The following is a 72,089-nucleotide window of genomic DNA, read 5'->3' as shown; positions in this document are numbered from 1 at the left end:
TTCCAACCCAGCTTATATATATGCTCCAAGAACGTGTGCTGTTTCATTCAGACGCTGTTGCCTTTGGTTTCACCTGAGGATGGCTGCTTGCGTTGTGGCCGAAACATCGTGAGGATTATTTTATTGTTTTATTTTTATTATTTTATTACTTCCCTTCTACGTGACTTTACCGAAAGAACCAAGAAGATGAATCCCTGCAGTCACGAAAGCTTTAAATCGAGATTGTATTAATCCAAGGCACTTTACAATAATTCTACAATTACACATTACATGATAGTCGTTAAAACCAAAGTGGCTGTGTAGCTATAGTAAGGGGGGACAGGTGACAGTGGTTAAGGAGGGGTTGTGGTCGGGGTAGTGACAGGGTTTGGGATAGGCCTGGTCGTAGCTGGGGGGCCGGGGCAGGAAGTAGCAGTACCAAGATATTCTTAGATTTTTTCGGTAAAGTCACGTCGGTAAAAAATTAAAATTAAAATTAATAAAAGTAAAATAAAATAAAAATCACGACGTTTCGGAGGCAACACAAGTTTCCGTCTTCAGGTGGAACCGTCACAGCACGATTGCTGTATCAAGTACTTGATACAGCTATCGTGCTGTGATGGTGTGGCCTCCGAAACGTCGTGATTTTTATTTAATTTTACTTTTATTAATTTAAATTTTATACCTACGTGATTTTACCGAAAAAACCTAAGAATATGAATCCTTGCAGTCACGAAAGCTTCAAATCTAGAATTAGTACCAAGATAGGCAAGGGAGACGAGACGGGGGTTGTTTTAAGAGAGGGACAGGGGCAGTGCAGGGAAAGTTCTTGTTTTATGTGCAGTGGGAGTTTGTTCCAGTTAAGGGGGCCAAGAACGCAAAAGGAAAAAAGCATGACTGGGCGCAGGGTGATGGGAGGCACAGAGCGGGACAGAAGGGTTTGGGAGCATAGAGGATGGGATGGGACAGTAGTGAGAGATGAAAGAAGCAAGATATGGTGGGGAAAGACCATAGAGGCATTTGTAGACGAGAGTGAGACATTTAAAAAGACAGCCATAAAAGTCAGGTACAGTAGAGCAGAAGTGTGGAAACTGTGGGGGAGGTTAAAATTACCCAGGTTGAGGCATTTTGTATCTGTTGTTAGAGACGAGTGAAGGCATAGGCGGGAAGGCAGATAAGAAGAAAGTTGCAGTGGTCAAGGTGAGTAAACACGAGGGAGTGAACCAGGAGTTTAGCAGCAGATAGTGAGAGGAGGGGATGAATTTTAAGAATGCTGAAAAAAGTGAAAGCGGCAAGTGCGGGTAGTGGCAGGGATTCGGTTGGAGAGGGACACAAATGGGGGGAAGGTCAAATAGTAACTTCTGACGTGTCTACTGGTTGTCGCGTTGCTTGAATCAATGAGTCTTTTGGAACCGAATTTATCGTAGCATGTGTAAATTCCATCGCATCAACTACCTACATGGATAAGGCACGGAGGCTCACAATACCAAGTCAAAGTAACAAGTCACATTAGAAAAACATGTTAAATGTTTAGATTTACCCAGCTCAAATGGCACTCAGTGCCTTTATGAGATTTAAACTTTAAAGGTTACCTAATTACACCAAAAATGTACTTATCTGACTCAAATAGCTTGGGATGGCTCACAAATCCGGCCCACTTTGGGTAACACGTTCCAAGCCACAATTGCGCCCAGGTGCCTTTCAGGCGAGCGCAGGCTGACCACAAGGCGTCCCGGCCTATGTAACTCAAGCTAAAGGAAAATGCTTTCACCCAAAAATGTAACCACTGAAATGTTACCACTAAATAGACCAGGGGAGTTGGTCTAGGGGTGCCCTGACAAATAACAAACCAGTTTAGGCACTGGCATCCCCTAGAGATTATTTATATTAAAACTAAATTAATAATATTGTAAGGGAGTTCCAGCCAGGTGAGCATTGAACTTCGTCTTTATCACGTCTTCCACATAGGGCGTCGTCCCACGTTAGGGAATCACTCTGTTCAGGCGTCCTGAACCCCCTTCTAGCCCTGCTTATATTCTCTTCCCCTACATTTTTGGAACTTTCCATGACTCTCCACTAATCCCATGCATTTTTCTAAATGGTAACCGACTCCTCGTTTTCATTTAGTTTTCCCTGATGACCAATCCAATTTGAATGTTCTCCACCTTCAAGCCCGATTGCGTTTGCCCTAGTACATTGGGCTCACCTCCTGTGACAGATCCACACCAATGAGAATCCAGCACGCTATTCGAACTCAAGAGCCGTTTAGATCTCCGGCATGCCGACATTTATTTACTCATAGGGTTTTCCTCTCGACATTCCCTCACAATATTAACAGCTGCACTGTGGCGCAGTGCCTCGGTGCACTCTTCCCAGGGCTGGATGAAGGTTCTTGTAGGCCCGAGGCACTTCTGTTTCGTAGGCCTTCAGTATTAACTCTCTACAGTTGGTTCTGCTGCCCCATGTTACTACGACCGCTGCTGTCACTCCGTTTGTTTCACGCGTACTTCGTTTAGCCGCTGGACAGATGTCGTTACCGCCGATACATCCATTATTTAGTCTGTGCCCTAATTCGATCGAAGCCCACTGTCTGCCGCAGATAAGCAGATTTAATTTGAAATTATTGAGAAAAAAAGCAAGGCAAGCCTAAAAATAATATCAAAAATTTCTTCAACTATTTTTGTTTACTATGATTATCATATCAGATGATGCAGCATTTTCATCGATAACAAAAACAAACATGGTCAAAACATTTTTTCGTTGGCCCTTTAGTTTTCATAGGTCCTAGGCACAGCGTCAAGTGTGGCCTATTGGATAATACGGCCCTGACTCTTCCCCCTTGGGTGAGCAAATCCTACGACGTGCGCCGAAACACGGGGGGCTAAGGGGTGAACTCACGACGGCTTCGGGTCTAATGGCGTCCATTTTGGAGCTGTTGCAATAACCTGTCACACAATAACTCGCAGCACGATATATATTTACAGACTTACAGCTTAACTGCCTGATATACGTTACAACCCTGGTTACAGGTCCTACAAATATTAATGGTAACAAGGTTTTTCACAAACTCCCCGATATATTCCCGATATATTCCTGCCTAGCAACCTGCCTCACAGAGGCTAAGTAGGACCAACGGCTATCACAGGCTTCGTGATAATGCCCTGATACATGTGTAATGACAGGGTGCCATCTGTTGACCAGGAGGGGTAATCACGAGTATGGGTGCGTTATATAAAAAAGGACTATAAGGGCGGCGTAACTGGGCTAAAGGTTAAAGGCGTGGTCAGTCGGGAAGCTCCGGGAACCTGCTAGAAGGTTCTAGAAGGGGACGTGGCCGGAGGTCGGGTCTGACCACGCCGGGGAGTATATAAGGGGGACGAGACCAGAGGTTCGGGGCTGTCGTAGGCTCCGGGTTCTGGCTGCCGTCGCTGTCTTCGCCTTCATCTCTTCTTCATTGTCCGGCCGTATGGTCGATCCGCTGTACGGCTCCCACCGTCGTCGTCGCTATATTAGTCAGCCAGCTATATAGTTAGACGCCGACGATGGGGATGTGTGGATGGGTCAGCTATGCGTAGCCCTATGTATTCTTCTGTCACTAGTGATTGTCGTGTCTGCAAGTGTTAGAAATAAATAAGAAGCCCTCTACACGTCGTGTCTGGAAGTCGCTCGTTACACATCTACAACAAATTCGAGTAAGCTGTCTCTCGAAAGATAACTGCAAATGAGAAAAATATCACAGACTTCCTGATATCTATTTGATATCTTACTACCCGGAAACCTAACACACGAAAATAAGTGGGAGAAATATTACAGGCTTCCTGATATCTATCTGATATGGTACCACATGGTAATTCTATCTCCCTGTATTGTTCAGTGTCTGTGTCTCACTGTATCTGAGTGTCTCCCTGTGCCTCTATGTATCTTTAAATGTCTCTCAATATCTCCCAGTGTCTTCCTGTGTCCCTCGGTTTCTTCCAGTCACTCTCTGTGTCTCAAAATACTATCGCTCTTGGGGTGTCACTGCAGGCTGATGAAGGTAGAACGTAAGATGACGACGGATACCTCGTACCAGGCCAAGCATCCACGCAGTCTGGGGGAAAAACTCAGTCCGTGTCCACTCACCTGCCCTGTGTCATGTGGTGAAAAATGATATTGTGGCAACTCTGGTGCCTGATTTGGTAAATTGAGTACCGGAATACTTTAGAGTGCTCATGGTAACGCCGTATTAGCGGTGACCGAACAGTCACGAGTGAGGGCAATGAATGACGTGGGTGAGTGTGGCGGCGTGACACAATCAGTGGCTTTTGAGATAAACGTTTTTACGGGTCAAAGTTTGTCTGCCAATCAGACCACTCTCTACGAGCCTTGCCTATAGGCACCTGATCCAAATCTCTTTCATAGCCCCTTTGTCAATCCACTGCTGGATGAACGCCTCTGAACCCATGATCCAGTGCGGTTTGGTGAATTAAGATTTGTGAACTAAAGCAGAGATACGGTTGCCCCATTTTTCATTGGAAACCAAACTCTGACCTTTTTTTCTCAGCACGATGTCTAACAAAGCCGCAAAGTTTACCGCAATAAAGTTCAACACAATACTGCTACCAGATATAAGGTAAATAAATCAACCGCTGCCACCCGAACACAAATGCCAATAGCCGGAGTGCTTGGGTCAAACTCAGAAAGACAGCAACCCTGGGTGGGTTTTTTTCCCAGCACTGCCCTCTGCTGCCCACACTGCAGCCCCACAGCCATGCACGGTGATTGCCAATCCAAGAACTGCCCAGCTTAGTTTCTGAGATCTGACTTCATAGAGAAAATGGCCATTTTCTAATGCACGCCAATGATGTGTTATATCAGTGGTTTGATGTAAGGTCAATTACCACTGTAAGCAATCACAAACAGGATAATTATTGCCCTTAGGAGTTCCATTTGTGAGCTCAGCACCATTTTGTAACTATGATTTACTTTGGGGTGCAAGTGCCGAATGTATATGATTTCTTTATAGTTGGAATGAATAGTCAATGAAGTCCATGACATTCACTACTTTTCTGTGGTTCACTACTTGGGCTCCATTAAAATGGCAGCCGCGCGCACACCCTGCCTGGGGAAGGCGGGAAACCCCCTTACATGCCGCGCCCACCGTCACGTGGCCGATGATGTCATCACCAAGCCTCGCCCATCACCTCCCGTCCAGCAGCACATATGGGGACATTACTCTTTTTTCGCAACTAATTCCATGTTATAATTGCTTGAGCCATTGAATAGGTAATCAGCAGAGTAATGGATAATTTAATTATGAGAATCTAGCCCGGCTCTAAAGCTGTGACGATATTGGAGCGGTGGTCGTCAATACGTGGCTCGCGGTTGACGGGTGGACTGCAACAATCTTTTATCGTGGATCTCAAGACAAATGAGAACAAAAACTGATATAAGCAGACAACAAAGCTCGTTATTGTTAATGGCAAATAAAAATACCCCACTTAGAATTCGGACCTTAAAAACGTACATACTTCTACCAATAGATGGCGCTTGTACTGCGTGTACAGCTATCCCTCGCCAACCACTGGGGGGTTATGTACCTGGAAAAGGCCGCGGTTGGAAAATTCGCGGTTGGTCAAGTACTGGGAGCTTATGGGAAATAGGGGGTTAGGGGAACCACAGCCGCTATTAGACTCATCATAGCATAACTAATGTGCCTGTCTATTAACTAAACATCGAATAAAATACGGTACATTCAACAATAACATTAAACAAATATACGTGACATTGACTTTACATACCTTTATATTAACGATAATGACAATGAGATGATGGGGGGAGGGGTCATCAATGACAAATAATTGGACAGGCATATGTGTACGTTATCGGAATCGGAAGAAAAAATAAAATAACTTTATCGTTACATTTTCAGGTCGGCTCCCACAAGGCCATGCGGGAGGGCGTGTGGCACAGTTTGGCGCCAACTATCGTAGAGTGCGGTGGTGTCGCTACAGTTCTCTACGGTGAGTACGATGTCTTTAAAAACAACTGTGCTACTATGCATCTCAAATAAAATTAACGCCAACCGCTTGCACGTTCTCAGATTCGATGGAGAATGGGACACCCACCCTGCGACTTGCAGACGTCTCAGAACGGGTAAAGGTGAATGTGATTGCGGTTGCGATGCGACGCTGTCTGTGCGCTGCGAGAGGTACAGCACATTACAGCAAAGAGACGGACAGCTGATCAAGCTGCGACGCAGCGACACGGGTGGCCACAGATGACGCTGTAATGCGGACCCCATGCTTACAAGGGAATCCTCAAATTTCCAGGCCGCGGTTGGTACATTTCGCATACAAATAATAAACCGTGTCCATGTGAATCCGCGGTTAGCGAGGGAATGCTGTGCTGTGTTCCAGGGTTAAATCCACGTCATTGTTGGTCGCAGCTGTTTGTTGGATCGCGCAGCCCCTTTGAGCTTCACCAAATTGGATCACAGTGCTTGTGTATTGGTCACCACTGCTCTAGTGGCTGTGTATACTCTACAGACCCAGAGATATGTCTTAACATCGGGAATATTGGCTACAAGTTTTGACATGTAAAAAGTTACGTCAGGCTCCTCTCGTTTTTGGGAATCTAAACCGAAATAACATGCCAACCACTTTACAAGCATTGCTCAATCCAGGATAAGCAATAGACCTTCTGCAACCACATCAACAAGGGCCTCTTGCAGTGACAGCAGTGACTGAGGTGTTTCTTTTATGTATGTTTAACTTTTTTCACACAGTACGTAGCCAACCGTGCTAATCGGAGATGCGTGGGAAGGACAACAAAATCAACACAAAAAGCAGTTCTCAATAAATGAGTTTTCCATCTAGATTTGAAAGTGCAGAGCTCCAGTGGCTTCCTAATATCGGAAGGGAAGAACGTTCCAGATGGCCACAGAAGTGCATCTGAAAGCGCGTGATGCGGTGGTCATCTTTGTTCAATGGCGAGCCAAAAGCCGCTGTTGCAAGGATGACCGGAGTTCGCGTGATGGTTTATGCTCCTTGACGAGATCAGCATGGTATTGAGGTTAATTTGTGGCAAGCACTTTGTGTGTAATGAGTATGACCTTATGTATTCATTTGGCCAATGGAAGCCAATGCAGCTCGGTGAGCACTTGACAGACATGGTCGTGTTTTGCAGTACCCCGTTACGTCACGTGCAAGAGAATGTTTAACACACTGCAGCTTGCTAATGTTTTTGGCAGACGTTCCGTAAAATAGTGAGTTGCATAATCAAGCATTGTCGATACTACGCTACATGCCACCGTGTTGGCTGTCACGACTCAATAGGGGTCGAATGTGTCGTACAGCCCTGATATGAAAATTGCAGGACCTGACTATATTTTGCACGCGATGATCAAACGACAATATTCCTGTTCGAGTATGGCTTTTTAGATGAGTCGAAAACTGAATCCTGGAGTCTTAGACCACCAGCGTATTAATGTGCTGTTGGCTGCCAAAGGTGTTTGAAAGTCCGTATACCCTCACCTGCCCTGTGTCATGTAAACAATTAATTGTGGCAACTCTAGTGCCTGGTTTGGTAAATCGGGGGCCTGCATACTTGAGAGTGCTCATGGGGACGTAGTATTAGTGGTGGCCGAACAGTCACGAGTGAGGGCAATGAATGACGTGGGTGAGTGTGGCGGCGTGACACGATCAGTGGCTTTTGAGATAAACGTTTTTACGGGTCAAAGTTTGTACGCCAATCAGACCACTCTCTACGAGCCTTGCCTCGAGGAACCTGATCCAATTGAAGTTCTCTTTCATAGCCACTTTGTAAATCCACTGCTGGATGAAGGCCTCCTCAACAATGATCCAGTGTTTTTTCTTCTTGGTTCTTTCGGTAAAGTCACGTAGAAGGGAAGTAATAAAATAATAAAAATTAAACATAAAATAATTCTCACGACGTTTCGGCCACAATGCAAGCAGCCGTCCTCAGGTGAAGAAGTCACGAAAGCTTTAAATCGAAAAATGATCCAGTGTTGTTTGGTGAATTAAAGCAGGGATAGTGTTGCCCCATTTATCATTTCAAACCAAACTCTGACATTTTTTTTATCAGTACAGTGTCTAACAAAGCCGTGAAGTTTACGGAAATAAAGTTCCACACAATACTGGTCCCCGATATCGGTACAAATCAAATGCTGCCACCCGAACACAGATGCCAATAGCCGAAGTGCTTGGGTCAAACTTAGACAAATAGGTGGGGAGCATAGACGTGGTGACATGAGTAGAGTACAACATCTAATTTCCCAGCACTGCCCTCTGCTGTCCACACCGCAGCCCCACAGCCTCTGTATAACACCTGTGTTCATGCACGGTGGTTGCCAATCCAAGAACTGTCCAGGCTCAAACCACACTGAGCTTCAGAGATCTGACATCATGGAGAGATCTGCCATTTCCTCATGCACGCCAAGGATGCGTTACGTCATCAGTGGGTGATGTCAGGTCAAATGCTGCTGTCAGCTTCAAACCGAACGAGGAACAATTGTCCTCTCTATTGCCTGCATGGAGACCAGCGTTCTTCATTGCAAGGCCACCGCGGGCCACTGGTGGCCCCTGGTGGCCTTGAGTGCGGCCCCTGACGTGCGTTCCCCCGACAATACACAAAGAGTGACAGCAGCACCCACCATCATCAATCATCATCATCGTGCTGCTGTCAAATCCTACAATGATTTCAAATCAGTACCGGATTAAGCTAGTGCGCGGCCTGTAGCATATATTATAAAGGGGCCATAAATAAAATAAATACATATTTAAACACCATTTTTTACGTGCATCGTAAATTGTATTTTTTCATTTGCTATAATACGACAAATCGCTAACCTTAAACACCCAGTCGTTCATAAAAGTTGAAGGCGGTATAGTACTAAAGTAATAGAGCAAGTGCAGAATCACTGAACCGGAATTGATAGCTTTAAAGCATTTAGCGCGGGGCCCTTGAAAGTGCGGGGCCCGTAGCTACTTATGTAGCTACTTTTGCTACTGGGATAATCCGGAACTGTTTCAAATGTGTGGCGGTTCTCACACTGATGATGTCTCATCGGCGAAATTGCCAGCCCCCCCCCCCCCCACCTCTGAAAATTGTCGATTACAATTGGTGTAGACAATAAAGCAGCTCAAAGTCAACGGAAAGTCTCGCTTTGTTTCGTTTCGGTTGTTATTAGCCACGTGCCCACTGAGCCACGTGGCCGATTATATTGTACAAATGGCGGCAGGGTGTCACAGTGGGTGGGCACAATGGCTTCTTCACTCTTGCGTTGGTGGTCACCTTAACCTACACAATGGCCGCACATTAACAATGTTCGCGGCTTGGTAGTTGTTTCAATGTGACGCTGGCATGCAGCCCGCAGTGGTTAAACATCTCCTTCATTTGGCACATTACCATGTTCATACTCGTAAGTTGATTTTCATTTTCAAATTCAACTTTCCCCAAGCACTGCAACCCGCTCTCGTCTGCCTCGTCATTGCATGATTTGGTTACTGCCTTGGGTGTGTATACACTCTGGTGTTTTTGTTTTTTTCAGTTGGGGTCCCCTGCAACAGATGTCCCCCATTTGTTTCGAGACCTGGTTGTGGATTGGCAAATACACCGGGGGCCGTGCACGTACCTATGTGGTTGTGCGTGAAAGTCTTCCACCACCACAACCGCATCTACAGGACTATACACAGTCTTAGACACTCGCACGTGGTATGACGAGGCTCTGTTTACGGCGAGCCCTTTATCGCTACCGACCTCCGATAGGGGCAAGGCAGCGATGACGGATCCATGAAGCCCACGTGAACTTTGGTCGCGTGGTGCGAGTGGTGTCGATCCCCCTTGTCACGGCACTGTTAGATGGCGGAATTCACTCGTGGACCTTTTCGGAGTCTTGGACTTGAGATTGAGCCACCGCTATCACGTTGGTCATCTCCGGAAAGTTGCGACATTTACTCACCTGACCAGTCCGTCGTATCTGTCGAGCGGCTATTTAACAGCGCGAAGAGTGGGGGCCAGGAGAAGACCTGCAGCAGACTCGCTCCCAGCCGCACTGAACAGCCAAGCGAAGTTTTACCTTCCACCAATTGCGGTAAATGTAATTAATTGATAACTCAGCTCAGCGCTCACACGCGAGTTATCGATCCAGTACAGAACAACAACTCTTAGAATACTCAATTCGTAACAAAAGTAACTGGTGGTTAGCGCACCGTGCTAAGAAACTTTTTTTTGTTGTTCACCGCATCCGCATATAAAACAAAAATTGCCCATCGATAGGTTGCGTGTGGTGGGGTAAAGTGTGGGCACTCACAACCCCTTGCAAGACGTTTGAGCAGCGTAGTTGAGGTTCTCTAGATCTTCCACCAGCGAGGGCGGCATAAATATTCAATCACACATTTTTAACTTGCATAGTAAAGTAATTGGATTTTTTCATTTGCTATACAGACAGATAATACGACAAATCGCTAACCTTAAACACCCAGTCGGTCATACAAGTTGAAGGCAGTATAGTACTATAGTAATAGAGCAAGTGCAGAATCACTGAACCGGAATCGATAGCTTGAAAGCATTTAGCGCAGGATCCTTGAAAGTGCGGGGCCCGTAGCTACTACTTATGCAGCTACTTTTGCTACTTGGATAATCCGGCACTTGGGCGACTCCACCTGCAGTTGCAGGGCTGCACCTCTACCCTATACGCACGCGGGTGTCGTTGATTCCGCTCAGTTGCTCTTGACGCCGCGATGCCGACGAAGATGCCGGTGACGATGTTGGTGGCGGCGATGTTGGTGGCGGCTCCTACTGCTGCTGCTGCTGCCGCCTCGAGGTCTCTGGACGTCGAGGGAGAGCTGCCACTCAGCGCCCAGGCCAGCGAGGGAGACCTGCAGCTGTCGTGGGGCTTCGACGCCGACCGCATCGTCATGGAGGTCCGGGTTCGCACCCTCGGCTGGGTGGCCGTGGGCTTCAGCCCCACGGGGAGCATGGCAGGCTCGGACGTGGCGCTGGGATGGGTGGACGGCACGGGGGCTGCCCACTTCATGGTGAGGGCACTTGGTAGACAGCTGTTCAACGCCCATGTCAGTTCAAAGCCCGCGGGCTTTTGCGACCAATATCGCCACTAGCAAAGGTTTACTTGCGAATTGTCTGTGTCAGGTGGTGGCGGGTTTAGCGACACACATTGGCATTTACACGATCTGACCCAGCAAACAAAACAGGGTTTAGTACGCGCCTGCCGTCGTCTGCCAGAGGAGGCCTGCACTGCAGTTGATGTGTTTAAGCTCTGCCCCCGGCCAGTAAACTGATATTTTTGTTCATGATTTGCCGACCTCTATGCTTTGCACTCCTGTCGTGTTTTTTATGTTGTTTGTTTTCGTGTAACTTTCTGACCTGCCACTACCGGGACATCTGTGCTGAGATGTTATCTCCATCGTCTGGTAGGCAGGAGGTCGTGGGTTCGATCCCGACCCTGACGCCTGCTGCTGTATATTTGGAGTTTGCGTGTTCTGTCTCCCCGTGGTCCCCCTCCACGTTTAGAATCAACACCACGCGCTTAGAGTGTTTGGTCCGCTATACATTTCCACGTGATAAGCCACCTCGACGCGCTGCCATGTGTGACAAGCCAGGTCGCTTCTGAAAAAGAGCTGCACAGCTCTCAGTTGGCCTTATCTGGTAAAATAAAAAAATACAAATTTAACATTTTGATTCTGAAGTGTCTCCTTCCACCTCCTCCTTCTGACCCTCCCCACCTCTCCCTGTGTGACAGGACGGCCACGTGATTGACCGTAAGGTGCTGCGCGATGCCAGCCAGGACTACTCGGCCGTGTGGCTCCGGGAGAACGGCACACACACGCACATGCGGCTGCAGCGGCCCCTCAGGACGTGCGACGCGCACGACATGGAGCTCAACGTGAGCGACTCGCCCCGTTCATTCGCTCGTTCGTTCGTCGCTCATTCCTTTACCCATTTGTTCATTCGTGAGTCCACACGTTCGCTCCAGAATTTACTCTTTCATTCGTCCGCTCGTTATTTGTTCCTGCGTTCACGCGTCTCATTCACTCGTTCACCCGTTAATTCACTCATTCACTCATTTAATGCGGTCACTCGTTCACTTGGTTAATCATATTCGCGCGTTCGTCCACTCATTCGTTGACACCGCTGCTATCGCACCCCCCGGACAGGAGGACACGATCCGCGTGGTCTGGGCCTACGGAGCGAAGGACCCGGCGAGCGAGGCCGACATTCCGTACCACGGCCCGACCACTCGGGGCTCCATGAGCGTCCAGCTGCTGGGGCACGGACCTCCGTCCGAGCAGCCGCTCCCCTCCCAGCACGCCCACTTCGACGTCAATTACGACAAGGTGACCTCCGCCAGCCGGCCCCGGGGGGCGATGCAAACGGAGCAAGAGCCCGGGCGGCGGTGGCTGATGCCGCACGTGGCTGCCGGCAATGCAGCACTGCGGAGGCAGCGAGGGTTAGTCGGATCGCGCAGATGTCGAGTGAGGTGCCATACCCTGTTCTTGAGAAGGCGGTACAGCACAAAATGTGGACTCCACCTTGTAACATCTGCATGGGATAGAGCGTTTCCCCCTCGCATCACGTGGGTTTTCTCCAGGTGCTCCGGTTTCCTCCCACATGTATACCACTCGTTACTTGGCCGATAACACCTCAATATATAACGAGGACCGCGGAGCTTGGGCAATTAATGACGCCGGCTAACCGCGTGGCTGCTGCCTTCCCGCTCATCTGTGGTTCCTTTTCGCGCCTCCGTGTCGTTTTCTCTCGACTACGAGGGCGAGCGAGCGAACGCTGTTAGAAGTAAAAATTGTTATTAGACGAATATATTAGCGCCCCAACTAACTCATGGGGGCCGGCATTCATTATGAAAGAAATGCAGCTCACCCAGGGCACTACCTGCTTTACGTGGCGAAGAAGCATGGCAGCCCTGTGGGCCTGAATTTCAGGGCTGCACATTTGACAGTTTTATTAAAAGACTGGCGGAACGTGTGGGGTCGTGAGGATCGAAGTCTAGAAAGACTGACCCCTACGGTGACCTTTACGTACGACCAGAGAGCACCGCGCCTTCATTTCAAGAAAGGACGGCGGTTAAGCGAGCGCCGCCACGCTGCGTCGGACCGTGTCGGGCCGCCTGTGGAGATTCCAGCATTCGACGGTCACTCGCCGTCAAAGTACAAAAGCTCCACCGCCTCGCGTAACTCTGCCCCTGACCGACCCCCTCATTCTGTGCGCGACGATTAATCCCCAGTTCGAGATCCCAGCGCAGTCGACCTTTTATCAGTGTGAGATCTTCCCGGTGCCGAAACTCGACCACAAGCATCACCTGATTAAGGTGAGACGCGGGGCCACGCGGGGTTTCGCGTTGGGGCTCGTCATGCACACGGGCGCGGCGGCAGACACGGCCGCACCGGTGCGGTGCAATGGGTGCCACCGGCCCGCGGTGTGTGCGTGTGTGACCCCGGACAGGTGCGCAATATCGGTGTCTCTGCGTTCGGTCGGCAGGAATTGATTTGAACAGAGATCTGGCACCGTTATTGTTCAGAAACCACACCGACTTGATCAGAGTCCTCGTGCTCACTCGGAGACATGTCCGGGTTTAGTCTACAGCCGAGAAGGTGGCAACCCAAAGGCACTTCCAAACACACAACGTGTTCTCAAGGTGGGAGCGGCGACGCAGTGGTTAGCGCACAGCACTGTGAGCTCAGCGACTGAGGTTTCATTTTGATTCCTACTCATGGCTAACATCAGTGACAAATAGCTCAAATGGTCGTGGGCCTCTCCTAGGTAGACACAGCCTTAAATAAGTACCTAGGTGCGGTGTGTAAACATCACCACTGGGGAGACAAAGGCGGTCGGGCGTGGTGCCACCCCTTGTGCGCCGTGGTGGCAAGATGTTAACTACCTCGCCCGGTATACAGGAGTTTATGGGTTCAATCCCAACCCTGACGCTTGTATATTTGGAGTTTGCATGTTCTCCCCGTGGCCACGTATATTTTTCTCAGGATCATCCGGTTTCTCCCTCCACATTTAAAAACGTGCGTTTAGCGTCTTTGGCTGCTGTAAATCTCCACGTGATAAGCCACTTCGTTGGAATATCATTTATCATAGCCAGGTTGCTTCTGAAAAAGAGCTGTTGTATCGCTCAGCGGGTCCTACCTGGTCAAATAAAAGTAGTTTTTAGTAGGCAAGGCAGCAGTTCACATATCTGTCAACCCCTTATCAGTGCCTACCTTATTACAGACAAATTCAGACCTTATTGGTCACCCCCGTGCCCTTATAAAATGTCAACGTTCATCTTACAAAGTCCCATCACAAGAGAGAAACATAAATAAACGACTGTGCGCCTTGTGGACGTGAAAACTCAATTTCCCTGGACAAGAATACGGAGTAACCCGTACGGGTTGACAGCTATGAGTTCACCGCGTGTGGCTGCTGCCTCGCTCGCTCGCCTCGTGCCCTTCCCTCTCTGCGAGAGCGAGGGACGAACGCCGTGCGGTGGCGGCGGTGGCGGCAGCGCGTGACAATTTCAATTAATTGTAAATCTTCAAAGTACCCCGGAAAGCGACAAAAAGGGTAAAACCCCATTCTTATTTTTCATCATTTTGAATACTGGCAAAAAGGTATCCCATAGATGTGACTACTCGCTCCGAGCTATCAGTGTCTTGGTGCTGTTCGCCTTTTAGCGGTCTCTGGTCTGACACTTGTACAGAGACGAGGCCATGAAGAAGGCTGTCTCTGGTGTAGGCCAATCTCGTTTCAAAGGCAACGCGTATATTATCAGAGCATGTTTGTTGGCATGTTTTGCCAAAAAGGCATCTATTTGGTGTTTGAACATCTGAACACAACGCCTGTTTTATTGCCAGAAAGGGTTTAAACCCCACTTCTTATTCTTTCGTTGAGACGGCTCTGCTCGTCGGGAGTGTGTGGGCGATCTTCGGTCCGTGTCTCCGTGCCAGGTGGTGCCACGGCTGCAGGCCAACAACGAGGCCTTCGTGCACCACATCCTGGTGTACACGTGCTCGGCGAACGCGAACGCGTCCCACGTTGGAGCCAGCCACGAGTGCAACCACCCCAACATGCCCGACTCCTTCACCCACTGCTTCGGCGGCATCATGGCCGGCTGGGCCGTGGGCGGCGGCGTGAGTGGCACCTTCGATTGCTCAGCTCGTCCATTATATTTTCCTCTTTTTTTCGATCGCGGTAACAAAAAATAAAAAATTAGTGGGCGGAGGTAAAGGTGGGCGCCCTGCAAGTGCTGGCCCCATGCAACTGCTGGCGGGAAAACCTCCGCCAGAGGGAGCGCTGCAGAAGCGCCACTGAAGTAGTAATGTATATACGTTGAACTTCTTTCGCGCCGTACGTAGCCAACCAACTACCCATTGTTTTGGGCGAATGCCTCCCCCGCCGTCTCCAGTCCATTCTTTTCGCGAATTGCTCCTGTCCAGCGGTTGGCCTCCACTCTGTGATGTCATCTCACCGCCGTCTCTTCCGCCCTCCTCTTGCCATCCCTCTGCCTCCACTCCGCAGTTAAGTTTGCCCTTTTCCTCTCGGAGTAAACTTACGTTTCGCCGGCAGATGGGAAACGACCCATCGGGATGACACGAGCAATGATTGTATTCGCAAACGGATTAGGGAGGTCAAGGTCATCATCATCACGATCCATGGGCGGATAGCCCCGTAGGTGCCCCCTGCACATTTCTTCATTTGTTTCCACTTTCATTTCTGTCCTGTGCCAGTATGGCTCGAGTCGTCGTCAAGCCATCCTCCGTAAGGTCTTTCTCCCTTTCCGGTTCTTTCCATTTTTCCGAACAGCACGCTTTTAACTTTCCTGTTGTTGTTGTCCATCATACGAAATGTTTCCCAATAGTGTCAGTTTCCTTCTCGGGTAAAGGCACAGCCCTAAAATTGCTCGCTCAAAGCCACTGCTGACAGTAGAGGGCCTTCGCTTCGAAGGGAGAGCTCGAGAGAGCCGTTGCGCCGAGTCTTTTTGGCCTGAGTGGTTTCGCCCGAGGTGAACTCAATCAAAATTTGCGAGCGTGCTCAGCGTCGCGCGTGTTCCTGTGCAGACGTTCGACTACCCCCCTGAGGCGGGCTTCTCCCTGGGCGCACAAGGGGACCCCCAGTTCGTGATGCTGGAGACCCACTACGACAACCCAGCCAAGCTGGCAGGTGAGAGGGTTAGCGTCAGCAGGGGCGGGGGGGGGGCTCCCTGCGTGCGAGGAATTAAAATGGAACTGGTAACGGGGGGCCCGTGTTAGCAACTGATCAAACAGCGGAGCTTTGAAACTATTACTAAACAATTTTTACCAGGTAAGGCCCACTGAGCTGTATAGAAGACTTACAGGTTTCCCAGAACAGACACCAGTTACGTCGACAAGAGGACTGCTCCTGGGGAAGAACCAGGACGGTGTGGCAACCACGGCCCAACCCTAACCCATGCCCCCCGGCGCTGTGCCTGTGTCCCGTGCGCATCAAACACATGACCAGGCGTGACGGACAGCTCGGGCCTGCGCTTCTACATCACGCCCGAGCTGCGTGCGTACGACTCGGGGATGCTGGAGGTCGGAGTCAACCCGCAGCCCACCCACTTCATCCCCCCCGTGACGCCCTCCTTCGTGAGCTACGCCGTCTGCCCCACGCTGGGCTTCTCCACCGTGGGTCCGCACGGCGACGCGCTCCGCGGCTCCCTGCCTCGCCCGGCAGGAGTCGAGCCGGGCAGATCGGTGAGCAGCCCCGGCAGGGCCCGGGGCGGGCACGCGTGGGAGGTTTGTCCAAAGTTAGAGTACTCCAGAGGACATCAACAACATCATCGTCAGCCGTGGTCAGTCAACTGGGGATGAACGCCTCTCCTGGTCGCCACACTGATCACGCAAACTCCGCCCATCCTCGCAGCGGCGGCTTTTGAGTGGCCCTCGAACAAAGGCGGTCAGCACATAGCACGCTTTCAGGTGCGCTTCTGCGGCCGTCTGGAACACTCTTCCTTCCGATATTAGGAAACCACTGGAGCTATGCACCTTTAAATCTAGCTTGAAAACTCATTTATTTATAACGGCTTTTTTTGTTGAGTTTGTTGTCCTTCCCCCCGGTTGGCTAGAAGTTCAACAAATATACCATCTAATTCTTGTCAAAGACTCCAAATGCATGTTTCTAAACGTGGAGGGAAAAACCGGAGAAAAATCTTCACGACCACCAGGAGAGACATGCAAACTCTAAATATACAGCAGGTGTCAGGGTCAGGGATCGAACCCACGACCTCCTGCATACCGGGCGAGGGAGTTAACATCTCACCATCACGACACCCCCCACCCCCGTATTGATGTCTATCTATGGTCATGTGCGTGTCTCTCTGTGTCCATGCGGCCACACGCAGGCTCGACAGAGCGGAGAGATCCAGGTCTTCGCCACGATCTTGCACGCACACCTGCTGGGAGCGGCGATGCAGTTGCGGCACTTCAGGTGAGTGGGTGTCCCGCGTCCCGAACACGCAGCTGCGCGTGGGCGACGAAGTCATAATCGCCACGGTCCAGCCGAGTAGAATTGTGGAGTATTTTACGACAGTGAGTGGCCTGCAGCGTGGTGGTTGATCGCAGTCCGGAGGACACAAAACAGCCAATCTGGTAGACCGATTCGTCAACATGGGTGGAGGAGGCAAGACATTGAGTTGGTGGGAACAGTAGCCATGGTTGGTAGAAGCGTTAGACGGGTGATCTCTGATGTCTTGTCTCTGTGTGTGTGCAGTAATAACACTGGCCTGGACTTTTGCAGCTGTTTAATACTAATTTCAGGGTGCTGATTCCAAATATGATCTCAGATTTGCTCTATCACATTTCATTTTTATGCAAGTTGTTGCGAGTCAGTGACTACTTTAGTGTTAAAATATGGTGCTGTATTTTTAGGATAGTGTGTTATAATATCATTTTATGTAGATATCCACATTTATTTAATATTTTTCTTCTGCAATTTTTATTGAAAATGCAATATTTGATATCTCAAAAACCTGATGTGATAGACAAAAACTGATGATTTGGAATCAGCACCCCAAACTTACCTTAAAATTGTTGGAATACCTTATGCCAGAAAAGTGTGTTGACCAGTGTAATCACAATAAATGGCATTACTTTATCCTGGATAGCCTCAAGACTCAAGATTGCAGGCGGGTTGCTGCCACTCCAACCACAGGCCTCGTAAAAAAGGGAGATCCGCTAACGCCACGCGGTGACTCCGTCGGTTCGCTTCCTTCGCAGGCAAGGCAAGCAGATCGGCCACCTCGGCAGGGACATGGGGTACGACTTCAACTACCAAGAGGCCCGCTATCTGAAGGAGCTCACCTCCGTCCTGCCCGTGAGTGCGACGTCACGCAACGGTGGCCTTGGGGTGGGCGAACGGGTCGCGCTCGCTGCCCACGCAATCGAACCCCCCCCCCCCCCCCCCCGTCATAGAGAGTCGCCCAGTTGTACGCTTTGCCACTGGAAAGCACGAACGTGGAGCTTTGCGGCCGACCGACCGATTGGAGAGAAATTTAATCCGTCCCCAGTTGCAGACATCGGCGACCCAATTGGCGACATCGAACAACATCGGAGCTGCGTCAGTGCTGCCCCCTCGCGGGATGGAGGGCAGCACTTTGCCCATGCTGCTGCTGCGTGGCGGCGATCACTTCTCATTGGGTTCCAAATTGTTCGTCGTGTTTAATTGGTGGTCCATCGCTCCGTGCTTGTAGTGCAGGGCTATCGCGGAGGTCTTGTTTCACAGACGGTTGTAGTCTTGTCTGCCAGTAGAGAGCAATATTTGCTACTTATTTTTGTTAAGTTTAACCGGTTTGCAGTGCCACGGTGACGAGATGTTAACTACCTCGCCTGGTGTACAGGAGATCGTGAGTTCGATACCGAACCTGACGCCTGCTGTATATTTGAAGTTTGCGTGTCTCTTTCCCCAGTGTAACGTGGGTTTTTCTCTGGGTACTCCGGTTTCCCCCCCACATTTAGAGACATGCGTTTTAGAGTATTTGCCTGCGATACATTTCCACGAGATAAGCCACTTCGTTGGGTTCTCATTTGTGGCCAGGTCGCTTCTGAGCTACGGACCTCAGTGGGGCCTTACCTGGTCAAATACAGAATAGCAATTTACTCTGATTTTTTTTAATTAAGAACATTTGGGAGACATGGCCGCCTACTATTTTTAATTTATAAAGTTACGGGTTCTTTAACATTCGCTTGTGAAGCAGATGGCAAGTATCTCTTTTTTCTAGTTAATACGTCCTCTCTAGAGCTTGCCCGAGTGGAAGACCCTTCTGCCAGCGGTAGCATGAGCAAAGAATTTCAGGGCTGCACCTTTACCCACAGCCGCAGTATTAACCAGGGTGACCCACTGGGCTCAAACTGTGAAGCCTTCTCTGCGACGAATGGAAGACGTGCGACCTCTTGACCATGTCGCTGTGAGCGCTTGGTGATGCATGTGTTGTGCGTGTGTTGTGCGTGTGTGTGTTGGCAGGGCGATGAACTTGTCACGGAGTGCACCTACAGAAGCACGAGCCGCTCACACACCACCACGGTGCGTGCTCTCACCACCACCACCGTCTCCTCCTCTCTGACCACAAATCTCACCAACAGCAACAACAACGTCAGGAATAAGAGTAGTATTACAGCATTTAGTCAATGTCACTGCTGGATTAATGCCTCTGCATGTCAATGTCCAGTCATGTGAGTTGTTTGACCATACTTCACCAGTGCTGGTCAGTGCGAGTTGCTGAAGGCGGGCAGCAAAAGGAACGCGGGCGCTTAGGAGCACATCACAACGACATGATGATGATGATGGGGGTGACCTTAATTTCCCACTGCCTTCCACCACTGCAGTGATGTCCACAATACGGGTGCCCGTGTACGTACGTACATGTTGGGCTTCTTTCGCACAGGACGTAGCCAACCGTCCTAGGCGGCGCGGTTGGCACGCTCAAGGGGGGTGCATAGCTTGAGCGGGGCAGGTTAGCGATGGGCTGTGGAAGCCACGTTGGACGAGACGTGAGACGAGTCCGGGTGGAAAAGGGTTTTTGGAGGCGAGAGTGCCCTCTGTTCCGGTACAGATCAGACAACTGGATCCTGACCATGTAGACGTTGCTGGTATTTTGAGAACAGGTTGTTGCTCGCCTTTGGGCACTGCGGTGGCTAGGAGATGTTAACTACCTCGCCTGGTATACAGGAGGTCGTGGGTACGATCCCGACCCTGATACCTACATATTTGGAGTGTCCATGTCTCCATGGTCGTGTGGATTTATCTCCGGGTCCTCCGGCTTTTCCCTCCACATTTAGAATCAACGTGCGTTTAGAGCCATATAGCTCAGTGGGCCTTACCTGTAAAACATTTAATAGTTTAGTTTGGGTGTCTGAGACGGATGCAAGGAATTCAGTGGCAGGACAGGGACGGGCAGTGCGGGAGTTCAGAAGAGAAATGCAGCAGGTGAGCGGCGTGGACGTGACGAGGGAAGAACGGTCGGCACCGGGTGGGTTGTTGCGCTCACGACGGACGAGGTTGCCGATTGCCGAGGCAAGACGTCGGAGTGGCCTCCACGCGTCCGGTAGCCCAATTGGCGAAGACCAATGAGGAGTCGGCAGGCGACTGTCGGGGCCAGGGTGTGCATTGTAATATAAATTGGGGGGGGGGACATCCCCCCATTATTCGAATATGCTCAAAATGTCGCCCCTCCCAATATATTACTATAAAAAAAGAATTGCTATGCTATGTAAATAAAAACAACAATTTGATAAACCTTCGCCACAATATCTGGACTTGTCTTCATATAAATCAATGCATAAATTGCTGTTTATATGATTGTGGTTATGGTTGTTCTTAATTAATCCTTAATCCCTGCCATTACATACAATGAAACAAGAAATGGTACAAAAGTTAAAACAGAGCAATGTAATGCAATACACTATTAGACATTATTGTAAAAAATAAATAAAAATCCATCCCATGTGTTTTTTTTTTTATATTTTAGGCAGGAAATGAGTTTTCAAATTTAGATATTTTTCTGGGTTGGGACCTTCAGACACCCTGGAAGATTTGGTCCCCCCCAATGTTGACTCTATGGCTACGGTCTTGGATTGAGGTGTCACTCGCCACCGGTGTTCGCTGCTGCGGTCAGGAATCAAACTGGTGTCAGCAGAGGGGTTCACAGCACAAGTTACGCTAACCACTAGCGCCAGCACTCCCCCGTAATGCGTACAGACCGGGTACCTGGTGGATTGTTACATTGTGGGAGATGGTACGTGTGGGGTGTACGTTGAACTTCTTCCGCACCGTCGTAGTGTAGCCAACCGCGCTAAGCGGAGGTGCCGGGAGAAGGACAACAAAGGAGTGGAAAGCGTCGTGGCATCGACAGATTCGGCGGCGACGATGACGACGTCTCCCTCTGCGATCGTCTCGGCCCTCACTCTCTCTCCCTCTCGCGTTGCCTCCTCCCCACAGGGTGGCCTCTCCACGCAGGACGAGATGTGCATCGCCTTCATCTACTACTACCCGCGGGTGAACGTCTCCCGGTGCCTCAGCCTCTACGACATGGCCGCCGTGGCCCCCTCGCTGGGATTCACCGTGACCCCGTGAGATGCCCGTCCTGTCCACCGCCACCACCACCACCACACCGCCACCACACTGCCACCACCACACCGCCACTACACCGCCACCACACCACCACACCGCCACCACCACCACACCGCCACCACCACCACACCGCCGCCACCACACCGCCACTACACCGCCACCACCACACCGCCACCACCACCACACCGCCACCACCACACCGCCACCACCACCACCACACCGCCACCGCCACCACCACCACCACACCGCCACCGCCACCACCACACCGCCACCACCACCACACCGCCACCACCACACCGCCACCACCACCGCACCGCCACCACCACACCGCCACCGCCACCACACCGCACCCCTCTCCGCCGCACACCGCCGGTCGGAGGGGTATCGCGTGAATGATCGACTCGAGCTGGGATGGCGTTTCCGCCGGCTTCGTTCGCCGAAGCGAGTGAACGTTTAAACCCGCGCGTGGACCTTCACGGCCGATATGATTCGGAAAGTTTCTCAAACTCGCCCCTCGCCGCTGTCAACCCAGCAGCAGCATGAACGGGGCTCGCCAGCCGACGCTTCGTCTCGGCTATTACTGAAGGGCGCCACGGTGGCTAGGAGATGTTAACTCCCTCGCCTGGTACACAAGAGGTCGTGGGTTTAATCGCAACCCTGACGCCTGTATATTTGGAGTTTGCATGTCCCTCTCCGTGGCCGTGGGGATTTTTCTCCGGGTCCTCCGTTTTTTCAACGTGCGTTCAGAGTATTTGGCTGCTGCTATAAATTCCCACACGATGACGAGCCACTCACTTCGTTGAGCTACATAGTAGCTCAGTGGGCCTTACCTGGTAAAAATAAAAAATGGTTTTATAGTTTCGATGAGGAGTCACGCCAGCTCTGGTTCACACTGCGTCATCCGTCTCCCCCGCCCCTCCGCCTTGGTGCAGCGAGTTCCCGTACATGGTGCTCAGCCCCCCGGAGGCACAGGGTGTCCCTGTCTTCCTGCTGTACGACCGAGTCAACTGGACCGAATCCACGGTGCGCGGCGCGGAGGCGGCCGCCCGAGACATGGAGCATCTCGCGATCCACGTGGGAGAGGTGAGGCAAGGGAGGTGGGGGGGAAGGAAGAGGAGAAAAGTGATGGAGGGAGCAGCAGCAGGAGGGAAGTTCGTGTGAGAGCCGTTGATGCTGCTCACATGCAGGCCATGGGCAGGGGAAAGGCACGTGATAATAGTATTGTGGTGTTTGGTAAAACCTGTCACAATTACATTCTGTAAATGGGCTGTAAATTGAAACAACATAAATTCATGGCAAGACCAAGACAATTCCACGTACAGCCGGAATACCCTGCCCCCGAATTAGCACCGCTATTTCGAGCACACGCCGTGAATTCGGCAAAACGAATGAGTGACTGACCGAACAGCCATCGTTACTCAGCTCGCTCGTCCCCATCAAAACAAACACACCGCCTTCTCCCCCCCACCCACCCCCTCTCTGCCTCTCTCTCAACCCTCTCCCACAAACCCTACAGCACAGCTCCAGTGCCTTTCCGGCCCAGCACGTTCCCAAGATCCCCAAGGATCCCGAAGCGCCGCCCTGCGTCCCGAGGGAGCCGCCGCCAAACGCAGGGGCCCGGCCGTCACTTGTGCCGGCCCTTCTGGCTGTGCTGCTCGCCCTCGTGGCGCTCACGTGAGCGCCGCCAACCAGTTCGGACGTCACTCATGCTCGCAGTTTGCCGGGAATCGAACCCAGGCTTTTGAGTTTTGCAGCGCAGCATGCGGACCGTTACACCGACACTCCACCCACGCACACACACGTGCGAGGACAAAGACGCCCCGTGCGGCCTATGCTAACGCATGGGGCTGTAAGTGCTTTATCATGGGACCTTTTTGGCAATTGAGTTTTTCAGCAACAACGGAGGAATTGTTGAAAAGCGAGTGAAATATCTGCGGGACTTTTGTTGCCAGTATGAAAGTATGACAAACAAGAATAGGTTTTATCCTTTTCTGGCAAATAAAACAGCAGTTGTGTTAAGGTGTTAAAACACCAAATAGATACCGTTTGCCAGGAATCAAGTTTGCATTAACCACAGGTACTTGTGACAAACATGCAAACAAACATGCTCTGGTAATATGGTCATTATGGCGGTACCCCGGGGTACCAAATAATACAAAATGGCCGAGGCAATTAAATATTTTATTTCTGGGACTCTATTTTTTCCAGGGGTCTACTTAACTCCGCGACTGGGATACCAATCAATCCGAAATCAGTGCCCCTCCGCGATGTTGAAACGCCAAACATCAGCATAAAAAATCCGTTATCGAAAAATTCAACTTTGAATGGTGCATCGTGTACAGCTCGTCGAGATGAGTGGATTACTGCATCGCCGACCAACAACAGACTAAAAATTACTGCATCACGGACATTATGCGAGAGCCGGGGTACTATGGTAACCCGGGTAACCGCCATAAGGTTCATATATGGCATTGTCTTTGAAACTGATTGGCCTACACCAAAGACAGGCTTCATCTTCTTGGTTCTTTCGGTAAAGTCACGTAGAATGGAAGTAATAAAATAATAAAAATAAAACATAATTAAATAATTCTCACGACGTTTCGGCCACAACGCAAGCAGCCGTCCTCAGGTGAAACCAGGTCTGTCGAGGCGACAGCGTCTGAATGAAACAGCACACGTGCTTGGAGCATATATATAAGCTGGGTTGGAAGGGGGGGGAGAAAGGGCGCCTTGACAAAATAATTTGCATATAAAGAGGAATTTAGCATATTTATGGGAAATGCAGGTATGTGATTAGTACTACTTATGTCCGTGCATTATGCAGGATTAGCAGCATCCAAGGGAGGGGATATGGGAAATGCAGGTATGTGATTAGTGCTACTTATGTCCGTGCATTATGCAGGATTAGCAGCATCCAAGGGAGGGGATATGGGAAATGCAGGTATGTGATTAGTGCTACTTATGCCCATGCATTATGCAGGATTAGCAGCATCACAGGGAGGGGATAGGGGTAGCATTAATAAAGGGAAGAAGTGTTAATAGTATGTAGCTGCAGTAACTAAAACCACCACGTAAACAACTAAAGTATAAACTACATAGTATCATCAATATACTAAATATACTCTACAATAAGCTGAGTTACTAACAGTAAGTAATACATTACAATTCTACGTCGTAAAAAATATAATATGCTTCCATCTAAACATTATTCTCTTACATCACACGAGTCTACACCGCACTATATACTGCCATAGACAAACCCAACATTAAATTATATACTGTATTGCTATAAACCACCTTATACATTGTAATATTACACTATGTATTATTCTACCCACCCTAATGTATATCACACTGCTGTATATTCACTATACAATTACGATACTATATATTACTTTGTACATTATATTAAGCATGTACATTTTTATACTATTTGTTATTATACATTGTACCGTTGACCGTCGTGTGAAAGATACTAAGAGGAAGAAACAAGATATGTAAATGCGGCGAAGCAAATAATCCATTCCCTGCAGAGAATACAATGCCAGTGAGTGGAACGCGGTCTGAAAGTCACCGTAAACGTGAACACAATCAGTTAAGATCCGAAATGGTTTATTAAGTCCTTCCAATGATTGCTAAGCCAGAATCCATCTTCTCGGTTGAAATTGTCTCTGTGTTTGTATATGTGGATCGCCTCATGAACGAATATCTCATGGTAGCCAGATGGCTTGCAGAGAACCTCTGTCTTGAAGAAGTCAATATCATGTGAGCCCACTGAATTGTAACAGTGATCTGCCACGGCTGAGGTGTTTGTCCTACCGTGTTTCAAGTCTGCTTTATGTTCACGGATGCGGTCCGAGACATCTCGTTTGGTTTCTGCAATGTAACTGCTACCACAGAGGCAACTTAGTTTGTAGGCGCCAGGGTATTGTATGTCTGGAACCACATCTTTTACAGACGGGACCAGATCACGGATTTTATGTACTGTGTTGAATCGGACCTGGATCTTGTGTTTTATCAGGATTTTGGAGATCTTTTTTGTGACCCCAGCAATGTAGGGTAAGGTGATGGTCTTGAAAGGCTCCTCAACGGGATCCTTCTTGATGGTTGGAGTGATGGCTTTGCGGATTGTGTAGTCGGAGTAACCATTAGCCTTAAGAGCTTGGCGTACGTGTTTGAGTTCACTGGCAATGTGTTCCTGGTCGGATATGCATTGGGCTCTATGGTTACTCCGACTACACAATCCGCAAAGCCATCACTCCAACCATCAAGAAGGATCCCGTTGAGGAGCCTTTCAAGACCATCACCTTACCCTACATTGCTGGGGTCACAAAAAAGATCTCCAAAATCCTGATTAAACACAAGATCCAGGTCCGATTCAACACAGTACATAAAATCCGTGATCTGGTACCGTCTGTAAAAGATGTGGTTCCAGACATACAGTACCCTGGCGTCTACAAACTAAGTTGCCTCTGTGGTAGCAGTTACATTGGAGAAACCAAACGACATGTCTCGGACCGCATCCGTGAACATAAAGCAGACTTGAAACACGGTAGGACAAACACCTCAGCCGTGGCAGATCACTGTTACAATTCAGTGGGCTCACATGATATTGACTTCTCCAAGACAGAGGTTCTCTGCAAGCCATCTGGCTACCATGAAAGATTCGTTCATGAGGCGATCCATATATACAAACACAGAGACAATTTCAACTGAGAAGATGGATTCTGGCTTAGCAATCATTGGAAGGACGTAATAAACCATTTCGGATCTTAACTGATTGTGTTCACGTTTATGGTGACTTTCAGACCGCGTTCCACTCACTGGCATTGTATTCTCCGCAGGGAATGGATTATTTGCTCCGCTGCATTTACATATCTTGTTTCTTCCTCTTAGTATCTTTCACACGACGGTCAACGGTACAATGTATAATAACAAATAGTATAAAGATGTACATGCTTAATACAATGTACAAAGTAATATATAATATCGTAATTGTATAGTGAATATACAGCAGTGTGATATACATTAGGGTGGGTAGAATAATACATAGTGTAATATTACAATGGATAAGGTATAGGGTGGTTTATAGCAATACAGTATGTAATTTAATGTTGGGTTTGTCTATGGCAGTATATAGTACGGTGTAGACTCGTGTGATGTAAGAGAATAAAGTTTAGATGGAAGCATATTATATTTTTTACGACATAGAATTGTAATGTATTACTTACTGTTAGTAACTCAGCTTATTGTAGAGTATATTTAGTATAATGATGATACTATGTAGTTTATACTTTAGTTGTTTACGTGGTGGTTTTAGTTACTGCAGCTACATACTATTAAAACTTCTTCCCTTTATTAATGCTACCCCTATCCCCTCCCTGTGATGCTGCTAATCCTGCATAATGCACGGGCATAAGTAGCACTAATCACATACCTGCATTTCCCATATCCCCTCCCTTGGATGCTGCTAATCCTGCATAATGCACGGACATAAGTAGGACTAATCACATACCTGCATTTCCCATAAATATGCTAAATTCCTCTTGATATGAAAATTATTTTGTCAAGGCGCCCTTTCCCTTCCCCCTTCCAACCCAGCTTATATATATGCTCCAAGCACGTGTGCTGTTTCATTCAGACGCTGTCGCCTCGACAGACCTGGTTTCACCTGAGGACGGCTGCTTGCGTTGTGGCCGAAACGTCGTGAGAATAATTTAATTATGTTTTATTTTTATTATTTTATTACTTCCCTTCTACGTGACTTTACCGAAAGAACCAAGAAGATGAATCCCTGCAGTCACGAAAGCTTTAAATCGAAAGACGGGCTTCTTTATGGCCTAGTCCCACCAGTGTCAGACCAGAGAACGCCAAAAGGTGAACAGCACAAATACAATGCAAGTATCAGACCAATTATAGCTCAGATTGAGCAGCTATATCATGGGATACGTTTTTTTGCCAGGATAAAAGTATAAAAGGTATTTGTTTTAGGTGTTTGAACGTCTTCATGCCTGTTTTATTGCCAGAAAGGGTTAAACCTCTTCTTATTTTTCATACTGGAGCAAGTGCTGCTAGTGAGCCTGGCTGTCATCATCCTCCCATTGCTGATGCTTTACACACCGCACCTGGTACTCATTCAGTGCTGGGTCAAACAAGGGGAGCCACAGTGCTGGTTCAGATTTTCAGCACTAACGTTGGCCGAGGGTGGGAACCAAAATCAAGTCACTCGGTCCGTAGTGTCGTGTGTGAAATACCACGTCACCAATACCAATACCCGCCATTCGCCACTGAGTGATGACGACGTCACCACGGCGTCTGTGCCAGGCCTGGTGCACTTTGAGGACACGTCAAGTGTCGAAGGCCGCTGACAGGAGGTCAGAGACAGACCCCAGGTGCCATGGGTTGACTGACTGAGATGACCGGTAGATGCACCACCAGCTTGTACCCCTTACTGTGCCAACTTGCTGTATTTTAGCCACCTGGTGCTTCGCTTGTTGCGAGCGGCTCTACTGCCCTCCGTTGTTGCTGGAGGGCGACTCTCTCCAACTGACCAGTAGCGTTCTTCACAAGCCTTCTCCATAGAGGCCGACCTTGAGACCGCTGGTGCCATACCACCACCCTCCCACACACACACTTGTGGATAGAGAGGTCCGCTGAGGCAAATGTCAGAATAGTTTTTCGTGATTTCTCCTGCCACACTCAACTTTCGCTTAGCCCAGTACCAATACTTCAAGAAAAATCTGTTTGACACGCGACAAAACACCGCACTCTTTGCTGGGCAAAAGGTTTTAGACTGAAGTGACCTCAGCCAAAGTTCCGTAGCATCTTCCGGGGCCGATTCTTCGGCACAGGGTTCCCGACTGAAAATGTTCCGTCTCGTGACATGACGATTGAAAGGTAAAGGGATGATTTTAAATCGCTCTTCTCTTTACTTAATTGTGCTGAAGTCTAATAATGACAATTAAAAAAACGTTGATTTTTATTTGACGTGCGGTGGAAATGTTTCACTGGTCGTTAAAAGCAGTGTGGCTATAGAGCTGCCATCTGTCCTGGTTTTCCCAAGATATTGTGAGATAGACTTCTTCCCAAGACACGTCCTGGACTTCTTCGCTACCCCACAGGTGGAAACTCTCGGTGTGGCTCGGGTGTGAATAAAGCCACTGATTAAAGCGACCTTCGCATGTGTAACGTGGATGTTTTATTTGTGGCCTTTCTGCCACGGTGGTTGGTGCACTGCTCGATGTGAGAGATTAAAATAAATAAGCAGATGGGATGACACGGAGCGACAGGTATAGCAAGGGGGCGCGTTGTCTCCGAAGTGATGTAACAAGAGAGTGACATTTCAGGAATAGGCCCTGTTTCTGCTGCGCTACAGAAGAGCCTATTGCCGCACGACACGTCACCCTGTCATGAATGTCTCTCTGTTACAGGGCGCTGGTTCAGGGACGAGAGTGGTGAATTTGTTGTTGATTGAGTGGCCTGGTGGTGTTCGGCCTTGACTATGCATGCATCCCACAATTCCGTCCAGCTGGACAAAGGGTTGGACATTGACTTTACATGCATGCCACAATTCTGTATTGCTGAAAAATGGGTCGGTCCTTAACTTTGCATGCATCCCACAATTCCGCCCAGCTGGACAATGGGCTGGTGGTGCCAGGTGCTGTGGGGATCCACCGCTGTTTCCCAGAATGACCGGCGTGACTGTGAGCGCACCCGCAGTGGGATTGTTCAGTGTCCGCGTGGATCGGAGGTCGGAGTTGCTTGGGATATATTGTTTTTCCTCTCGCGTAGCGTGGTGGCGGGCGGGACGGCGTGGGGACAGCGCCGGGACACTCAGTTGGAGTGGACTTCAGCGTCCTGCTGCTCCCAATGAGCAGCTAGATATTGGTGCTCACCTCCCGTTTACGGGCCTGCAGAGTGGTGGACATTCCACATTCACAATGCAGTGGCCAGTCTCTCCAGAGGACACATTTAACGACGCAATTATGTATTTGCGCGATTTAACCTGATGACGGACGCTTGTGTTGCGCCCGAAACGTCGTGATTTATTTAATTTAATTTATACCTACGTGATCCTGCAGTCACGAAAGCTTCAAATCAAGATTGACTAACCTCTATATGGGGAGGATACTTTTATTCTGGGTTTAACGACACAATTATATATTTACGCGATCTAATGCCAAAAACTTGTGTTATGCCCCCACAAAGTCATCCTCATTTTGATCGATCCCAGAGGGATGACGATGGGCCGAGTGAACTTTGTGGCCTTCCGATTGCTGGGAGGCGCTCCTGGCTACTGTGCATACGGTGCGAAAGTTCAACGTGCGTACTTGCACAAGCGTACACGGCCATGCCTACGCACGCGTGCTTGCAGCAACAGTGGACACCTGCACGCACCACTGCAAGGAACAGGGTGCCGCACACAGACACACACAGAGAGTGTGCGCGTGTGGCACCGTGGTGAGCCACAGGCACTGAGTGTCCGGCTCAAGGAGCTGACCCGACGTCTTCACAAAAGAAGAGGCCTTGCCCGTTTGTCGGCGAGGGAGACCTCAGCTCGTTTTGTACCAAAAGTAGAATTCCGCAGCAAGTAGACTGGGGTCATTTATGACTTTTCTGAGCCATTGTGTTATTTTTGTTTGTGAATAGTGACCTTAACTGCTTTATGGTGTTGTGTGATGCCGCCGCCACGAAGCCGTTCGGCAGGCGTCCCATCCCCGACCTCGCCACCACCAAGCAACGGAGCCAACCCCTCGTCCCCCTCGCCTCACCTCACATGAACACACCCGCACGCATTCCCCCCCCCCCCCATAGAGCTGGAAGGGGAGGACACCTGATCGACCGGTTTTTATCCGAGAAACCCTTATCGGGATTAACTCTCACGGTTTCCGGCGATCAGGGAATTGGATGACCTCCCCCGACGCTACGTTGCACCGCGGCGCTGCGACCGGCCTTAATATGGTGTGGCCGCGGCGAAGGGCATTCGGCCAACACAGTTGAAACGCATCCCCCACACACACCCCACCCCCCCACGCGTCGACGAGGCCAGCAGGGGAAGGACGGGACAGCATGAGTAGCAGGACCGCAGGGGCTCTTGCGCATAGTCACGGAAGGTTGGGATAGTTGCGCTTGAGCGCGCAGGCACAATTGTTGGGGTGGGTAAATGATTGAGCTGAAGGTATGAATAGATCGGGAGAGGGGAGGCGCGCGGGGAGCCCGTGCACAGATTCCCACAGGCGAGCCTTTGTGACGGACGCCGCCGCATGAACTGCAATAATGGGGAGGCCTGCGTGAGAAAGGGATTGATTGGAATTTGCGCCGCGCAGGTCGCTCATTGATTAGCATGTCAAAGGCGCCCGGAACCGCCGTGCGCGTGCAAGCTGGCGCGAGCCCATTGTTAGGGAAGGGTTGAGGGACGCCATCCCGCTCGGAGCCGCATCCCTTTGATGTAGGGAGGATAAAAAGGGGGCACAAACGAGAAATCGCTCTCTTTTCTCCAGGCCAGAGGATCATCCGCAGCTCCAGCCAGCGACCCGGACGTCCGTGCGACGCATCGAGGTGCGCTGTTAGCACAGGGAGCAGCGAACCACCGTGGGCACCAAACAGTGAGTGGGGAGGTGAAGTAGGGTATCGTAAGCCGATAAATAGGGAATAGGTCCAGGGGAAGTAGGATAGGCCAGCCTCGTCGGCTCATACTGACTTAGCATCAATTCGCGAGTAGCAGATAATAAATCATTAATAGCGAAGCGTGGTCTCGCGTGATCATGTTGAGCAGTGTGTCGCGTGGGGAGCTGCGTGTGTGTGCGTGCGTCCACCCCGTGTGCGATACAGGTGCGCGATCATAACGCGAGTAGTCAGGGGTGAGTGTAGTGCTGCGGCTCGCCTCGGGGGAGCGCTGCGCGGAGCGGCGCGAGAGTGGGTGTCGCGTGTGTTCACTCTGTGTGTGATACAGGTGCGCGATCATAACGTGAGTTGAGTTGGAGTGCGCGGAGCGGCGTGTGTGTGGGCGTGCGTACGTTCGCTCCGTGTGGGTTGCAGGCGCGCGATTAGGAAAGGGAGGTATCGTAGTAGGGAGGGGCAGAATACTACTCGGTAATTAACCATGCCTATTACGCGGACCCGCGGTGGAGGGGAATCCTCGAGCGACGGCTCCCACACCATGGGTGAGGAACTCAGCAGCGGTTCGCATAGCAGCGGGGGGGCGAGTGACGATGTTAGCCCGGCCGTTAGCATTGTCGAGGGAGGGATCTTGGGGGCCAGCGACCCCCACATATGCCTTCATTTCTGCATCTCCTGTTGCTTCAGCTCCCCACTCCCAGCCCCGCCCACTCTCCCCCCCCCCCCAGCATTCTGTCTGCTCGTCCTCTAAACGTTTTCGCAGCACTCCCCTCTCCCTACCCCCCCTCTCTATCTTCCCCCCCCCCTTGCTCCTTCCTCCTCTCTTACCTATATAGCCTCTTGTTGCAGCAGCCCTTTTGCCCACTACAGCAATTGTTTCTTGCTGTGGTAGTCCCACCTGATGACGGACGCTTGTGTTGCGCCCGAAACGTCGTGATTACATTTTTATTTATCTTATACCTGCGTGACTTTACCGAAAGAACCAAAGAGTAGTGACCCCCCTCTCACTTGTGTTGATTTTGAGCTCGCAAATGTACCCTCCCCCACGCCCCATCCTCTACGTGATGTAAATCGACGCAGCCGGATGTATGCAACGCATCCATGACGGCCTGCCACTTCAAGCCACCAAAGAGCAAACAATGTACAATGTGCACACTATTGTAGCCAAAATGAAGTTTTATTCTTTCCACCCATCTTCATCTGGGACACCTCGGAGGTTGCGGCTACTGAGAATAATCATAGATTTAATTTCCTCTCGCGGTGACGTGATTCGCGAGTAAAATGCTCTTGGGCAAATGTTGGTTCGATTACGCATGAAGGTGTTGTTCCCATCGCAAACCCACGCAGACTAAATGCCCATCCCTTACAGATTAGCCACGGGTTTCTGAAACTCCGGTTTTTTGGAGTTCCCGGAATGTCCAGCTTTACATGTTTACAAGTGTTATCCATTTTAATGTAAACAAGATAATACACACACACATAGTAAAGTGTCAACATGGAAAGGCTGAAGTGCCTTCGTCGGGAACACGGAGACTGGCGTTTGAGTGCCACTGCCAACTCACGCCGTTGAGTTTGGCTCATCTGACATTTGGTGTGCGGCCTGCTGCCAGTGTAGCGGTCAGCGCTACGCTGCGCTACGAACCTCGGCCACCCGGGTTCGATTCCCGCTCACGGTCACCAACACCGGTGGCGATTCATCTGAACCGGTCGTGGGCCTCCCCTAGGTCGGTTCAGCCTCAAACGGTGTACCTGATGCGGCATGTAAAAACATCGCCACCGGGGAGACGAAGGCCGGGCGTGGCGCTGGCCACCCACCCCCTCGTGTGCCGTGTCGGCCTGCACAGGTGCTCCTCGCTAACAGCACTTGCTCCGACAGTCTGTTAAGGCCATAGTGGGGAGATTTTTGTCTTTTTGTGTGTCACGAAGTGCTTCTAAATAACGGTGAACATTTTTTTTCCCCCCGGACCTGTAATGTCACGGCACAAATCACGGCATGCCCTGGGGGGAGAAACACAGACCCACAGCTGCAACGTCACTGCCCGAAGAGACTTTTTTTCAACAGCGTTACGCGAATTAAAAATCCTGGACAATTTCCAGACACTGTGCAGGAATGATCAGAAGCATATTGCAAGAATGCGGATAAAACCCCTACATCCTAGAAGCGTGCAAGTGTACATGAGCAAAACAAAGACGGTATAGGTATAGGCAATGACATATGGTAAACAAAATGGACATTTAATCTCGCTTTCATGGTCAATATGGAAAGAAATCAGCGCGTTAAATGTCGAACGTGACGTTTGCCAAAATCGGTCCCTAAAAGAAACACAAATACGAAATTCAATCAGTAGCTGTGCCGCGTATAAATAACGGAGGCACGGGACGGTTTTCAGCGGTGGCCTCGTGGTGTTCTAGTTTCAGACGAAGGGGCGTGCAGGCGGTTCCGTGGAAGACGGCTTATTCCGACACTTGAATGGCTTCACGGTGAACACTGAACTCTAAATCTCGTTTTTTAAAATATTTTACCAGGTAAGGCCCGCTGAGCTACACAGCTCTCTTTCAGAAGCGACCTGGCCATCAGACATGACAGCTCAACGAACTGGTGGCTTATCGTGTGGACATTTATCGCAGCCAAATACGCTCAACTCGTGGAGGGAAAACCCAGAGGGCCCGGACAAAAATCCACGCGACCACGGTGAGAGAGAGAACATGCAAACTCAACATACACAGCAGGCGTCGTGAGGGTCGGGATCGAGCCCACGGCCTCCTTATACCAGGCGAGGTTGTTAACATCTCCTAGCCACCGTGGCGTCAAGTGTCTCCCTGCCCCAGAATCGGTGGCGTCCCAGGGAATCCGTCCTGGCTGTGTGGATCGTCAGCACCGTGCAGCAGAACAAACCACTCCTCGGCATTACAAAAAACCCATCGGAAAATGAAACTGCAAGCATCCCCCCCCCAGCCCTCTTACAGCTGTACTACCTAGGGCAGACGTCATCGTCACTGTCACCACTGGGCGAAGGTAACGCGTCGATTTGCACGCGGGTTTCCCCTAATGAGAGCGGTGAATAGACCAAAAGTGATTCCCCGCTCGAATGAGTATTCGATAGCATCGGTGGCTCCTCTCACGTTCACAGCCCTGAGCAGCCAGCGGGGTGGAAATTCCTCATTCCTATGGAATGGCCGAACCTTCCTCTATGTATCCTGGCGGGATGATAGACTGAGTCGACCTCTAATGAGGATTCGAACTCGTAACCTCCAATTCCGAGCCGCTCGCTCCACCCCCACTCAGCCACCTGGTCTACCAGCTTCAGGGGCTATCATGCACACGACCCCGTGTTGACCTCTCCTTATACACGGTTTCCTCGTCAATGGGCGGGGGGGGAATACTCAACGAGTGGAGATAAACGCTGCCTTCCCCAATTCACCGCAGCGCTTGGCCGTCGGTCGCGTTCGATCGCGCGCAACGCGGCTTTCTCTTCCTCCAATACCGTCGTGCCACAACATGCTCGAGGACAACTTGAGGCGAGCGACTTTTCAGCGGCGTTGCAACGTCCCTTCCCCGTGTGTAACAAAACAATTGCTCATGGCTGCAGTGGCGCACTAAAAAAGGGACGGTGGTGGCCACATGCCACTGTTCAGGACAGCCCCGCGCAGTGACCCCGCTTGGCATGCGGCCTCGCCTGGCTCATGTTGTTCATCTTTGCGGGGTGTGATACGAGACACCCCTGCGAGATTGTAAGACGATGACCCGGGTGAATTGTTTTCACGGTGCAGGTTCTCACGGCCAACATTAGGATTCGCTCTTGGGTTTATTTTGGGTTGCGTCGTGTAGGCATCGTGTCGATTTCGATTGCCATTGTTGATCGGCTCTGTCGGGCGTTGGAGGGTGTCGTTGAAAATTGGCACTATACCTACACGATCTAACCCAAAATTAACTAATTATGAATCATAATAATCGAGGTAATCCTGCTCAAACATCTATTTTCCACTCCATTCTCCTTCTTCTTAGCGTACACTCCTTACTCCTTTGTCGTGATGCCTAAAGCTCAAACTGATCACCTTCTGTGCACGAGCATTAGGCGGCTGAGAAGTCTAATTCGGATAACGAGGCAATAACTGGCAGCCCGCGTTCAAGTCATGGGTTTTGTCGCGTGCAGAATATGCTACGGCTTGATAGTCTTAGCCCAGTTACAGATTGCAAATGTATTGCATAATTGCATTCGATTTGCTTGCACCCATTGGATGTCATCAATAGTCACGTTAGAGACGTTAAATCACCGACTTGCTTACATCGCTAGAGAGCAGAACTAGAGACGGCTAGAGGGAGCTCACTGCTCTATTCTTGTGCATGATGGAAATTATGTTCAGGAGCTAAGTGCTAATGACGAGCTCTGTTGAAGGAGCACAAAACTCCAGTGGGTTTACTACGCGGCCCATAGTTTTGGTATTAGCATGGCCACACTCGCACTGCTACTGTGGCTTGTCTTTAACAAAAACAATCCCAAACAAGGACAAGATGTGCGCATCGGCCTGTTTGTGGGGAGCCCACCGAGTCCCACGCCAGAGGCGCCGTTCTAAGCGCTCCCACCGCCCGCAGGTGATGTCAGAGAATGCAAACGAGTGTTAATGCCTTGCTGTGCACCTTACCAGTAACAACATAAACAAAATAGAAGCGAAACGTCAACAGTCTATTTTTTGTTTTTAAATGCGAGTATTAATGAACGTTAAATCGACAATATCTGATAAATCGTACATTAAATGTGAGTTTTTTGGGTTTAACCGAAATTACGGTATTTCAGTAAACGTAGTACACATTACAACGTTGCATTTCTTTCCATATGGCGATATTATCGGCCGGTCATTTCACTTTCGGGCTGTTCACATCAACGGCCGCCGTTAAATGTCCGCTGCTGTCGCGAGCGGGGCCGCGCGCCGCCGGGCTAGAAGCACTTGCGGTGCACGATGGAGGGCCCAGCTTCATCGTACTCGGGTTTGCTGATCCACATTTGCTGGAAGGTGGAGAGCGAAGCCAGGATTGACCCGCCGATCCACACCGAGTACTTTCTCTCAGGCGGGGCGATGATCTGCGAACAATCGTCAGGACAATCATCATCACAATCATCATTACAATAATCATCATCATAACAGTCATCATCACGATCACCAACAACAGTAATCATCATCACAATCATCGTCACAATTATAATCATCACCACAATCATCATCACAATTATCATCATCATCAACAATCGTTACCATCACAATCATAATCCACACTCATCAACAAAAACCATCATCTCAATCATCATGACAATAATAATCATCATCATAACAATCATAATCCTCACAATTGTCGTCATCAACATCCATCATTACAAACATCATCATAATCGCGACACTCATGTGTCACCATCATTTTATTTTAGGTGGTGGGGTTCTTGTTACTTTTACCAAAGAATGCCTCAATGGGCCTCAAAGTAGTGCAATTGCAGGAAGATCTTGCAACTGTGTTTACATTCGAAGGTTAATTGAATAATGTTGAAACTCAAATTTGTCTTCAACCCATGATATATGCAACCCAAATAATGTATCAGAAATTACTCCCAAGGCTGTACTCACTGCCTGGGAGGGATTGGTGGATGCAGAGCGAGTTTACGCAGAAACCGTGTCACCTCGTGGACAAAGGGCTTGTGGTATGTCGGTGACTGCTTAGAATGGGATCATTCTGAGCATATTGTGATGAAGGCATCTAATAGACTCTTACCCATTTTATAAATTAATGCTTTTTTAATATGTATGTCTTGGTATAAACAAAAACTTTATATTTTTAACGAAAATATTGTTCGTACCAGGTAAGGCACACTCAGCTATATAGCTCTCAGCAGCGATCCGGCGCAAATGATAGTTCAACAGAGTGCCTTACCTTGTGGTAATGTATAGCAGTAAATTGAACATTATGGTGGAACCCGGGGTTCCGAATAAACGGAAGTCAAAATCGTAATTAGTTAATTTATTTTTGGCGACTCCATCCCAATTTTCACATAAACGCCGTGACCTACCAGAAATCCATCCTCTCGTTCTTCACCAAGCAAGTTGCCAAAGTTGCCGTAGTCATAAACAAAACTTTTAAACTTAGATTTGCGCATCGTGTAGAGCTCGTCGAGAGGAATAGATTGCTGTATCGTTCGCTTTCAACAGACATAAAATTACGTCGCAACGCAGTTTATGCGAGAGCCGGGGTCTTATGGGGCCCCGGGGTCCCGCCATAAGGTTCAATTATTCTTAAACGCATTTTTCTAAATGTGGAGGGAAAAACCAGAAGACCCGGAGAAAAATCCACATGACCACGGGGAGATCGACACGTAAACTCCAAATATACAGGCGGCAAGGTTGAGATCGAACCCATGTCCTCCTGCATACCAGGCGAGGTAGCTAACATCTCGCCACCGCGCGAACATCTCCAGGTCGTTACATATTCCCGTCACGGGATGCGTGACGATACCTTGATCTTCATGGTGGTGGGCGCCAGGGCGGTGATCTCCTTCTGCATGCGGTCCGCGATACCCGGGTACATGGTGGTGCCACCGGACAGCACGTTGTTCGCGTACAGATCCTTCCGGATGTCGATGTCGCACTTCATGATGGAGTTGTACGTAGTCTCGTGGATCCCTGCCGACTCCATCCCTACGATACAAACATCGACAAGGTGCGCGGTTGGTTCAATGCGACGATACAAACCCCCCCGTCGCGAGTCATTGTCGCGCGCATGCGAGCGTCATGTTGCCCCAAGTGTATACCGCGCCTCGTGGTGCCAATCAGACGCTTGGCACGCGACAGAAAGCCGTAACCCAGTCCCATTATTTATTTGTCATAAAACGCGACTCGCCGACAGGATATCAGCTCTTGAGTCAAGGGCTGGCTCCATCCTGTTGCATTTACAATTGCAGCGTGACGTATATGTCACAAACGGACCGACGGGGACACTGGATGGCTATAACACGAAGTAGGTTTTCGCGACCAAAATCATCCGTGATACAGGTTTTTGTTTTTTTGGGTTAGATAACGTAAATATAAATGTGTTGTTTAAACCCGCCACTACTCGACACAGCCAATTAGTAAGGTTTGTCACGTAAACAGAACGTGGCCAATTCGTTACTAGTGCAGCACACCGGTGTGTTAGAGAGTAAATCCACAACATTTAGAATCTGACTAAATGTTATGGATGTTGTGGATTTGCTCTGCAACACACCGGTGTTCTGTACTAGTAACGAATTGGCCACGTTCTGTTTACGTGACAAACCAATTGGCTGTGGTGGGGGGCTTAACGACACATTTATATATACTCGATCTAACCTCTAAAAAAACTCTATTATGGATGACTTCGCCTCACCAAGTGCACGCCTGGCGATGCGTGCACGTGTGCGAGATTAAACAACGTGGGGGGTGGGGGGGGTGTGTGACCCTCTGGGAGTGATGGGGGAGCGTCTGGGGTCACCGATGAAGGACGGCTGGAAGAGCGTCTCGGGGCAGCGGAAGCGCTCGTTGCCGATGGTGATGACCTGCCCGTCGGGCAGCTCGTAGCTTTTCTCGAGCGACGACGACGAGGCCGCCATCGTCATCTCGTTCTCGAAGTCCAGCGCCACATAGCACAGCTTCTCCTTGATGTCTCGAACGATCTCCCGCTCGGCTTATTCGACACAACAACAAAGAAACGGCAACGGCGGGTGTCGACAATAATCAGTTAAATTCATAAAGCGCCCTTAAACAATCGTTCTCGTGGAAAGGCGGAAAATAGTTAATAACAACAACCCAGTAAATAAGAAGTGCGAAAGGGAGAAAACCATTTTCACACAGATAGGTGTTCAGTCTGGATCACCGTGCGCTACAAGTTGAAATCATGAATATTATTATCGACGATGAATGTTGACCTATACCGGGTGGGGGGGGGGGGCACTTTCGCTGATAAGACATTATCGGTGTGACAGCGGCACGATGATGATGATGGGGTGGTGTTATCGCTCCGTGTGTATTGTCGGGGGCCGCACTAAAGGCCACCAGGAGGCCGTCAGTGGCCCACGGTGGCCTTGCAACGAATAACCACTGACCCATACCACCGCGCGATCGATTCGCGTTATTTCTCATTTGATTTGGACATCGTGCTCCATCAAGTACCTGTGGTAACAAACGAGTATCCTCGCTCGGTGAGGATTTTCATGAGATAGTCCGTGAGGTCGCGTCCGGCCAGATCCAGGCGCATGATGGCGTGTGGCAGCGCGTAGCCCTCGTAAATTGGCACGTTGTGGGTCACTCCATCGCCAGAGTCCAGCACGATACCTGGAGCAGGAAAAAATAAACATTTGGTTCGTGTTGAGGCCTGACGACACTCCCATGCGTAGTTTCACGCCACTCAATTCCGAGTGTATTCTAACACTCAATACGGGCTTCACCGCGCCTGCTATGTCGTCTGAATGTAACAATTGGGCGTGTAGCTTCATCCAGATGTTGCGGTGGACTAGGAAAATTAAACATAAAAGAAGTGATTCTGTTCAGTTTTAGAACAGGGACAAAATATTCTTTAGTAGTAGAGTAACATCTTTCCATTTCAAAGCCTATGATCCGAAAACATCTGTAAATATAATCAACTTTATATTAGTTTTTCCTGAGCTGTATTTGACTATTTACTTCGCTTCTACAATGGTCATCCCCAGTCTAATAGATCACTGTTTGATATCCCCTTTGTATTTGGAACCACATTTCCAAGTGATAACTCTTTACACGAGACAAACTATCCACCGACACAGTATTATGTATCTCCGTAACACGTCACGGACATTGTGATATTGGCCCATTTGCTTCAAAGCAGAAGCAATGTCCATGGTACATAGTCTAAGCATCAACAACACCAAAACAAGATGTTATGGAGATGGATGGCAAGGTTATGTGCTACGAATCCTCCACTCGACCAGACGAGGTAGGCATGCCTTATCAGTATTACCAATGATAAGTGTCCTTACATAGAAATACCTCCATACCTTTCTCAGTTCATCTCACAGACATATCAAATGTCATGTTGCTCTGACAGACATGCCAACTGCTATGCTCATCTGACAGACATGTCAAATGTCATATTCATCTCACAGACATATCAAATGTCATGCTGATCTGACAGACATGCCAACTGCTATGCTCATCTCACAGACATGTCAAAATATTACGTTGATCTCATGAACATGCCAAATGTTACGTTGATTCATAAAGACACGAGCACGCGTTGGTGGCTTTTTTCTTTGTTTGTCTTTCAAACACCTCAAAGCAGTTCGCCTTTTGCGAGAGCCGAAACAAAAGCGAAAGGCCCTCACCGGTCGTGCGTCCGGACGCGTAGAGCGACAGCACGGCCTGGATGGCCACGTACATGGCCGGGACGTTGAACGTCTCGAACATGATCTGGGTCATCTTCTCGCGGTTGGCTTTGGGGTTGAGGGGCGCCTCGGTGAGTAGAGTGGGGTGCTCCTCGGGAGCGATGCGCAGCTCGTTGTAGAAGCTGTGGTGCCAGATCTTCTCCATGTCGTCCCAGTTGGTGATGATGCCGTGCTCGATGGGGTACTTGAGGGTGAGGATGCCGCGCTTGCTCTGCGCCTCGTCGCCCACGTACGAGTCCTTCTGGCCCATGCCCACCATCACGCCCTGCACGCACGCACCACAAAGACCCCCCCCCCCCCGTGTAGCCTTAGCACACTGTCGGGGCAAGTGCTGTCAGCCAGCAGCGCCTACGAAGGCCGCTGGCACTGTGGCACACGAGGGGGTGGGTGGCCAGAAACCACGCCCGGCCGCCTTTGTCTCCCCAGTGGCAATGTTTACATAGGTACTCACTCGAGGCTGAGTCGACCCAGGGGAGGCCCGGGACAGGTTCAGGTATTCGACACGGTGCGTTGGTGGCCGTGAGCGGGAATCAAACTCGGGTGGCTGGGTTCGTAGCACAGAGAACTAACCGCTATACGACCGCTCGCTCCCCAAAGACAAAGATCCCCCGTGCAGCCCTAACAGACTGTTGGGACAAGTGCTATTAGCGAAGTGCACCTATGAAGGCTGGCGCTGTGGCACAAGAAGGGGTGGGTGGCCAGCACCACGCACGATCGCCTTTGCCTCCCCAGTGGCGATGTTTTTCACACACAGCACCAGGTACTCATTTGAGGCCGAGTCGATCCAGGGGAGGCCCGGGACAGGTTCAGATAATCGTCACACGTGTTGGTGCTCGTGAACGGGAATCGAACTCACTGGGGTCACCGGGTTCGTAGCGCCGTGCGCTAACCGCTACACCACCGCTCCCCACACTCACTCACGCACAGTGTGAGCCCACGTCAAACGCGAGGAGCTGTTGAAACCTCGCATTAATATCCGACTACCCGCAGGATCGTCGTAAAAGTTCCACACTGCATGTTTGTAGTGTGGACCTCCATTGCCGTGGCGAGGCCCGGAGCGGGAGTGGGACCGCTTAGCTTCATTTCCAGCAGAATTTCTGGAAATGAAGCAGAGCAGTGGGCAGGCTGGTGGCCCACAGGGATTGTGAAGGTGGCACCTTTTCCCGGGCACCGACATGTCTAAGCTGGGGCTCTGATAGACTCGTCTTGTCACCGATATTTGTTCTCATGCTGTTTGTGCAACTCGTCCTTCCCATATCAGGAAGCCACTGGAGTTATGCACTTTTAAATCATCGAAATTGACAAACTAACTTCCTTAAAACTTATTTTCGCGTTGAGTTTGTTGTCCTTATCCCACACACCTCAAATTAGCACGGTCGGCTACGTACGGTGCGATAAAGGTTCAACATACCTACATAAAACTCAACGCACATGGTGTACACCGCCCTCAGAGACCACGCAGTGTCTCGAGCCCTCCAACAGAATGGGGGCAATAGGAGGGAGTCTTTGTTCTGGATTTGTGAGTCACTTTTACAAGCTTCGCATGCGCAGTGTTAACATACACACCGTAGTTTAGGGGCCGTCCATAAATGACGATGTTTGACCCCCCCCCTTCGTCACACGGCGTCACAAAAAGTCAGACCCCCCCCCCTCAAATATGACGTCACAAAGCTCTGAACCTCCCCCCCCCCAAAAAAAAAAAACATGCTTCAAATCGCTTTAAACTATTGTCATTGTAGTGCGTATTTCCTGTGGTGCTGCACTCTGATGTTGTAGGAGAAAACGTTTATTAAAAAGTCTATATTTATTTAAAGTTGCGCATTTTGATGTGACGTCACATTTCTCAACCCCCCCCCCCCCTCGTCACACATCGTCACAAATGTCTGACCCCCCTCCCCCCTTGGTGAGTGACGTCATTTATGGACGGCCCCTTAACACACAGTGTGTTAACATACACACACTACAACTTAGGTCACATGGGCTGCAAAGGTGAGGCCCTCGTGAACTGATTTGAATAGTCGAGATTACACTTTATCTTTAGTGCTATTGTTCACCTTATCTGCATGTATGTATACATAAATAAGGTACATTTCTTGAACGTATGTATTTAAGTTAAAGATATCGAGTTAATGCTACTGGTAATACAGAGCATCCCTCTACTGTTCATCGAAGGATTCTAATCATCATTGGTTTCGACACTGAAATCCTGGTAGGTTCAATTTGGAGAGATGGAGGAATCTGTACAGCTTACGATATCACGTGGAGCAATATTATTCAGAAATCCTCAAGTCCCACAGCCCCCTCCAACAGTGGCAGATGGACAAGCTCACGAGCAGCTGCCTAACAGTGGTGGCCAAGACGGAGAGAGGGCTCAGGTCAAGGGGCCGTGGCACCCCGAATGAAACGCGACCACCAAAGGGCAGATGGAACCGCTCCAGTCGTGACGAGGGCACCACCACATGAGGGTAGTTGGGGCCCTGGGTAATACAAACAAGGACTACCCCAGGTAGATGAGTCTCCTGTGGGCCAATGGCACCAACTTCGTGGAGTAGATATCACGGGACGTTTTTGCAAGTACCAAAGTATGAAAAATAAGACTAGATCTTGACGTAAAGCTTTCGTGACTGCAGGAATTCATACTCTTTGGGTCTTTCCGTAAAGTCACGTAGATAGAAAAAAAAATCGTCTCATTTTTCGGTAAAGTCAAGTAGATAAAAAAAATCACCACGTTTCAATCGCAACACAAGCAATCATCTTCAGGTAAAAACAAATACAGCAGGCAGACTGCTGAGGCATGTATTTATAAATAGATATTTATTCCTGCCTTAGCAGTCTGCCTGCTGTATTTTTTTACCTGAAGACGATTGCTTGTGTTGCGATCGAAACGTGGTGATTTTTTTTATCTACTTGACTTTACCGAAAAATGAGACGAGCTTTTACCCTTTCTGGCAATAAAACAGGCATTAAGATGTCCAAACACGAAACAGACACCTCTTGCTCACCCCGAGCTCTAAATACTCTGGTCCGTGCATTGTCCTTGTCCTGTTCGCCTTTGGCGTTCTCTGGTCTTACACTGGTAGTGAAACTAGGCCATAAAGAGGGCAGGCTCTGGTGTAGCCCAATCAGTTTCAAAGACAATGCCATATATTATCAGAGTTTATTTGCATGTTCACCACAATAATGTGTGGTTAATGCGGACTTGAATCCTTGTGAAAGGTTTCTATTTGGCGTTAGAACATCTTAACACCTCCTGTTAAATTGCCAGAAAGGGTAAAAACCTATTCTGATTTTGTTTTCATAGTGGTGGAGTAGAGGCTCCGTCTCATTGCTCTCACCAACCGGCAGCCACCAACCCACCCCACCGTGACGTGAGCTCAGATTTAAAAAAAACAACCCGGCCATCCCGACCGAGATGGGGCAATTGGCTAACTTTGCTCGTCACGTGTCTAACAAAGGTGTCCGCAGGCCACTCCCAGACACTGCAGTGGCTGCAGCAACAACGACAACAAAGATTGGGTCGAGGCCCCTGACTCCCTGAATATGGAGTCGGGGTTGCGTGCTAGAAAGGTAACTGAATAAAGAAAAAGAAATAATAAATATATGAAAAGATTTGAGGATTAACAAGACCTCAACCAGGAACGCGTCACGAAGTAGATCGCGTAAACACGCTGCTAATGAATTTAAAAGCCGTGACATAAATATGTGTGCGGTGAGAGAGACAAGGTGGAGGGAGGCAAGTAAGGCGGTGACGGGCGGTTACTGCTCAGACATCTTCTGCCCACTGAGTGTTCGCCGTGGCCAAGATTCATACAAAGATCGGCAGGGTTAACAAGCACAGTGCTACCGTGTCAGAACTATCCAACCGGTCCACCCACCGCTGTAAATGCAAACATATGCATTACTTGAGACTGTACATGTGCTAAAATCGATTGAAGAAAAATAGTAAATGCTATGTTACAATAAAAAACAATAATCATTCGGTTAATGTATGTTAATTTTCATTTTCAGAACGACATCATTAACTCTGTTAAGAGTTATGAAACCACATATGAGACATAAATCCACAACTCTGCCAGACTTACACGTTCAGTAAAATAATGAATCGGTTTGGATGCTAAAGTCATGTTCTTTAAACATTCATTACATTTTCAAATAAAAAAATACTGCACTTTGATCATTATTATTTTAAAATGTCATAATTTATCCAAATACTTTTACTACCGAAATTAAAAATCAATAATAGATCACGAACTTCGCTGTGGCCATCCATTTTTATGTGAATGATTTCTTATTACTAGGAACGCATTATAAACTGCCCGTGAAATGTCCACGTCTTTCCCTTAAGAGCCTCATCCTGCCCACATGGGTTACCACTGCCACCAATACTCCACCACTACCCCTCCCCTCTCGCTTCCCGGCTCCTTCGGCATTCAAGAGGTGAACTTCCCTTCGCCAGGGATCTTCTCTTTTTTTAGTCACCCTGAGCCAGTGATGCCAATCCCACATTCCTATTGCAAGCACCAGTCCATGTCACATCAACAATTCTCGTACGGACAAAAAGTGTCCGTCACACCCACGACCGCGGAGAGATGACGACGATGGTTGAGTCGATGCCCGACTGGGATTCTTTTTTAAACGGTGGCCTTGAGATTGCACCTCCTCCGATTTGGCACGCTCGGCTATGCGCGGTTGCGAAAGAGGTCCCAACGTACACTGCGAGACGACCGCTGTGCCACAGTGCCACTCGGCTGGAGGCCCGTGATCTGCCGCGGACTCCAACGTTGACGTGGGCGAGTCCTCTTCAAATGTCGCACGCCCCCTCGAGATCCCCCAAACCACAACTCGATCTTGGAAGTCAATCCCCTTGTATGGCCGTGAGTGGCACCAGGATATTGCTGGACCCCACCCCCCACCCTCCCCTATAGTCCCATCCCGCCTGGTCACCCAAAGTCCAGGAAACTTGTCGAGACGAGGCACACGAGCCGAGTTGAGGCTCAGACGTTAGGAACTGAATGCAGTACGACAGCTAAATACACAAAACAAAAAAACTACGTGACCGACTATAAAATCATGAGAGAGAGAGAGAAAACCATAATGTGAACAACTTTAAATAACGATTCTTCGTATCTCGATCGTGAGATCGAGAACATGTCACTATTTCATAATCGCTCTCTATTCTGGCGCACGATGGCAATAAGCGCGAGAGCGACGCGCCAATGGCGAGGCCTGCTAGCCACGAGAGGGCTTCGGGAGAGGGAGTTTGCGGCGTTTTACTTTGCCTCCTCCAATGAAGGAGTGCAGCCCAGAGTGGTCTACTACACGGTCCATTGTGTTGGGTCGCAACAAAGAGACGATAACCTGATTGCGGCCCTCCTGTTAACGTGTCTTCACGTTACCTAGAACACAATGAACACCGTGACATCTCAGCGACACGGACATCGTTAAATGTTGACCCAGACATGCTCAGAGGAGCTACATTTCAGGATACAAATCCCCGCGAGTGAGGACTGTGGTGGCCAAGCTCCAGGTCAGTGTAGGGGGGAATGCACGCGCTGCAGTCCAAGTGACCTCATGCCCATTACCTTTGTTGGTACGAGGAAGTTCAACCTCGCCCAGCTCCCATAGTAGTTTCCCTTCGTGAATCTCAGTTACATTTTTTATTCCAGTGGCGGTTCGTTTTTTTTCCTTTCTAAAAGGGTATATAATGAGCATAGAACGTGGCACCAGACTGCCACTTGGACATTGTTGACACAGGGGCAAGTTCGATACGTCGGCAGAGAAAGCTCCCCGGAGTTGTGCAACGTGACGACTGGCACAGATTCAGAGCGCGGCCTGTGCCGGATAGTAGGGAGTAAAGAGGCCTACGTGGACCGTAAGGCCTTTTTTGTCCTGGTCCTCCCACGTGCTTCTTCTGTTGAGCTGCAGCCACCAACAGCAGCAGCAGCAGGGCCTCTATAGAGTGGGGCTCCCATGTGCACCTCAACCTGACCGTGCCTGATTACGCCACTTCTGTCAGCACCAGGACAAAAACGAGGCCTTTTACCCAATCTTATCCACCCCCCCTCCCAAAACCGATAATATGTATAAAAACAAGCATATTAGGCACGCTTTGCAAGAAGCGCGTGTTTGTTTCTGAATACTAAACGTAAGGTGCACAGGTAATGTTGCTGTTCGTACAGATGCATGAAGATCGATACGTGGAAACTGCCCGCTGTTACACCAGACTCTTCACAAACTAAATGTCCACGTTGCTCCCCAAATTAACAAAAGTCTCCTCGTGTAACACAACATACCTCACTGCCCATGAGCCACTCCACAGGGCAAGCCCATGTGCTTAGCGAATCACAACGCAGATTGCCGGTTCATATTTTATTTCTTGGTCAGATCGTGTGAGTAGAATGGTTACGATGCACCCTCCTGTAGCCGACAGCCAATTTATCAAGTTTCTTCCTATACCCCGGAGTGCTGAAGCAGAAACGAATTGGCACGTTTGTTCACGTGACAACTTCATTAATTGGCTGTGTCGGGTGGAGGAGGCTTTACGACACAACATTTTTACTCACGCGATGACCCCATAAAAAAAGATTTTAATCACAATATTGGTCTCGAAAGCTTTAAAATTTAAATAAAGATTGTTGGCTGTGATACTTGAGCCGTTATTCAACCACCGAATGAAAAGGCATTAACGATGGGATGGATTCTGTGGCAGATTCATTAAGAGAGACAGTTACATCATAATGCTGTATTCATTATGGCTTATCTCAACAGTGATCATTGCCCGTGTACGCTGCATTGTATCAAAAGAGGAATAGAACTGGGAAGAGGCTCGTCTTACACATACGCTAACAAATGAATTTGAAAATCTGTAAATGCTTATATGTGACAGCTGATAACTAAAACTGAACTATTAGTGTACACTGTACTTGTAAAACCTTAAAATAAATCAACGCAAAATACCCTAATGAAACTTGCCTTATAAATTCACCAAATGGAAAATGTATTTATTCAACCTTAATTTGTCATTGAACTATATTGTGTGTCAGTTATACATCACAAAATAAATTGCGCGTTGTTTTATTTAAGGAAAAAATCCCAACTCAGCCTACCACATCAAGTATAACAACCAGTGAGTGTATTCTATGTGTTCACTTCGATTTAACGAATGTCTACACACAAGACACAAAAGACAAAGATCCCCCGTATAGCCTGAACAGACTGTTGGGGTAAGTGCTGTTAGCGAGCACCTATGAAGGCCAGCACGGCACACGAGGGGGGGGGTGGCCTGCACCACGCCCGGCCGCCTTTGTCTCCCCAGTGGCGATGTTTACACATCGCACCAGGAACTCATTTGAGGCCGAGTCGACCTAGGGGAGGCCCAGGACCGGTTCAGATCATCGTCACTTGTGTTGGCCGTGAGCAGAATACGACCCCGGGTGGGCAGGTTCGTAGCGCAGCGCGCTTACCGCTACACTAGCGCTCCCCACTGGAGGGACCCGACACACACTCACTAACTCACACACACTCACTAACTCACTAACTCACACACACTCACTAACTCACACTAACTCACTAACTCACTAACTCACACACACTCACTAACTCCCAATAACTCACACACACTCACTAACTCTTCTTGGTTCTTTCGGTAAACTCACGAAGAAGGGAAATAATAAAATAATAAAAATAAAGCATTTTTCTATGTTTTATTTGTATTATTTTATTATTTCCTTTCTACGTGACTTTACCGAAAGAACCAAGAAGATGAATCCCTGCAGTCACGAAAGCTTTAAATCGAAACTCACTAACTCACTAACTCAGACACACGTGGCGTGGCTGGGTCGTCATTCAGGCCACAGCAGCCCATCTGCTTGCGGTCGGCTCAGTCTCCCTGGGTGAATCGCGACGAAACTCGGCAGCTTGACGGCCCCAGAGACTCCGTGTCGACCGTGGAACAACGCAGCTTCCAGCGTGCCTCGTTTCAGAATCAGAATCTGTGTTTGCACTGCAGGGATCCGATGAGCTAGAGAGCACCCCAAGGTCACTCAGTCGGCGTCCTAGAGCGATGCCCTTTTGCTGGGTTTCCAAAAAACAAATATCCACCGAGCTCGAACTGGGTCTCTTTTGCAACATTCGCAGCGTACTAATAAGCCTTCCCCCCCGCCCCCCGGCTTTGAAGCAACGCTGTTGAAATCCCCTTCGTTGTCTCTCCAACCGCTTGGTGAGGCCACCAGCCACCAAGGTTGTGCGTCTCGCGACAGAGCAGTGTCGACACCACACACACAAAACAAACACAAAACCGCTCTCTAACCCCCCCAAAAAATATTTTTTAAAACCCCAACCACACCGCAAAAAACGACGGCACGTGAAGATTGCCTCCCCGCGTGCGCGCGTCTCTCTCTCTCGTGTTACGCGCTCAGCTCTGAGAGGTGGACGCGGTGATGATGGCACCGGGACCCGTCGTTACCTGATGTCTGGGCCGCCCCACGATGGAGGGGAAGACGGCGCGGGGGGCATCGTCTCCCGCGAAGCCCGCCTTGCAAAGCCCAGAGCCATTGTCGCACACAAGAGCCGTCGTCTCCTCGTCGCACATGATGATGGTGGTGGTGGTGGCTGCTGCTGCAGTACCACACAGTCACCGTGCAGGTGTCACACGATGTGTCAGAATTGTGCCACCGCTGGTTTTAAAACATCAACGTCTTAAAACATCAACATTTTACAACATCAACGTTTTCAAATACGAACGATTTACAATATCAACGTTGACTACGGTCCACTTTGCACATTACCCCAACAGCAGCAGCAGCAGCTAACACGAGGAAAAGTTTCCCTGTACAGGTGATGCCAATTTAAGTGACATCGAACCAAGAAGTATCGCTTGCACACAATCCGTTGTTATTCCATTTGCTAAATTGAATTAAATGCAGATTGTTTGCGCAGTCCTCACTCTGCACATGCCCTATTAACATTGCAGGTTTACATTTGTATCACGTTTAAATTCACACACACACGTGAGTCGACAATTTCAACAGCTTAAAATGTAGTTTTTTTTAGAAAGTCGCTCAACTCGTACGATCGTGCTGTTGTCGAACTTGATTTTTGATCGAACTCTCTAGCTTCTAACAACCCCACAGTACTCAGGGCAGAGTTTGTCAGACAATATCGTGTGTTACCCAAATCCACAAGTAACCCGAGGACGAAAAAAAAAACTCGATACACCGCCGTCAGCAAGCAGCGCCAACAAAATAAAACGCGTACTTTCTTACCTTTTTACGGCTCGTTTTTGTATTTTTTGCGTGCGAGAGATTTCCGAGGCGAACACAGTTTTTGGTGGGGCGTTTTGACCGCGTGCTTCCCGTTTTTATACCGTCACCCACACGGCTGCATTCCACGTGCGAAATACTTTCGCGAGAACGCCAGATTCCCCAGGACGCCTTATTTGGTAGCCGCCCGCCACGCTTCTGCGAGGAGGCGGGAGAGAAAAGGGAAAAAAAGCCCATTAATGGTCAAGGGCTCCCGCACTGTAACGTCATTTATTATTTTAGTTTTGAATACCAATTACAAGGGAACGATTTCCCTAAAAGGACACCTTCAAACAACTGTAACCCCCCCTCCCCACCACTTTTTCTTTTTTGCTGAGAGTGGAAACCAAACGGTAGGGGCACGCAAACTGGGCGGAATACAACGAGATATCAACGCTGAAACAGGGGGGGGGGGGGTGTCAATGCTGCAACGTGACAGCCAAGAACGACGACTTCTCGTCGTAAGAGAAAGTTCCCACCCAAGCGTAGTCCATTTGGCGAAGAGGGCTCCCGCCGCTAACGACTCAGTGGTGGAATAGAATAGCGTTGCGTGGTTGTTATGGTTTTTAAATTTGTGTTTGTTAACAGCGGCGCGATTTTAAATGGGCAGATGCAACGTGAAAATGCTGCAGAGGGCATTCATCTCGCCATGGTGGCGAGGAGACGTTGACTACCTTGGCCTGGTGCGGAGGAGGTCGTGGGTTCGATCCCGACCCTGACGCCTGCTGCTGTATATTTGGAGTTTGCGTGTCTCTCTCCCAGTGGCCGCGTGGATTTTTCTCCGGGTCCTCCGGTTTTACCTTCCACATTTAAAATCAAAGTGCGTTTAAAGCATTTGGCTGCTATATATTTCCACGCGATAAGCCACTACGTTGAGCTGTCATTTGTGGCCAGGTCGCTTCTGAAAAAGAGCTACATAGCTCAGTGGGCCTGACCTGGCAAGATAAATATATTTCGTAGTAAAGTTATAGTTTAAACCCAGACTAATTGGAGGGCCTTAATATCCTTTATGGAGGATGTCCTGTGAACTGCAATTGCATAACTCCTCTTGTTTGCAACTCGACTATCCGCGAAAATATTAAACAAAGTCGAGTTTAATTAATCCATGTATTTTTTTGTTGATTTGTGCAATAATACATTCACTTATTCGTTAATCCATTAAAAAATAATTCATTCAGCAATGTAAGCATACCTCGATGTATTCATTAATTCACGTTATCCGTCATAAATTCAACCATTAATTCACCCATTTCTACACTCATGTTATCGTCCAGTCACCCATTCGTGCACGCGTGAATTCATGTTAACCACGAATTCATCATGCGCGTTCCCGTTGCCTTAGATGTGGCCAGCCAACCCCGTTGCAGTTGGTGCTTGCGATGTTTCCGTCCGCACGGCGTGATTTCAACGTGACCACCCTGGGTCGTGGACCACTGCGTTTGGCAGTCCGATGCCCAGCCTTGGCACGGAAAACTGCCCGGAGTTCCCCCGACACAGCGAGACGTGCGCCCTGTGCGCTGGCTATGCCAAGAGCGCGCTATTGCGCAAGGCCAAATTAACGGTGCTCACAGCAAACGTGCTACCATGCACATGTATTGTATCTAACGTCTAATATCAACTTGTATTCACTCACTCTCGAACGACACAGAGGCACGAGAAGGAACCACAAACAAGTGAGATGGCAGATATAGCCAGACGGCGAGCCGGCTCTACCTACAATTACCTGAGCTCTGCCGTCCTCTATATATTAAGATATTATCGACCAATTAGAGCGTTTACATGTGGGAAGAAACTGGAGAACCCGGAGAAAACCTACGCGTGCGAGGGGGAAGCACTCTATCCCACACAGACGGAACACGTGGAGTCCGCATGTTTGCTGTACTGTACTCTCCTCGATGCTCACCCACGGGGTAGGGAGGTTCGCAACGTCTGTGCGATCTACCAACCCTCGCTGCTGGATTACAAACCACGTGCATATCCACCATCACCTACACAGAGACGGAATGCAAAGCCAACGGCTCTGTCTGCATCATGCAATACGCGTGTGCTCAGTGCCCAGCTCTTGTGGCCTGCCCTCACTCACCTTCTTATTTTTCATACTTTTGAATGCAGGCAAAAAAAGGGTATTCCATATATATAGAACTGCTTGACCCGAGCGATGTGTCTCTGATAGTGGCATTGTCTTTGTAATGTCCCCCTTTTGTCGTTCTCTGGTCTGACAATTGGTGAGACTAGGCCACGAAGAAGTCCATCTCTAGTGTAGGCCAATTCATTTCAAACACAATCAGTATATTACACGATGTAACACAATGTTTGTTCCTGGGTACTAAGTGTTCTTTTTTTATGATTATGCTTAAGAAGTATAGAAAATGGCTATTATTCCCCACAAAGATTTTGTGACCAGGACTTTATGTGAACGAAATACACAAATGCACACGTTTTCTCATTGAAAATAGGTACATTTAAAATACCACTGTCCTGGTCACAAAAGCACATTTTGTGGGAAATAATAGCCATTTTCCATACCTTTCAGGCATAATAAATTAGGAAATAACACTTACTACCCAAAAACAACATTTGTTTTTGTTACACAGTGTAATCAGAGCATAATTGTTTGCACGTTCACCACAAGTACGTCTGTGGTTAATGCAGTAACTTTATGCCTTGCAAAAGGAATCCATTCGGTGTTTGCACATCTTAACACAACTCCTGTTTTATTGCCAGAAAGGGTGAAACCCATTATTATCTTTCACCATTCCATTATTACGCTTGGCTCCTGCGGTGACACGGCATCTGAAACCCGTTCAGTGGCACCCACCGTCGATTGAAACAGCTGGCCTCGTTTGAAACGTTTCGTAATTTGAGACGTCTTTACTCTCGTGACTTTTACAGCGACGTTGCGATGACTGTCGGGCAAACCTGTCAGGACGGCCGTGCCAGATGGGTGAGCTCATTTGGAAGGGATGCAGAGGATGGGTTGCAGGCTGGGGGGGATGGAGAAGATGTTGGTGGTGTCCGGGAGAACCTTTCATGGCGTTTGTTTGGGACAGCTTCGGCGCGGGTGTAGGGCTGCTCAGCCGTGAGCGAGCGGTCATAAAGAAGGGGATTGTGTCTGACGATGGTGATGATGATGATGACGACGAGAGGGAGCTGACAGGGCCACCCATTAAGGTTCCCTGGAGGTCCGGGACAGAACCCCGCGAGTTTCCCCCCCCTCTCCCCGTATTTCCATTCGTCCACTTGGTTCAAGGCGTACATCCAAATTGCCTTTCGCCACGCAACATTTCTCCGATAAAAAAAACGACGACGATGACGCGTTTATTGCAATAATTCTATTCGTGAAAATGTTCGATCGTAACATTTGCGAGGCGTGGCACGAAGCGCCTCTCGTTCCCCCCACCCTCTCTGGGCAGGCCGCGCTGCTATCTGCGATCATTCGTCGTGCCGTGAAGGGATGGCCTCCATACTCTTTGGTTCTTTCGGTAAAGTCACGTAGGTATAAGATAAAATAAAATTCAATCACGACGTTTCGGGCGCAACACAAGCGTCCGTCATCAGGTGGGACAACCACAGCAAGAAACAATTGTTGAAGTGGGCAAAAGGGCTGCTTCTAACAAGAGGCTATATAGGTAAGGTAAACAACTTCAAATCTAGATGGAATGACCTCTATTTCTTATTGTACCGTACCCGAACATCGATCGGGCCACATCAACGTCACCGTGCCCATGTGGCCCTTCCCTGCACAGTTGCTCAAGGCAGCTCTCGAGATCCCTTCTCGAGGGCACTTTGGCCGACTCTTACTCGCTAGCCAGGCATCTGAAAGAGGTGGGAGTGCCCACACCTCGGCGGCTGCTATACATTTCCACGTGACAAGCCACTTCGTTGAACTATCATTTGTGGCCAGGTCAATTCTGAAAAAGAGCTAAATAGCTGAAGTGGGCCTTACCTGGTAAAATAAAAATGTCTATGATTTAGTTTTAGTTTAAATATATTCACTGTGGGGGGGGGGGGTGGGTCTGGACGTGGTGAACATGGGGCACAATGTACGGCGTAGAGCCGCACAAAACAACAACAACAACAACAACGATGTTATCATTACCGCCGTTGGGGCAAGGTCTCGCTGTTGCAGTGCCGTATTCTAAAAGTGACAATGTGTTCTTATTTATATGAACGAAAACAATGTGAGCCTTTTATAACAAGTAATCTGAATATAATCGTGTTCTCCATTTAAGTGTAACGTTCCCAATTGAACGCACAAACTTTGAATGCCCAAATGAGGGAACAAATATAGTTTGAAAAGTTATGACAATGAGGACTATGACGTGAATTTATAGTTTAAAAATAAAGTTACATTTACTTAAAACGAAATCGAGGCTCGTGGCTAACATTCAGGAAGCTCCGGAGTTGAAATGTATCGAGTATGGGATGGTGTCTCGCATTGCCCCGTGCGTTGCTATTGTAGCCCGCATTGAGACTCTGACTTCCCCCATCAAGGTAGACTTTGCTCTGAGTGTGAATGCGTCTTTTGGGTCGTGCCAGTAGCGGCGTAACGAGCGTGGGGGGGGGCAGGCAAGGCGTGCCTTGCCTGTCCCCCCTGGTGGCAAAAAGCTATGAGTTGGGGCCCCCCCCTTGACAACCACCACGAGATCTGTTTTCAACAACGGTGTGAAGAACAACAAACCTGATTTAAAACGCGGTTTACATTTATTTTTCTGAAACCCTTAACGATGTGATTAGGCAAGAGGAGTTGCGATATCTAATATCCGAGGTGCGACCGAGCGAGACAAATCAAATATTGGGGGGCCCCCCACCTGACCGATTGCCGCACCCCCAGAGCTGTCGTCACTAGGCCACTGGGTCGTGCAGATGCCCTCGACTTTAATATCCAAGGTAAAACACAAACGCTGTAAATGCAACATGAATTTCCTTTGGTTCTTCTTGTCTTCCACTCACGACACTTTAGAAATATATTCCCCGCAGCACAGCTGCACCCTGTTGATGTCACGGTGGTGTGAATGTGTCAGCAGGCTCGGACTTTATCATCGTGTCCAGTACTCAAGAGTGTGAGAGAGAGAGTTACTTTGCTCCCTCATGAAACTTGAAACGTGTGCGCTTGGGACGTGTTTGATTTATTTACCTTTCTTGTACTTTGCACTCCTATCGTGTTTTTTTGTGCTGTTTGTTGTTGTAATGATCTTACCCCGTGCCCAACTGGACATCTCTGAGAAAGAGCTTTATAGCTCATCGGATTACTCCAGAATAAATAAAGATTCTCATTCTGGGTTGAGACTCCCTTTAGCCTGGTGACAGCCCATTGAGATCTCACTTTGCAAAGTCAAATTTGGGTTTAAACAAAAATTAAGCAAAGTTTTGACATTGCCTCTTCTCTCCACGTTTTCTTTTTTTTGAAATGCCCACCTACTTCACGTATATCACCACTCCAATCTGCTGTTGGGGTTAAGGCTGGAGGGAAATAATTGACCATTTCCAGTAACTCCCAACAGACACCAGAGTTTCCTGCCATGCAAGGGAGCTTGGATAACAACATCATCATCACTGCCGCCCTTCCCGTATAAGAAGTCTTACAAGGCCATGCGTAGTGGTTTTGCAGCATGTCCATAATCTTGTTCGTTTCGTTCTTTATGTTTTAACCGCATTTAGTTCACACACACACACACAAAATCTGTTTTCTGTGAGTAACATCATGCCCGCATGGCAGTTGAAACAATGGTGCCAGTTACTTAAATCCCCGTACCTCTGTTCACCCAATAGTGTGAATGTGAACTGTACTCCCCAATTAGTTGATGGACAGGACGCGTGTGGGTGGGTTCAGGTGTGGGTATTCCCACCTCTTCCAAGATGCCTGGCCAGCGTAGAAGAGTAGGCCAAAGTGCCCTCTAGAAGGGATCTCTAGAGCTGCCTCGAGCGGAGACCCTTCCACCGGCAGTACTATGAACAGGAAATTGCAGGGCTGCACCATTACCTCTACCTACGTCATGTATATGTGTATTAGCTATGAACTATTAAGCTATTATTTTTATTCCATCAGGTCAGGCCCACTGAGCTATGCAGCTCTTTTTCAGAAGCGACCTGGCCACTACAAATGATAGCTCAACAAAGCGGCTTGTCATCACGCGGACATTGATAGCAGCCAAATACTCTGAACGCGCGACGTTGATTTTAAATGTGGGGGAGAAAACCGGAGCACCCGGAGAAAAATCCACGTGACCACGGGGAGAGGGACACGCAAACTCCAAATACACAGCAGGTGTCAGAGTCGAAATTGATCCCACGACCTCCTGTATACCAGGCGAGGGAGTTAACATCTCCTAGCCACCGCGTTGTTCAATGCGATTTCATTATTGCCACACGCTCCAAAGTTGCATTGCTGTTGTCATTTTCATCTTAAAGCTGAAAACGAGTTTCACTGAAACAATTTTGCATTCCCATAGCGTTACGTTTCACATCGCGACCTGAATTATTATGTCATTGCTGGCTGCTACCGCATAGCTTAACGCGCCAAGGTGAATGAGTTGCGGGTCGAATGTTATTGCTTGTTGGTCTTTTTATTATTCTCCTCCTTCTTCTTCTTTTCCACAAACTATTTTGCAGGCTTCCATGCCGTTCCCTTGCCATTGCTCTGGGCTGTCAAGGACGCGCCCCACACCCGCACTCCAGTGGGCATTCGGCAGCGACCTTCACCGTCGATGGGTCTGCGAGCCATCGTCCTGGTGGCAATTATCCCCCAAGTGCAACTGCAGCGTTCACCACCTGCCCACCGCCGCCAGCTTGCACGGCGAACTTAAGCAGCAGCAGCAGCCGCTGCTGCTGCCGCTGCGCCGTTTGCAGAGCGAAAGTTGCTGCATCGCATAGCGCGAGTGCGTGAACCGATAACGCCGAGATGGAAACGAGGCACGTGAGCAGAGGTCGCCAACGGGTTTTGATTCCTTACCCGTACCCGGCCGCACCCGTACTCTACCCGAAATGAGTGACAAACGGTTACTCACCAGTGACTCACGGTCTACCGTACCCGGCCGCACCAGGGTCGCAAACGGCTACCCGTACCCGTACCCGGCCGGGTACGGGTACGGGTATCGGGTAGGGTACGGGTATCGGGTACCCGGTTGCGACCTCTGCACGTGAGTGACTTTCTCTCTCTCTCCTGGAGTCGGATGATGATGCTGCTGCTGTTGTTGCCGCAATGTTGATGGTGAGCTCACTGAACTTGCAATCCAAGGAGGTCGCCGGTTCGAAACCCGTGGCTCACTTTGTCGTGACCTCATGTAACGTGGTCAGAAAATGAATGAACTCCGAGTTGCACATTGTCAAATGACAGCTTTGAAAATCCCCAGCGCAGAATGTATCCGCTTTTCTTGGCCTATTTTTTTTATTAATTTGTTTAAACGTCAGTGTAGATTGTAAAAAATGTATTCATCACACTCCTCGGCTTTGCTCATCTATGAATCCAAACGAACAAACACAGTTGAAGCAATGGGGCAGGCTTCTTCAATCACCTCGTCTGTGCCTAAGGCAGCAGTACAAACTGAGTGCACCGCGGTTGAGTCGGTTGGGCAGGCTGCGTGTGGCTGTGGTGAAGTGTGGCTACTTCCGCTTATTCCGAGAAGTCGAGCCAGCGTGGAAAAGTAGACCAAAGTACGCTCTAGAGGGGTTCTATAGAGCTCCCTATAGCGGAGGCCCATCCGCCAGCAGTGGAGTGAGCGAGCAATTGCAGGGCTGCCCCTTGACCTCCTGGAGTACTGCCTTCCCTCTATCCCCTGACGTGCAGGGTGTACAAGTATGGTATGGTCCTACACACACATTGCTGTATTAGGATGTGCTCCTCACGCCGATGGTTCCTTGCACGCTTCTTCGAGCGATATATTAAAAAATATATAAATATATTTTAACAATTGCGTTCGTCCACTTTCACTGCGAACTGTTAACATTCTCGAAGGACAATTATTTAGAACTCCGTCATCCTCAAGGGATGGTCTGCTCTGCCACCACAGTGGAACTGCTCTGCCAAGGGGCACCGCGGTGGTTATGAGATGTTAACTACCTCGCCTGGTATACAGGAGGACGTGGGTTCGATCCAGACACTGACGCCTGCTGTAGATTTGGAGTTTGCGTGTCTCTCCTCCCCGTGGTCGCGTAGATGTTTTTACGGGTCCTCCGGGTTTCCCCTCCTGTTGCAAACGTCGTGTTTTTATATTTACAGTTTTTTGTTGTTGATGAAACCCGATTGAAGAGCTTCTTAGCTTACAGGGCAATTCTCAACAACAACAAAAATATATATGGAAATCACGCGTTTCGAGTATTTGGCTGCTAGAAATTTCCACACGATCAGCCGCTTCGTTGAGCTATCATTTGTGGCCAGGTCGATTCCGAAAAAAAATCCTTCATACCTTAGTGGGCCCTACCTGGTAAAATAAAACTATCTTCAGTTTAGTTTCATAACCTTTCTGATCTCTGCCCCCTCTATCTTCTACTGTCATCAAGCCTATCAAACTTGACTCTGTTGGTGAGACACTGCATGTTGAAACCGGTCTAAAGTTTGCTTGTTTTTTTTAATAATTCTGCTGCAATTATGCACTCCCAGGACGCCGTAAGAAATGCATTTCTTGTTTATGCTGGAGAGACGGGTACAGTATGCACAGGAAACTATATTGTCCGCTTATTGGTTTTGCTATCAGCATTGAGACTCATCCACGGTTTTCTGTTTCGCGTTATCCGCAGGTTCACGGATGGCCGCAGCGCACGCTGGCCTGCTAACTGCATTATTTCGTGTTATCGATTTTGACGAAATGAAAGGAATTGTGAAGGAAATAATCCTGCCACGTGTGACATCGCACCGATGACAGACTTACAGGTGACAGGGACATTATTGCTCCTGTTGCAGACAGTGCAAACTGCTCCACGAGCAGCTCCGGGAGTGTGCTAGCTTGGCTCGTTTGATGCCTTTGGGGGAGTTCACGATCAGATTGCAGCTTCGATGGAGAGTACTAACAACAGGAAAACGCTGTTATTGTTCCTTCGGCTTAATAGATGCGAAAAGCCATGGAGTGTGAAGAATGTTTCCACAATCTACGCTCATTGCAGCAATTGCACAGCACGCACTGACATTTAAACAAAGAAAAAAAATATTTAGCCAGGTCAGGAAGACTGGATTCATTTTTGCTGGGCCTTTCCTAAATAATGATTTGAGAATGTGCAATTTGGAAGTTCGCTCTTTACCATTATACATGATATCACACACAAGTGAGCCACGGATTTAAACACCCATCCTCTAGGCCGCCTAGGTGAGAGGATGATTATTCCTCGTATCCACAAATTTAACCCCGTCCCTACACTCACTGCTTGATTTAAAAAATGGTTGGCACTTGATCATCATTGATTATTGGGTCAGATCGCATACTTAAAATGTGTGTCGTACGGCCTCCTCCACCAGACATAGCTGATTAATACAATTGTCACAGTTTGATGCTTGTTGCCACCAGCGCCGACGGGCAGTTTCCATTACCTGGCAACTGGCTGATGACGCTGGTTGTAACTACCACCAAAACGTCATTACCCAGTTGTTAAATGTGTGTGTGGATCACTCTCCAACACACCGGTGGTGCTGCTGGAGCGGTGATAAATTGGCCACTTTTGTTCACGTGACAACAACGCTGTTAATTGGCTGGGTCGGGTGGAAAAGGCTGTGTGGACAACACACATTTCACTTTACGCGATCTGACCCAGAAACCAATTATGAATCATAATATTAGTCGCGAAAGCCTGCGAGTGGAAAAAAGAAGCACGTATACTTGTTTTTTGCATGCGAATAAACTGTGGCTTAATATTGACGTTACGGTGTGTAACCATGTGCATACGCAATGCAACCTTCATACGCGCGTGCCATAGAGCCCAGCTGACATGCGTGGTCTCATTTACGGAAGACTTTGGCCCTCCCAGATACGTACACAAAGTTATGTTTTTGGTCACAATCTACGTATTATAGGGGCACCTTATAACACCTGACTCGGAGCACATTTGACGCAGTCGTGGCACGCAATGTCTCAATGCGATACATAAAAACCCGTGCTTATCTATTCCCCGCAGAAATTCCCAAAGCTCAAACCATCCAATGTGTAAACATGCCACATAGGGGGAAGAACAAAAAAACTGTCCATATTTCTTTCTAAACGCTCATTGAATGAACCGAACGTACCCTATATAGCCACACACATCCAGTAGACAATGTAGAGCACACGTCGAGAAATATTCCCTCTGGCGCAGAATCTTAATAACGAGAGAGGGGGGGGGGGCAACTCCCCTGGGCTAGAGGTCAGGAGGGCATCAAAACGATGATTCCTGCCAGGATTTGCCACCACTTCTCACCCCCTCCCCCGCACCACCTTCCAAATACCCCAACGAATTTAATTAAAGTGTCACCCACTTCTGGGTGATGATGAAATCGGTTCAAGCATACAACCGATTGTTGTCTTCTTTGACCGCCTCGTCTGTTCTAATGTTTCTCGTTTGGGGGTGTCCTCCCGATTCGTGATGGACTTCCCCCCCCCCATTCCATTCCGTAAAACGTAGCAGCGGCACAAACGCTCACAAATCAATTCTCACACGCACTGTCGTAGTAACAATGAGATGCCCCTACACGAATTCAGAGCCTGCGGATCGATGTTGTTACGGATCGATGTATCCGTTGCTACTTCGCCTTCTGAATATTACGGTGAAATTTGCATACCTCGAGCCCAACAAACATATCTCATGGCAGCAGATTTTTTTTTATAAACACTCGGCGAGGCGTTAGAGTTGGCGATACGCTGAGAGACAGCGTCACTGTTAGCCCCGTGTGATGAAAACCAATTCTTGTGAGCTTCACGGCCACTGTAAGTAGGCGTGAGTTTTATGAAGAAGCATGTGGTGGTGGTGGTGGCCCTAACATGGGCATGTGATGATGCTGCTGCTGCTGCTGCCCGCTACACGAGCAGCGGCGGGCTGGAATGTTTGGCCTTTAAACAGCAGTCCTCGAACGTGACCCAAAAAGGAAATTCTCCCGCCAAGTCGCACTTCCTTTGTATGGAAACACAACGCCAGGAGGAGTTGCTGACTCTCGAACCTTGCTGCCCCCGCGGGCTTGCCATTGAACATTCAGAATCGCTATATTTGTTCATACGGGAAGAATCCGATGAGCTGCAAAGCTCTTTTTCACAGGTGTCCAGTCGGGGCGAGCATGATCGTTACAACAACACACGGTGCGAAAACACGACAGGAATCAGGGTCGGGATCGAACCCACGTCCCCCTGCATACCTGACGAGGTAGTTGACACCTCGCCAACGTGGCTTCCATCATAGGTGGGACGTCCCACAGGTAAATGCATTCGCAACGCGATCGCAGCTGATGAACCTCTGAACCATGAAGCGTGCGGTGCCGGTGTGTGAGTGTCGAGCACGTGGCAATGCAGTGGCTCTATCGGTCACTGGCAATTTGAGATTGGGGGGTAGAGGAGGGGGTGTAAGGGGAGGGGGTGTAAGGGGAGGGGGAGTCGACAGAGTCCTTGGGAATGCCCGCACCTCTCCCCATGTTCATTGTCATCATCAATCATCATCGGCATCATCATCGGCATCGTTTTAATCGTAAGTCATTGACATTATTATATCATGAACGTGAGTATCAATATTCTCACGGTCGCTAAGTACGGCCACGCTATTTCGCGATTATGTCATTCATTGTGCACGACAGGTTGCGTAATTGTGAACAATTGAAGTGGCGACGTATTACATTTGCTCTTTATGCTAGACTTTGTGAAGGTAATTTGATCCACAGTAGAGGTTTGTTTTGGGGTTAGATCGCGTAAAATATGAATGTATCGTTAAACCCGCCACCCAGTTTACACGCTCTAACCCCAAACAAAACTCTATTACGAATAATATTGGTCGCGAAATGCCTCCTACGTATTAAACTAATCCAATTTGAGTTCATAAAACATTTAAATATGTAACTGGTTACAAAGATGGGCGGGGGACATGCACATCAATTGAGAGTGGGTTGTTAACCAGGAGGAAATTTCACGTGGAGCTAACTGTGCTCTATTTATGTTCGTAATTACATTGCGGTAAGGCGGTTTGGCAACTTCAGACTCGGGAGGGAAATGAGAGCAAGCGTGGCAATGGTGCAGCATCACGACACCACGACATCGATTCCGAATCTCGGTGGCACATTTCAATAAGGCGACGACGCGGCTGCAGGGTAACTCACGGGCGACATTCTCTTCGGCCTGCGGGCCGCTGTGTGTGGAATTCACTGGAGTTACCGACGTGCGTTGATGGTCGTCAGTCGGTGACGTTCGAGGGGATAATACAGAGCACCGTATAACGCTAATAGGGTCCATACTCTTAGATTTTTTCGGTAAAGTCACGTAGGAGACTTGTGTTGCCTCCGCAACGTCGTGATTTATTATTTTATTTTGTTTCCATTATTATTTTTTATTAACTTTTAATTTTATTTTTTACCTACGTGACTTTACCGAAAAAACCTAAGAGTATGAATCCTTGCAGTTACGAAAGCTTCAAATCTAGAGCCAATAGGGTCGTCATAAATTCCAACCTGTAACTGGACGCACAGTCGTTCGCTCGCTCTGAAAGAGAGAGGACGACTCGGAGGCGCCGGGAGGAACCACAAGAGGAGCAGGAAGGCAGCAGCCACGCGATGAGACGGCGCCCACAATTGTCCAAGCTCTGCGGTGCTTTATATAGACAGGGTGCTTCAAAAAACGTTAACACTTATATGGGACTATTGTTTTTAATCGAAAAAACGGATAATACACTGTAACATGATAACAAATGTGATGTTAATAGCTTCAAAAAGTCAAAGAGTCTCCATTTGTTCGCCATCATTGTCAACGCGTGCCTGAAATCTTCTCCAGGTGGTCTCCAGAGCCCGGAGGCACATTTCTTGTGGTATTGTTGCAAATTTTCATAAGTGTTAACATTTTTTTGAAGCCGTCTGTATATTAAGACGAGAGTAATTGCCCGTCACATGACAGGTTCATAACAATGAAATGTCACGAGAAATACTAAAATGTAAAGATTGTGTTGAATTTATTTAATCAAAAATGTCTCGATACATATCACATTTGGTGTAAATTGACGATCATCTCCCAAAAGTTTTCCTTGAGACGAATTTGCCTGAATCGGCACTTTGATGTTGGTTGAATTTTTTGCATCTTGACAAAGCAACAACATGAAGTTGTCCATTGGAAACAAACGAGGTTCGTTGAGATGAAGTCCAACACGCTCAAACGTTTGTCCGTGTGACTTATTGACAGTTTCAGTTTCATGTATTAGGTATAGCCATGTGAGCCATTCGGCTCTTGAATCGGGTGCAACCGCAACAAACACAAGACAAAAACATGAACAAGAAAACATCTTAAAGTGATTATGTGACTATGTGCAAACAGAAAATCCAGGAAAACACAGCAAAAACAGTGATTGTAAATACAGGAATGATTGGAAACTGTCCCTCGCTTCAAAATAAATGGTAAATTTACATCAGACGGTGCCAGATCAATTGCTGGAAATGAAGACAATATCTGCACGATTGGATTGTGAAATTATTTCAGCCACAACAAAATCACGGCGCATTTCACGACTCATCAGACCGTGTACCATTGCATAATTCCTTTGCTGGGGATGAGATTTCGAATCGGCTATTACAACGGTTCCTTTTTAAATCCTTTATATTAAGTTCGCTTGCTTGCTTGCGTGCTTGCTTGCTTGCTTGCGTGCTTGCTTACGACCGTGCAAATATTTCGGTCGTTTTTTGACCCACTTCCCGTGATCCAATCGAGCTGACATTTTCCACACAGACTCGTTGTGCGAGACAATTAATGTTCGTGAAAAAAAATTCCCAAAATTTTACACTTTTTAGGCAAAAAATGTTTATTTCACATATATTCAAATAGAACTCATTCACAGTATAAGAGCCCAGAGCGTAACCCCTCCACAGGCCGTGGCGGAGTGGCGCAGTTGGTAGCGCCCTCGCTTCCCATGCCAAAGGTCGCGGGATCGATCCCTGCGTCCTCCACAGGCGAATATATTTTTAAATCCTTTATATTAAGTTCGCTGCCACGCATATAAAGGATTTATAGTGAAATACTTTGTTTTTACGGGTTATACTTATTTTTCAAAACCAATTCATCAGGTGGCATTGCCAGATGGCGTTAGCGGCGTGGTGCAAGAGATTTTGCTGGATAATTTGTGACGTCACTCGGATCCACGTAGTCCTGCCAGCAGCGTTACGCACAGCGTTAGAGTGTCAGGCGTTAGGCACAGCTCACCAAAATTACACGTATAATGTTACCAGCCACTTCATTCGTGTTTGCATGTGGGAGGACGCCTGAGCACCCAGATAAAACCCACGCGTGCGAAGGGGAAACACTCTATCCCAGAGAGACGGGAACAGGTGGAGTCAACATTTGCCGGAACACGCCTTCTCGTGACAAGCCAGGGCACGGCTCCTCCTCGATGACCAGAGGAAGGGTGATTTGCAAACTCTTGCGTGACCCACCAATCCTCGCCGCCTACACAGTGCTGCATTACAGGCCACGTGGATAATAACCACCACTGCCCGGCTGACAAGGCTCATTTTAAACATTCAAGCTATGACATCCATAAATAACGATTTAGTCACCATCGCAACTTGACAACTCCGCACATCATCTGATGGTGGCTGTAGGATAGAATTTTTCATTTACGGGACCTTTTTTGCCATTATCAAAGTATGAAAAATAAGAATAGGTTTTACCCTTTCCGGAAATAAAACAGGTGATAATATGTTCAAATACCAGGTATCTATCTATTTGATATTTGAACATCTTAACACCTGTTTCATTGCCAGAAATTGTAAAACCTATTCTTATTTTTCGTAGAATTTACATTGTCAATATTTAGCAAACTGGGTCAGGAGCTGTAACAAAACTGACCACTGCATGGCTACACAGCTGCCCCAGTTTAAATGTAAGTAATACAACGTTGGATCGAAGCCAGAACAGAAAAAAATGCATACAACGTTGTATTATGCAGAATTAATAATGAAAAATATTGCCCGAGAAATATGATCCCACATAGCTTTGAGATTACAGTGCTTATAAACACCTGGGGCATTTAACTCTTAGTGCATTAAGATTTTATTTTTCGATTTAAAGCTTTCGTGACTGCAGGGATTCATATTCTTGGTTCTTTCGGTAAAGTCACGTAGCAGGGAAATAATAAAATAATAAAAATATACAAATTATAATAAAAATGCATTAGGATGCTGTCTTTCCGACATCTCTGTTTCTTCACTTGAGGACGGCTGCTAGCGTTGTGGCCGAAACGTCGTGAGAACTTTATTATGCATTAAGATTATTTAGGTTATTTTGCTGCTATAAATTTACACCTGATAAGCTACTTTGTTAGGCTATCAATTGTGGCCAAGTTGCTTCTGAAAAATAAGTTCATACCTCAGTGGGCTTTGCCTGGTAGGATGGTTTAGTGTTGTCTTTGTATGTGTTTGGGTGATTTGTTTAACTTTCCTGTACTTTGCACTCCGATCGTGTTTTTGTACTGTGTGTTGTTGGAACGTTCTTACCCCGTGCCCCCTACTGCACATCTGTGAAAACGAGCTTCATAATCTCATCGGATTCCTCCTGCAATAGAAATAAATATTTATATTCTGATTCTGAGTATCAAATGTCAAAACAAGTCAACGCTTTCATCGTACAAATCGAAACACATACGCAATAATAGTCTCAATACTTGGCACTGCACGGTTGTTTAATGTTTGCGTTTCGATGATTTATTCTGCACTGCAATGAGTTGGTCCGGCATGGTGTGGGGCAGCAAGGCGACATGGACCTTTGTTAGTCTCCGCCCGATTGTTGTGGTCGTTCCACTGTCATCGAGCGAGCGTGTCGGATGAACGCTTCCAACCCCATCGGTTTTTTTGCTTGACCACTTAAAAGGGTCCCTTCCTGGAAGGCAGTGGCTTTCCACGTGAACAGGAAGGAAGCCGGATTCATTAATCTTGTCTCTTGCTGTCATGCTGTCTCATCTTTATCTCTGTCCTCTCTTGTGTATTGTCCTTCCCCACACCTCCGATTAGCGCGGCTGGCTACGTATGGTGCGAAAGAAGTTCAACATCTTCGGGGTGCCACGATGGCGTGATATTAACCCCCTCGCCTGGTCGCGTGTAGTCACTTTAAGATGTTTCTTGTTCATGTTTTTGTTTTGTTGCGGTTGCACCCGAGTCAAGAGCCGCATGGCTCTTGACTTAGGTTATACCTAATACATGAAGTGAAATGAAACTGAATTGGAGTTTGCGTATTCTCCCCGTGGTCGCGTAGATTTTTTTCTCCGGGTGCTCCCTCCACATTTAGAAACACCGTGTGCTTAGAGTATTTGGCTGCTAGAAATGTCCACACGATGAGAAGCCACTTCGTTGAGCTGTCCTTAGTGGCCAGGTCGCTTCTGAAAAAAGAGCTACATAGTCTCAGTGGGGCTTACCTGGTAAAAAAATAAATATAGTTAATCTCTTGTAAAAATAAGATTTTATAAATATATTTTGCGATGCTGCTGCATTGGTAGTTAGGCACAAGCACAGTAAAAAACATCACATTCAACACACTCGTCAACAGCACTGTGGCCTTCATATAAAATTGGCTTTCATTTGATGTGCTATGAATAAGGGCCATTGCATGAAACGTCTATTGTATACTCGTGGACATCTGTGAAAAAAGAGCTTTATAGCTCCTCGGATTCCTCCAGTATAAATAAATGCTCTGATTCTGATATTTTGACGACGTTTTTGGAGGTGGCCCTTCCTGATAGCACATGTATATCCATTACATTTCAGCAAGCCGCAGGTCACCGTACGGCAACTCCGAAATGATTGTTGGGCCATTGGGCCACCAGCTGAGGTCGAGGGTTACCAGAGAGTGAGGACGAGCCTCACAGTTTTGCAATAACCGCCGAGGTGAAGAGAATATACATTTACAACGTGAAACACAAAATGATAACGAAACTAAACTAATTTTTATTTTACCAGGTAAGGCCCACTGAGCTATGTAGCTCTTTTTCAAAAGCGACCTCGCCACAAATGACAGCTCAACGAAGTGGCTTATCACGTGGAAATGTATAGCAGCCAAATACTCTAAACGCGTGACGTTGATTCTAAATGTGGAGGGGACGTTTGGAAGACCCGGAGAAAAATCCACACGATCACGGGGATAGAGACACGCAAATATACAGGTGTCAGGGTCGGGATCGAACCGACAACCTCCTGCATACCAGGCGAGGTAGTTAACATCTCATAATTTTCCTCCTTGTGGTGAGAATATAAAGAACACGGGGCGTTATTATTTATATTGACTACAACGGCGCTCGTGATTGTCCCGTGGTGTGTGCTGGTAGTGGCTGAGTCAAGGACAAGGGGCGCGTGCTGATACGTCGGCATGATTGAGTATGTGTGGTCAATCACAGACTGAGGGGCGAGTTCCGTGATTGTGGGTGGGCACGTGGGGAGAGAGCGGTGCTTCTGTCTGCACGTGCGGGAACCGGTCATGGGCCTCCTCTAGGGCGAATAAGCCTCAAATGAGTACCTGGTGCAACGAGACAAAGGCGGCCGGGCGTGGTGATGGCCATCCACCCCCTCGTGTGCCGTGCCGACCTTCACAGGTGCTGCTCGCTAACAGCACTTGCCCCAACAGTCTGTTACGGGCTATACGGGGGGATCTTTGTCTATAGGAGGAGGAGGAGGGGGGGTTCGCGTTGTGTTGAGCTATGTCGGTGATGTGTGGGGCGAGGGGTGATCCGCAGTTTGCAAGCATAGAGAATGAGATGGGGGTGGGGGGGCACGTTCGTGACCGAGAAGATCCAGAGTTGTCTTTGGAGCGACAAGGCCAGGCAGCTCCCGTGCCACGTGGGCTCAGCCGACGAAACAGATAAACGCCGCTCGACTGATTTGGCGTGAGAGGTCTGCCTGCCAAACGAGAGCCGGCAATGGGAAACCCGGCCCAAGTATGGCAACTTCTTCACCCTGTCCACAATCGTTCTGTCATTCGTGCAGAGTTCTGGGGATTGGGTGTTTGTGACACAGAGACACACGTACAAAGACCCCCCCCCCCCACCCCCCACTAAAACCTTAGAAGACTTTAAATTTTGACTTAAAACTTAGAAGACTGTTGGGACAAGTGCTGTCAGCACCTATGAAGGCCGTCACGACACGCGAGGAGGCGGCTGACCAGCACCACGCCCGGACGCCTTTGTATCCCCAGTGGCGATGTTCACACACCGCACCAGGTACTCGTTGAGGCTGAGTCGACCTACAGGAAGCCCAGAACTGGTTGAGATAATCGTCACTGCTGTTGGTCGTGGGCGGGAATCGAACCTGGGTCGCTGGGTTCGTAGCGCAGCGCGCTAACTGCTACGCTACCGCTCCCCCAAATACAAAGACCCCCCGGATAACCTGTAACAGACTGTTGGGGCAAGTGCTGTTAGCAAGTAGCACCTATGAAGACCGACTCACTTATCCACTTACCCACTTACTCACCCACTCGCTAAACCACTCACTCATCCACCCACCGAATCACTTATCTACCCCCCCCCCCCCACACACAGGCATCAGTCAGCGCTCTCACCTTCGGCCCACCTGCACGCCCCTACCCGTGGGATCTGCTTGCCCTACCCAAAGGGGTTGCTTGCTTATCCAGGAGGCAAACCTTAAAGCATGCAATGCTTCTTTACAAAAGTTTGCATCAATCTGCGCCGTCCTAGCTAGCGGGTTGTGTCTGGGATACCGGCTTCCTCCGATGCCAATCGCGTTCCAATCTGGTTGGCGGAGCACGGTGACCTGATCGTCGCACGCACCGAGACACCGAGACACACCGAGAGACGGCCAAAGCAGTGTTGGCGGTGTCCGGCCATTCACTCACCCACCTACCCACTCACTCACCCACCCACTCACTCACTTACCCACCCACTCGCTCACTCACCCACTCACTCACCCACTCACCCACCTACCCACTCACTCACTCACCCACTCACTCACCCACTCACTCACTTACCCACTCACTGACCCACTCATTCACCCACGCACTCACTCACCCACTCACTAACTCACCCTCTCACTCACCCACTCCCTCACCCACTCACCCACTCATTCACCTACTCACTGACCCACTCTTTCACCCACTCACTCCCTTACCCACCCACCCACTCACTCACCCACTCACTCACTTACCCACCCACCCACTCACTCACTCACCCACTTACTCACCCACTCACTCACTCACCCACCCACCCACTCACTCACCCACTCACTCACTCACTCACCCACACGTTCACTGATCCACTTACCCACCCATGCACTGTATACCTGCTAGGTTGTCCCGTCGAGGTGGAACTTACTGCCGGAGTTGTCTCTAGCCTTAAACCAGTTCTGTGGCAGTGGTATAACTCAAAATGCTCAGTAAAGCCGACAAAGCATAACCATAGCGCCTTCATGACAGCCTTTGCATTGTAAGAATGGCACGAATACCAAAACTATTTATTTTAGTTTAGTTTAGAGGACTGTACAATCATATATATAGTGCCACTCAATTAGCCTCACCAAATGCCTCATCACACAATTCCGAACGATGAAGAATGCCACTGCTAGACACCTCACCCACATCCGTAAAATTGACCACATCTCATCCAACACCGCCAGGGTTGGGATAGAACCCACGACCTCCTGCCTACCAGGCGAGGTAGTCAACATCTCCTAGCCACCGCGGCGCTCGCTGTCGCGTGGTGCTCACGCCCAGGTGTTCCCCACCGCGAGACCACCCGGCGGAGGTGTGGGGGGTGTGGAGCTCGCCAGCTGTTCCTGGGGTCGGCTTGGAACCTCACGACGCCCATCGACGGCTCATGTTGAGCCAGCAAGGAGCCCGATCCCCAACGGGCTCCTCGTCTCCCAACCGGGCGCCCAAGAGTGGAAATTAATCTGCACTGCTTCCTACCATAGACGATGCGGACACCAGACAATTGCCCCCCCCTCCCCCCAGATTCTGTAAACCTCGCTCGCCCCCCCATGTTCAGTTCAGGATTCCGAATAGACTCAATGAAGATAGAGTGATAGCAAGCTACTCTGACGGTGATAATGATGATGGCGAGATCCCTCGGCGATGAATAGTTGCCAAGAGGGATTTTCTACAGCTCATAAAGACAGACGAGGAGAGTGGCAAAGGGACTATTATATTTTTTTTATTCTGACAATTGTATTCAATTTTACATACAAAATAACATTGAGCACTTTTAGTTTGGGGGTGGATGTAAATATCGGGGTGTATTTCGTCTGCGTCGTGTGCCGTATTGTTATAGTTGTGTACGTTACACGTTGTAAGTTTGTGTAATGTGCAGTAGCCTGTGCTTCTGTCTGGCAACCACACTTTGTGTTGCAATGATGATTTCCTATTTGGCCCAAAAAAATTACAATTACCCCGGCTGGCGTAGCACGAGCCTTGCTTTGCTCCGTGTTCTCGCACTCCCAAATTTAGTTCTACAGCATGCGAGGGCTCAACCCTTCGAGGGGGGTGGAGGGGGTCACGATTGAACGAGAGAAAGAACCACCAAAAATGGCATTCCTCTACACCGTCTCACGCTCGGTCAACTCTCCGCCGGCGGCACGAGCGACGTGCCGAGTGCGCGGCCCCTCACCACAGCAGCAGCGCTCCGCTACTTGGCGTGCGATGAGACGCGCCAGGGCACAACGCTGCTGCTGCTGCCGATCGCTGCTTGCCGCTGTTCGCAGTGAACTCGGTGCACATCGTTGGCGCACTTCGGTGCGGTGTTGCCAGCCGCGGATGGGCTCTGGCCTGACCTCTGTACGCGTGTTGAACTTCTTTCGCACCGTGCGTAGACAACTGCGTGCTAATCGGAGGTGGCTGGGGAAAGACAAAAAACTGAACACGATTTGCACGCCTCTCTGCTCTAACGCAGCTCAGCTCAGGCTTGAGCCGCTCAGTCGCTTTTAAAGACTTTAACAAACTATTTAACTGGACATATATCAATTTGTTTTACCAGGTAAGCCCCCTGAGCTATGTAGCTCTTTTTCAGAAGCGACCTGGCCACAAATGATAGCTCAATGAAGCGGCGGGTCAAGCTGCTCTCGAATCCTCTGTTCACAATGCCACTGAACGTGGCGCTGGTCAGTGGCACGATCATTAACAACGTTGACATCTGTCGAGGGCACTATGCTAATTTGGCACTTGCTTTTTTTGTATTACTCCATTGACTTACATTTTGTTTTCAATACCGCGTCGTGTTTCCTGAGTCTGGATGTATTTGTTCAATGGCTCCCTCTGCTTTCCTTACATTTATTGATATTTTTATTTGCGTAAAGAGTACTCTCTTACAGTACTTTTCCACTTTAGAAAAATTGTAATTCCAGTAAACATGCAACGTAGGCATGTGATTGGGAGTTGCTGGGTCAACGTTGGCCTCACTGGGTTTACATCTCAGAAAGCCGAAATGTTTACTGGGACGAGACTCAAACGTAGAGCGAGCATATTGTTGTACGCGTTCTAGTAACCCTGGTTTGTTCAATACTCTCCACTGCCATCTCTTGGTGGTGCTACCGCATGCAACTGTGATCCATTTCTTGATGCCGGGATTAATTTTGCTTTATGTCTGTGCTAGTTATTTAGTTTGTTTTGTTAACATCGGTGTGCAATTAGTGCTGGGATTTATTGTGTCTTATTTCACAATCGGTTTTACTGCAGGTGGCTAGGAGATGTTAACTCCCTCGCCTGGTATACAGGAGGTCGTGGGTTTGATCCCGACCCTGCTGTATATTTGCGTGTTCTCCCCGTGGTCGTGTGGATTTTCTCCGGATCCTCTGGTTTTCCCTCCACATTTAGAATCAAAATGCGTTCAGAATATTCGACTGCTATACATTTCCACGTGATAAGCCACTTTGTTCAGCTTTCATTTGTGATAGCCAGATCGCTTCTGAAAATGAGCTACATCGCTCAGTGGGCCATACCTGGTAAAATAATAACAAAAATAGTTTAATAGTCTATCTACATGTGTGGTTAGTGTGCTGCGTTATAAACCGAGCGTCCGAGTGATTCCCGGTCAGGGCTATCGTCAGTGG

The 72,089-nt window shown here is 48.7% G+C and overlaps 2 protein-coding genes across 3 annotated transcripts; one reads left to right on the top strand and one right to left on the bottom strand.

Moving 5' to 3' along the window:
* The first annotated feature begins 10,721 nt into the window (after positions 1-10,721).
* LOC144941856 (DBH-like monooxygenase protein 1) lies at positions 10,722-28,736 on the top strand. Its single transcript, XM_078868350.1, has 14 exons — positions 10,722-11,018; positions 11,741-11,884; positions 12,156-12,335; positions 13,241-13,324; positions 14,949-15,131; positions 16,059-16,161; positions 16,480-16,715; positions 17,363-17,448; positions 18,237-18,333; positions 19,480-19,539; positions 21,454-21,584; positions 22,518-22,668; positions 23,102-23,259; positions 28,649-28,736. The coding sequence occupies exons 1-14, from the start codon at positions 10,722-10,724 to the stop codon at positions 28,734-28,736; spliced, it is 1,998 nt and encodes a 665-aa protein (XP_078724476.1).
* A 4,681-nt stretch (positions 28,737-33,417) lies between these two features.
* LOC144941648 (actin, gamma-enteric smooth muscle) lies at positions 33,418-50,029 on the bottom strand. Of its 2 annotated transcripts, none has more exons than XM_078867998.1 (7): positions 49,883-50,029; positions 49,084-49,235; positions 40,560-40,884; positions 39,373-39,534; positions 38,696-38,887; positions 37,703-37,884; positions 33,418-36,284 (listed from the first exon to the last, which is right to left on the bottom strand). In XM_078867998.1, exons 2-7 carry the CDS (start codon positions 49,207-49,209, stop codon positions 36,141-36,143), a joined length of 1,131 nt encoding a protein of 376 aa, XP_078724124.1. In that variant the 5' UTR covers positions 49,210-49,235; positions 49,883-50,029; the 3' UTR covers positions 33,418-36,140. The 2 variants fall into 2 exon arrangements, with proteins under 2 accessions (XP_078724124.1, XP_078724125.1); XM_078867999.1 differs by having other exon boundaries at positions 49,084-49,232.
* Positions 50,030-72,089: the final 22,060 nt, after the last annotated feature.

This window comes from Lampetra fluviatilis, chromosome 25 (assembly GCF_964198595.1).
Source record: "Lampetra fluviatilis chromosome 25, kcLamFluv1.1, whole genome shotgun sequence".
Lineage (NCBI taxonomy): Eukaryota > Metazoa > Chordata > Hyperoartia > Petromyzontiformes > Petromyzontidae > Lampetra > Lampetra fluviatilis.
The sequence above is the reverse complement of the archived record's forward strand: the minus strand, read 5'-3'. Positions and strand labels throughout refer to the sequence as shown.

Bases quoted from the DNA above. Each gene is read 5' to 3' on its own strand.
- LOC144941648 (XM_078867998.1), bottom strand. From the start codon at position 49,209: ATGTGCGACGAGGAGACGACGGCTCTTGTGTGCGACAATGGCTCTGGG. The intron at 37,885-38,695 runs GTGACCCCAGAC...TTTGTATCGTAG, and splicing joins CTTCCAGCCGTCCTTCATCG to GGATGGAGTCGGCAGGGATC. The intron at 36,285-37,702 runs GTATCGTCACGC...GATTGTTCGCAG, and splicing joins CCACCACCATGAAGATCAAG to ATCATCGCCCCGCCTGAGAG.
- LOC144941856 (XM_078868350.1), top strand. From the start codon at position 10,722: ATGCCGACGAAGATGCCGGTGACGATGTTGGTGGCGGCGATGTTGGTG. The intron at 21,585-22,517 runs GTGAGATGCCCG...GCCTTGGTGCAG, and splicing joins CTGGGATTCACCGTGACCCC to CGAGTTCCCGTACATGGTGC. The intron at 23,260-28,648 runs GTGAGCGCCGCC...GGTTTTCCCAAG, and splicing joins CTCGCCCTCGTGGCGCTCAC to ATATTGTGAGATAGACTTCT.